Genomic DNA, 57356 nt, shown 5'->3' on the forward strand with positions numbered 1-57356 from the left:
TACTTGAAATTTATGGGCCTCCTATTGGTTGTATTTGGATATTATCAAACATGCTCTTTCTTTCCAGGCTATAAAATGCTAGCTAACCTTCTAGGCTAGAAAATGTAAAAAACACAATATTGGCAAAGAGGACAATTCATTAATATAAAACAGGATCTTAGGATAGAAATAATTCAGGAGCAAGAACATTCTAGCTAGAGGTGCGTACAACAACTATGAGGACAACGAGGATATTTTGAGCAAAGGTACATTTTAGTATGGAACAAAGTAGCCATCATGAAAATATCACACAATGTGCATGCATTGGCACAAATGCGTATTTTTGATATATTATTACATACCGTGTTTCTCATATAATAAGGCCGGGTTTTATTTTATTTTTTGAGCCCCGAAAAAATAGTTAGGCCGTCTTTTTGCGGGTGACTTAATTTCCCCCCCCCCTTGCATCTTCGGGTGGGCGGGCCGCAATGGCTTGGATGTTGATCTCAGCGTTGGTGGGCACTTTGTATCAGGGTCAATGCAGGCAGCACCATATCCGGGTGTGCAACAAAAGTACTTCCTAACAGCAAGCCCCACCACCATTCCCCGCATTTCGCATGTTTTAATATAGGCCTTAATTTGGGGGGAGGGGCTTAATTTCATTTCATGCCTATAAAACATGCTGGGACTTCCTATTGGGGGAGGCCATATTGTTGGACAAACAGGGTATTATTACTTGGAAAATATATTCTTCCTATAAAAGAAAGTGTGCGTGTGTGTCTTCAAGGATACCACTGCATCCAGAATTGTCTCCCCAAAACTAAGGCATATAGGCCACTTTACATTGGATTGCCAAACAAAAAGAGACCATAGGTCAGAAGCAGTTCAGAAGGCTCTGCATGCTATTAGTAGATACTGTCATATATTGGAAATGTGACAAGGATAGATTAGAGGCTGGGGATTGGAAAAGTTGTCTTAGAGGACTGAATTCCATATGTTAGTTTGAACTTGTCGTCCCTATCTCATGTACTGTGGATCCCTAAAATACAGACTATTGCTTGATTAAACTTTGGTAAGAATCCATGTCTGTCTGCAGCAGTACAACAGGGCAACTATTATGAAGTACTATATAGATCATAAAGCAGATGGGGCCTCTTTATCTGAATGGAGACCAAAGAATGCAGCTTTGTGTCTCCAAGCTTACAAGGCTGTGAACCTCTCCAGGAAACAAGTGGATGGAGTCAGGGAATGATGGGAGAAGAAGGGGGTTGGTGATAGAAACTTAGCTGCTTATTTAGATGCTATGGGAAGTTAAAAAGTAGAGATCTGAAGCAGCCAACCATGTTTTTCAGGGCTGGGGGCGGGAGATTGTACTTTGGGGAACAAGGGTGGGTGTTGGAAAAAAAAGGCATTATTGTGTTAGTGAGGAAAGAAGGCACAAGGGAGGCTGGAATTCAGAACAGGCTAGAAAGCTACAATTATTCACTGATGTTTGTTAGAAAGGCACAATGAAGGTAAAGCGATCTTAGCAGCAGCAGCACTTGATTTGCCTGCCAAAGAAATTGCACTACGGTATATTGTTAGCTCCTGCCTCACCACTGCCACTTTCCTAGGACACAATTGGGGTGATGAGTTGTAACATCCACTAAGAATGTGTTAAATTTACATTTATTGACAAAGAAATAAAGGGAGACTAGTATAGATCTATACTGGCTAAAGATGACATCAACTTTTGTTCACACACCCAAGAAGACTGGCAATCCAGAATTAACTATAGCAAAAGCTCTCCGGACTTTTCAAACTCAAAGTAGGAATCCAACTGTATTGACTGCTTTCATGTTATGTTGGGTTGCAGAAGTGAAAATTGTACCCAGGATACTAATACAATGGCTGGGTAGAAATAAAACTAATGGCAAAGCTCAACAACACGGCTGATCAGGGAAGAGGATTGGCTCTCAGTTACAGAAAATAAATCTAATGACTCTTGTTCCTAAGAGTGTTAGGGATGGAATCCCGCTGAGGAATATTCCCGTTTTAAAACAGAGGCAAGCATTAAATTTGATCTCCAAATAACATTAACAGCATGGCTTGATAAAAACCAACTATGGCTCGATTGATTAAATACAGATGTAAGAAAAGCAACAGCAAAGCAAATACCCTGCTCTGGTTGTAAATTTCCCAAAGGCAAGTTGCAAGGCGGATGCACAATTTAGATGGGCTACTGAATGCAGCATGGTTTACATTTCAGTGTGTTGGGCAGATCATGTCACAGAATACACCGAATTAATACAACTGCTGAATTCCTATTTCCCTGGATGCATATTTATGATGATAGATCCGGGAACAAAGAATTTCTTTGAATGTTCTTCCCACCAGGCTGCGTTTTGCAAGCCTGGAGTGACTTTAGCTACCTCATGATCTCTCTGGTTGCCTAAAATCCCCCAAAAGCAGGATTGAGAGAAGATTTGAACCCTTCTCTTTCTGCTGAGTAATAGGAGAAAACAATAAACTGCTAAGTAGTGGTTTCTTCCTCAACTCACACTTTCAAGATAATTTCCTGCTTCTGCCTGTATATTCCTAGATTACCTTGGCTATTCTAATAAAAGACTCAGGAACTAGAAGCTGGAAAACTCTATAGGCAAGTTTCTTCACTGGCACTGAGCTATATACTGTTTTCACTTAGAAAAAAATAATTACTCCATGTCTTAGCCCAAGAAATAATAAGAGTTGCAAAGGCAAAAGAGACGTTCCCTTGATTGGATTTGTCTGCATCATACACTGCCTGTTAATAGTGTTTTAAATGAAGCACTCACAAATATATATATTTCCCTGTTGGGATAGCCTGGTGTACTTCACGTATAACTGATGATGATCCCCAGAATTCATAAGAAATGTCTGGGAGCAACAACATTGTTATTTTCCTGTCTTGCAGCCTGCATAATACAATGTTATCTGGACGATCTCGTCCCTCTATCCACAGACTGATGACAGCTATTTGTGCTTTCCATATTTTTGTTTATAATGCACATTAAGGTTAGAAATTGGTGGATTTCCCCATGTTTGTTTCCTTCCCTTTCAACCCAGGAAAAAAAAATCCCACATCCATTTTCTTTAAAGTGAGCTGGAAGGAGTGAGCCAGGGGTAAGTTTTGACAGATGGCCAGGCCAATGTGCTATTAAAATTTAGTCCTTGTAGCAACATTTTACATAGTGAGTTCAAAGAGAATCTATTTGCTGACAGGAGAGTCTTTTTTTCTACATGCGTTTAGTGGTATTCCAGTAGATTGAGAATTAGCTCAGAGAGCAATAAAAAGAGAGCTTTTCATTCCAGTGAAATGTCTCTTGAAGTTAGTGCTCAGGGACAGGAGGGAATGGACTATGTTTAAACTAGCCTAATCGTAGAGGTCATCGAACTGTGACATTAACCAAATGGTTTTGATGAAGCACCTTATACCCAAGGCAATTGGGGTTTTTCTCTCCCTCCCTAGGGGAAAGCTATAATTTAACACCCAAACAACTAACAGTGTCTTTGTAGAAGAAAAAGAGACAGTGAGAACAATCAACCAATGGAACAGCTTGCCCTCGGAAGTTGTGGGAGCACCATCACTTGAGACTTTCAAGAAGAGATTGGACTGCCATTTGTCAGAAATGGTGTAGGGTCTCCCGCTTTGGTGGGGGGTTGGACTAGATGACCTACAAGGTCCCTTCCAACTCTGATTATCTGTTATTTGTCTGTTAGAGCCTGGGCACAGAGTCAAGAGAGGAATTAGCCTGGAACCCTTATGTTCCCACAAGCCATCCAAACTCCCTTGAATTCCGCTAACTAATATCTAGTACCAATTTAGTGCTGACCATTAAGACTAGATTCTTGTGCATAGCCATTAGCAATAAATCAGCTTAACTTGGAACTAAAGTGTATCTTAGGGACAGACTGATGAAGAGGTAAGGCAACATCATGAAAACATGGCACAAAAAGAGAGGTTGCTGGGACATTTTCATTCCCTGGCTAGTTGCAAAGGCTCAATGATCCATAGGCTCATTTCATTAATTCAAATATGCATGGCAGAAGATAATAAAAATAATTCATTCTCATTAATTCAACCAACCATAGTTTAACACAATGTTCAAACCCAGCCAGAGAGAGGATTAGCTATGATCACTTAGTGTTTTCATTTTGTAAATGCAACGACAATCAGAGAACAAAATAACACTATAGTTTGGAATTGGACAGGACTATTTCCTCAAGGAGAAAGACTAAGAAGTGTTTTAAAATCATTCCCTACTGATTCTTTCCTACTGATGGAGAGGTTCTCTGTGCTGTTGAATGACTAGCAGCTGGTTTGACAGGTCAAACACAGAGTAAATAGAGATCAACTATGATAGCTTTAATCTGTCTTTCTTTGAGTTTTTAACCTGTCAGTCTTTTTAAAGGTTAAAATTCAGTTCAGAGACAAATGGAGGAGCTTTACTCTTATTCCTGCTACCTGGATAATTTGGTTTGCTTGAAGACAATGCAAACTTTTTCAGATAAAAAAAAATTAAAGGAAAGTTTTCTTGTCCTCTAGAGTTTCTTTCATCAGTTACATACCACTTAGATTTTCAAAACATAGAGATCCAATATAAAAAGAGAATCCTTTATTTGATTCAGTTCAATTGATTAATCAGCCAAAATACTTACCAAGAATTATAAAAAATATACAAATTAGGAAGGAGTTTGGTTGTGAACATGCATAAAAAAGAGGGGAAGTAGCAATTGATTTATGACTCTACAGGCACTTTGGGCTGCAAAGTGGGCTAAAAACAAAGCTAATAAATTGTTCGGACTTTTTTGTGCTGAATCAATCTTGACTCCTGCAGTTTTCTTGGCAAGATTTCAGGTTTGCCATTGACTACTTTCTAGAGCTGACAGAGAGAGACTGGCCTAACATCACCCAGCTTTCTTCTTGTCTAAAGTGGGATTAGACCTCGTAATCTGATTTCTAGTCTTAATCACTACATCAAACTGGGTCTCACATTTAACAAAGCTCCTTTCAATGAAATACTTTTAGGATAGTTTGAATCAAGCTCTATTTGTGATGAGTCTAAACTTGACAATAAGGAATATTGACTAATTCACTGTTAAAAAAATATGCGGGGCGCCTTACTGAATCGATTTGTACTACAAGATGTCACAGGCAGAGAAAAGGTGTGTTGCAGAGAAAATGGCTGTAGAAAAAAATAGATGTGATTGATTTAAAAAGCAATGTATTAGCCTCCCATATGATGTGGGAAGAAAGAAATAATAAATGCAGTATTCCCAGAGACAGAAAATAATAGTATTTAGATCATATAAAAAACAACCACAGTCAGAAATGTATATGAATCAACATACACATACACACACAGTATATTGAACCCTATTTTGAAATACAGATTTTCGGTCAAATGATCAACCAAATAACCTATGTTTTATATTTTTAATCTGTAAATAAAGCACTCAGAATATTGTACAATGGATAGTGGCAAAATTTAGAATGGGACAAATGTAGCAATAAATGGGGAAAAAAATCTGGGTTTTTGTGTGTGTGTGTGTGTGTGTGTGTGTGTGTGTGCACCCAACAAAACCCTAGTTAGGAAAGAAAGTGTTTCCTCTCCTTCTCTTCTATTTCTGCTAGAAGCCGACAACAAAAATATAGATTACTAGATTGTCATTGGTGTGTAAAATATAGTCTTTTTGTTCCATTAGTGATACAACTGAAGCAAAAGCAAGGATCACAAAAATTAAATATTTCTCCACATGCAACTTGCTTCCTTAATCTCCTCTCCAATATTCCAGGTTGTTTTCAACTTTCTCATTAGGGCTAACTTTCAGGCCTAAAAGCTAACTCTAATCTTAGAATCTAAATATTTTTCTCAGCCTCCCACCTCTGGCCTCTCAAAACCAAAAGGTAGATTTATTACTTATCCCGTTGAAATGAATTATCAATATTCCACAACTATTGTACCCTTTAAAGAATGCAAGCAATGGTGGGATTCAACTTTTTTTACTACTGGTTCTGTGGGCATGGCTTGTCAGCATGGCAGGGGAAGGATACTGTAAAATCTCCAGTCAGAGGTGGTAATTGCCGGTTTTCCAAACTACCCAAAATTTCTGCTACTGATTCTCCAGAACTGGTCAGAACCTGCTGAATACCACCTCTGTATGCAAGGGATTGTTTTACCATAATAGAATATTGACAACCAACACCTACTGTATTTTAAAATTCAGATTGGGGAAATGTTAGAGGTGGACATTCTGATCCACCCAGCTGATCTTCCCTGGTAATAAAGAAATTCATATGGAAATATTTTGTTTTCTTTAAAAACATGGACATTAATTTATGTGCATATTATACTAACAGTGTAATATGGTGATGGCAAGTCAACCGAAACCTCTGCAGTATTAAAACTTGGACACAAGATGGCATAATAATACAACAGTAATCTATTCCGTTTAGCCTTAGGTTTCTTAACTGTTGTAGAAAGCATCACTTCACTGATATTTTATACAGACCTTCTGTAATGTGAAGAAAAATTGTTCTATGTTTAAAGAGTGACCGAATATCTCCCACATTTTCTCCAGCTTATTTACACTCAGGATTTTTAAAAATTGAAGTCCAAAGTTAATGGAATTAGTTAAAGCTATTCAATCAGAAGAAAATCAATCTGCATAGACTGTCACATAACTGAATAATGTGCTCGGTTTATATAAAAACATTGTAGAAATTCTGTTTGTGTTTCTTTGGCTCCTCATACCAGGTTTGCCAAGTGGAGGAATCCTTTGTCCCCACCTCACTAGCTCAACTAGTTTTTCCAAATGATAGGATTTAATTTGATCTTTAATTTTTTTTAAAAAAGATGACAGATATAAAGCAGGCGTACAGTGTTACTTGGTTTCTTTGTTAGCACGACCAATTCTAGTTGGGCCAGTTTATTTGTTTGTTTTTGTTAAATTTCTATGCAGCCCATCTTGCCAACTCAAGGTGGTTTACGATCATTCAGTAAAATTCCATATGAAACATGAAAAAATAAAGACCATAAATTTAAAATTCAATTAAAATTTAATTGACCAAGATGGAGAGAAAGGGGGCAAAAGGTCTGTCTAATCCATTAATTACTTTCAAGGGGCTCCAGACCAGTTAGCAGAGCCAGGTGTTCAAGCCATTCAGGTGAGCGCCAAAAGAGTAGATGCAGATGTCACCTCAAGAAGCACAATGTTCTATAGGATGTACACCAGTGGTAGGATTCAATTTTTTTTTACTACGGGTTCTGTGGGTGTTAAGTTTGAGCAATGAGAGGCTGAACCAGAGCATGAGTGCAACAGTACTTTATTTACAAATAAAGGGCTGACCGTGCTTGCCAAGCCTGGAACTGGCTCGCAGCAATCAGCAGCCAGTTGGACCCCGCAGCCTGCTTTTATAGCTGGCTGCTGGGGAGAACTGACCAATGGGAATGGGGGAATAACGCCCACACAAGTGAGTGGACCTGAGTGAGAACTCCTTGAGTCCTCAGGACATAACACCCCTTCCCCCAGATGCGAACACGCATAGTCCTTGAGGTAGATGGGGGTTTGTGTTGGCGCCCGGAGCGGCGCAACCGGGAACATTGTCTGACTGTTCGGTATCAGTCTGTGACGGTTGAGCTGGCATAGTGTCGCCAACACTCTCTCTGGACTGGGCATCCTCGAAACCACCGGTTGGTTTCTGGAGTCAAACTCTCGTGGGTTGGATCCGGTTGATCAACTCTCTGGGCGCTGTTGTCCGGTTTGGGCTGACCGAACGACCGCTGGCGCAGACTGGTCACTGGGTGCGATGTGGTTGGGTGGCGGATGGGACGGTTCCCTTCGACTGGAGACTCTGGATTCTTGTTTGCGAGGTTGCTGAGGCGCCTTCTGAGTTGGTCTATGTGTCTCCTCCAGACGCGACCATCCTCCAGCCTGACTCTATATGATCTCGGCCCGGTGACGGCGATGACTTCACCCGGAATCCAAAGTGGGTCCCCAGCGAAATTCCTTGCGAATATCGGCTCCTGTAACATAAAATGTCTAACCCCGAAGTGGAAGCGAGGGGAGAGTCAGGGCAGTATTGTGGGTGCAGTCTATCTAATACAGTCCTCAGGCGCCGGCCCATCAGAAGTTCCGCTGGGGACTTATTGGTGACTGCACAGGGGTTGAGTGCTGGCTCATCAGGAACCGTGAGAGTTTGTGGTGCCAGTCATCTCTGCCAAACCTAGCGAGGGCCTCTTTGGTGGTCCTGACGGCCCTTTCAGCCAACCCATTACTCGCAGGGTGGAATGGGGCTGTTAAAATGTGGCGAATGCCTAGGTTGGCTGCAAAACGGCTGAATTCTACTGATGCGAACTGTGGGCCATTATCGGAGACCAAGGAGTCGGGTAGTCCATGGGTAACGAACAGGCTGTAACACGTTGGTGATTGCTAGTGTGGTGGTCGTGGATAGCTGCGCCACGCTCTATCCACTTGGAATAAGCGCCCACGACCACTAGGAACATCTTTCCATGCACGGGCCGGCCAGATCGATATGGATTCTAGACCAGGGCGCTGGCGCTCTCCCATCTGGTAGGGGTGGCGATGGGGGAGCAGGACGGGATTCCTGGCAAATGCTGCAGGAACTTACCCAATTAACAATGTCCTCGCTCAGACCCGCCACCACACGTAGCTGCGTGCCAACGCCTTCATTCTCACAATGCCGGGTGTCCTCGTGCAACGCCCAGGACTCGGGTACGCAGCGAGGTCGGAATGATCACCGAGTGCCCCACAGTAGACAACCCTGCAAACTGGACAGCTCCTGCATGCGAGTCTTAAAGGGTGCGAATTTGTTATCAACATTGCCTCCCGGCCACCCCCTCCTCACCCAGTCGAGCACCTGGGCGAGCGCTTGGTCTGCCTTGGTTTTGGCGGCGATGTCAAGGGCGGTGATGGGCAGGTCCAACTGGGTGATTTCAAAAATGGCATTGACAGGAGCTGGGTCTTCAGCCGGAGCGGGTAAGGGGCAGCGACTGAGTGCGCCAGCGTGATAGAGTTTTGCCCGGCGGTGGATAAGTTTGTATGAGTAGGCCGCTAGGAAAAGCGCCCACCTTGTCATCCGAGGGGAGAGGACTTGAGGTGTCTGTTTGTCGCCGGCCAGTAGGCCCAGGAGGGGCTTATGGTCGGTGACCAGTTCAAGAAGTGGCCAAAAGGAATTCGTGAAACTTTTTCACGGCTGCAACAGCTGCTAGGGCTTCCTTGTCTATTTGGCTGTATTTCGCTCCGTGGCCGAGAGCGTCCTGGAGAAAAAGGCGATGGGGGCCTCGGGCGCCATTGGCGAGTCGGTGACTAAGGACCGCCCAATTCCAAAAGGGGATGCGTCTGCTGCCAGTACTAAAGGAAGGTTGGGGTCGAATTGGATGAGCACTGCCTCTGACGTAAGTAGTGATTTGACGGCGTTAAACGCCTGGTCTTCTTTGTGCCCCCAGTGCCACGGTGACTTTTGTCTAGTAATCTGTGTAGGGGTTCGGCTACTGAGGCTTTATGGGGCAAAAAGGATGCATAAAAGTTTAGGAGTCCCAAGAAAGCTTGTAGCTCCGTTTTGGAGGTCGGTGTGGGAGCTTCGTGGATCGCCTGACCTTGGACTCCAGGGGGTGAATGCCAGAGGCGTCAATTTTATAACCCAGAAAGTCCACCTGTCTAGTGGCAATGGCGCATTTTTCTTTTTTTTAACTTGAGGCCATGCTGTCTGAACCTCTCTAACACTGCTCGCACTCTCTGGAAGAGTTGGGGTCTGTCCCTGGCCGAGACCAAGATGTCGTCGAAGTAGGGTACTACACCAGGGAGGCCCTGTAAAATCCGGCTCCATGAGGGATTGAAAATACCCGGGCAACACTTACGCCAAATTGGAGACGCTTGCATCGGAAGGCACCCTGTGAGTGACGATGGTCTGAAGTTCCGCTGTTTGGTTATCAACAGGGAACTGTTGATATGCTTGAGACATGTCCAATTTAGCAAAAATACTGCCCGGTTCGAATGTGTGCAATAAGTGCTGAATGACGGCACGGGATAGGCGCTAACTTGTAAATATTTATTGATTGTTGTCTTGTAGTCCGAGCAAATTCTCAGGCTACCATCTTTTTGAGGGGTGTGACAATGGGCGTGCCTCCCACTTGGCGAAATCTGTTGGCTCAATGACCCCTTGTTTTAGTAGTTTATCCAATTCAGCCTAGTTTTGGTCTAATAGCAAATGGAACTCTACGTGGTTTTAATCTGATTGGGACTGCCTGGGGGTCAACGGTGAACGAGATGGGGTTCCATTATAACACCCCAGCTCCTCGCTGAACACATCTGCGTAGTCAGCGAATAAGGAGTCAGTGTCTGAGGTTGAGACAGCATGGACTCCTGTTAACCCTAGGCCGAGGTGGGGAAACCAATCGAGCCCCAATAAGGTGGGTAGATTGCCGTTAACTACCACTAGAGGTAGGTGGCCTTTAAAAGCTCTAAAACTGACAAAGAACTTGCCTCTGCCGATCACGGAATGGCCTTCCCCTGGTAGTCCTTCAGACCGAACTGGCATCTCTGAAGCCGGGTAGTAGATAGGCTGGGGTGGAGTCTCTTGAGGGTGTTCCACGAGATTATTGAGAGCGCTGACCCTGTGTCAACCTCCATGTGGCACGGTTTACCTTCTAGGGAAACGGAGAGAGAAATTTTACTAACAGAGTGGCAAGTACGCCTGGCAAGGCGGTGCGTGCGACAGTTTAATACTTGCCTCTGTGGTCCCGAGTGCGAGGACGGGGTCTTTGTGCAGCGCTTTGGGGGCTTGGCAGACTCTCGCAATGTGCCCTCTTATGGCAGTTGTTGCAAACGGCTCCTTTAAACTTGCAGGTGGCCCTTTGATGTGATCCCCACAGGCTAGGCACAGGGTGATGTGCTTGGGTGGACCGTGTATTCTTGTTTGGCCCCTACCTGCACCGTCTGTCATTGGTGAGGCGATGGACATCGCTCATCGTTGTAGGCCTTCCTCCGCTTCCACCTCTTCGGAATGGACTGGGAACGCTGCCAGCTTGGCGCTTGGGCCCTGAATTTCGGTGGCTGAGTTCGTAGCTAGCTCGGCTGCTAGGGCCTCCTGTCGCATGCGCGAGGTTGAGGTCTTTTTAGCTAGCAGTCGCCCTGTAGGTTGAGATCCTTGACCCCACAAACCAATTGATCGAGGAGCATGTCCTCCAGGTATGTTCCAAACCCGCAGTGCAGGGCTGCTGTTCTGAGGGCGGCCATATATTGGTTGATGGTCTCCTTACTTGATTGCTTCCTCATTCGAACGTGAACCTCCTGGCGATTTGTGAAGGCCTGGGAGCGTAGTGGTTTGTGAGGATCTCAAGCAACTCGACCACGGAACGCTTTTTAATTCTCTCGGCGCCACGAGTGCTGCAGCGGTATCGTAAACGGTGGCTCCGCAGTAGATTAGGAAATAGGATTTTTTCCGATGCTCTCCCGCATCCGACAGGCCGACCGCATCGATGTAATGATTGAAACGGTTCTTATACGATTCCCACTTCTCTTCGTCTGGTTTAAACGCCGGAATACTGGATTGGAACTCATGGTGCTGGAACGGCTGGGCTACCTGGAGAAATCTCTCTGGGACTACGAACGCCGTGAGTTACTAGTGATATCAGCTCTGGAGAGGTTTTTGCTACCCTCTCTCTCTCTCTCTGGGTTACCACGTTGGCTGCTAGCCGTTGGAGGTGTCTTGATTCACGCCAAAAAGTGGGCGTTAGTGACTCTCTACAGCGCTGTGCTGTGATTCCTACTGGCTCGAAATTCAAATGACACCCGCTTGAATTTCGCGCCAAATGCAGAGCGGCTGCGGCTCGCAGCGCTTCACTTTCCCCGTAGCGAGGCTAACAAGCGGCTACAGACGCTCTAACTATTTGACTCAGACCGCTTTCTGGCTGCGGATCTGCGTTTGCTCTTTTGATCGCTGTTTCGCTAGCTGACCGCTCTCTGGCTGCGGATCAGCGTTTCTTGTTGCCAGCCGATCGCTCTCTGGGCTGTAGATCGGTGGCTAGTGACTCAGCGGTTGCAAGGTGCTTCTGGTAGCCATCCCACCCTCGTCGCCAGTGTTAAGTTTGAGCAATGAGAGGCTGAACCAGAGCATGAGTGCAACAGTACTTTATTTACAAATAAAGGGCTGACCGTGCTTGCCAAGCCTGGAACTGGCTCGCAGCAATCAGCAGCCAGTTGGACCCCGCAGCCTGCTTTTATAGCTGGCTGCTGGGGAGAACTGACCAATGGGAATGGGGGAATAACGCCCACACAAGTGAGTGGACCTGAGTGAGAACTCCTTGAGTCCTCAGGACATAACACCGGGCATGGCTTGGTGGGCATGGCTTGGTGGGCATGGCAGGGGAAGGATACCGTAAAATCTCCATTCCCACCCTACTGCTGGGGGAAGGTTTCTGCAAAATCCCATTCCTTCCCTACCCCACTAACCTGCTTTCCAGCTCTGTTCTCCTGTGCAGGGCAACAAAAGAAGACCCAGCCGATCAGCTGGGACTCGGGAGGGAGAGAACAGACAGGGGCACGGCCAGTCAGAAGTGGTATTTGCCAGTTCTCCGAACTACTCAAAATTTCTGCTACTGGTTCTCCAGAACTGGTCAGAACCTGCTGAATACCACCTCTGATGTACACCATGGGAGAAAAGGCTCTTTTCCTGTATCTGCCAGCTGGAATTCCTTGACTGACAAGGTCCCACAGCAAACCCCTTTTGTCAGTGTGGGTGGGGCAAACTAATCCCATTGGGATGAAATGTTTCCTCATATAATCTGGACCCATGCCATGGAAGGCTTTAAATATGACAGTCAGCACCTTGAATTCATCCAGTAACAAACTGGCAACCAGGGCAGCTCACAGAACAGTGGTGTAACATGGACGCCCCCGGGTCCCCCAAGAACTGCCTTCATTCAATACGTATGAAAGTTGCCAGAAAGTAATTCCTCATGTAGAGTGTGTTACAATAGTCCAACCATGAGACTACCAGGGCTTGAGTGAGTGTATGCAGGGACTCCCAATCCAGGAAAGGCCACAACTGGCACACAACACGAAGTTGCTCAGAGATTCTCCCAGCCACCATCTGCCTCCTGCTCATCAAACAAGAGTCACAAGGCCAGGAAAACTCCCAGGTTGCACACTGGCTCTGTCTGATGTAGTGCAACCTGATCCAGAACGAAAGATGATAGCACCATGCACTCAAAGCCACTTGGGTCTTACCAGGGTTCAGTATGTTGTCTCCCATTCAGTCCCCACAAGGGGGCAATTAAAGCATCACTTGGTTCACCCAGAACCAAAATGTAAATTTACGTATGATCAGGGTATTGATGGTCCCTCATCCCTTGGTGGCTTCATGTAGATGTTAAAAAGGAGCGCAGAAATTACTGAGCACTGCAACATGCCACAAAAGAGCAGCTGTGGACTGGATCTCTCACTTCCTACTGACACTGATTGCAACAGATCTTGGAGAAAAGAGGCAAACCAACTCAAAAAGTGTGCTACCCAGTTGCAAGGTGAAGAAATTTAACAGAAAACAAATAAGGGGAGGATTATAGATAGGTTGTTTAAATCATACAATGCTATCTTGGCAGGAAAACTAAGCTTGTGATCAGAACACTAGAAGAATAAATAATTCAGCAAGATTCACTTTTTGAAGCTGCTTCCTTTATTCTTAGTCCTTGGATTTCAAAAAAAAGTTATCTTCCTTCAAATAATGTTCTTTTTGGATGGGCATCTCTATTGAAAAAAAAAGAGCAATAAATAGACTGCAGTTTTCTATAATCTGCGATAGAAAACACTTGCCAAAATTGTATATATGCATCTCAGCATTAGGTTTTATGTTGTATATAGTGTGTACAAGTTTTACTTTGCTCTACAGCAATATAATTGCATATTATTTTCCAGAAAAACCTGGAAAATTATTGAAGAGCCAAATATCAGAGGGAAAACAGAGAAAAAGTTATCCACAATAGATTTATCTCCCTTCAGTAGATAAAAGGACCTTGCGCCTGTTTACATTTCCAGCAATTAGGGTTTAAGTTAGGATACATTTTTGCAAGTCTTGTTGGGGATAAATGCCAATGGTAAAACATCTTGTATTGGTTTTCTTTATACGCGACAGATTTTGTTAAAGTATAGTTTTTGTTCCACATTTTTTCCCAGTCTTCTAACTCAATATTGTATCCAAAATTTTTGGTTTTACTACTGCCTTCTCCATTGCTTGTCAGATGTCTGCTGTGAAGTGCACAAATGGTAATCATGACATGGGGAATTATAACCATCATAAATACCTGCCAGTTGCAAAGTGGTAAATGTTGATCACATGACTATAGAGATGGTGAACCATCGTAAACATGAGGATTGGTCAAAGTTACATTCTCAGTACCATTATAACTTTGAACCGTTGCTAACCTGGGCAGGCATTAAGCAAGATTTATCTGTACATTCCAAAGGTATATGCCTCTGGAAACACTGGGATGCATGAATGTTCTCAGTGCCTGGAATCTAAAAGAATTTCTTAGTTGTCAAAGCAAGCTTGTAGAAATGTTTCCAGGTGTCCAAAAACCTTCCTTTCAAAGTGGAAAGGCAGACATATTTGAGGAAATATGGCATACAACCATTACCTGGTTACATCACTACCATCAGGACATGAAGAGATGAAAGCACATGATAGTTGGGTAGGTTTGTATTCTATGTGCTTTACCGGAAATTTGACAGATACCTACACCAATTACAGTATGTCAGAAATGCCTTCAAAATAGGAAGTAGGAAACCTGAGGCTATGTTAGATGCAGATCTCACCGGTGTGGAGGCACAGATAATGATAGGGAATGCTGGGAACTGTAGTCCAGCAATGTCTATTGCACCCAATATATCAGGCTGTCAGGTATTGAGTTGCCAGAAAACTATTCTGCAAAAACAAGACAGAACACATACGGGATAATTTAAGTATTTTATTTCAAAATCCACTCCCCCACCAACCCTGTGAAACAGACACCCATAGGCCAAAAGGAACAAAAAAAAAATCAACCCACAATAGAATGAGATACAAACAAGGGCAAAATTCCATCCCATGGTTGACAAAATTTACCCCAAAAGGAGGGGGGAAATTGAGGCAAAATAGTTCAATACATCCATTTTCCAGACAGGACTCTGCAGCAGTTACAATGCTTCCAAATAAGGAACAAAATGTGCCTATTGATACAATATATACAGACAAGATCTATCAGAACCCAGTCCTTCCCCTTTCTTAAACATGTTTTAGAACACACCAAAGTGCATTTATTTTTATAAAGCATCTTTTTTCTTTTCCCCAAACCTAAGTTTTCTAAATTGTCTTGCAAGTCTGGATTCCATTTGTTATGCAATTCTGAAAATAAATTACAGCAATATTTTAATAAATTAAACACATGCATACAAAAAAGGCAAATTGGATCAAAACAGAATCAGGAAACATCGTACAATGCAGTGAAATTGTACTTTGTGAAATGAACTTTGTTGGGTGTCATAAGCAAGATTTTGAGTCACACTGAACTTGAGTGCATATATGGTCAGCTTTTTGTGTGTTGTGGCTGAGGCATACATATTAAATTTTGTGTTTTAAATCAGTTCACAGATTTGTGTTGGCAGTTTTATGAGCACTTTTATTTTAGGTCATAGAAAACTGTAACGATTGGTCCCTGTAATTGACATTATTACATGACCTGTTTTTGAATGAATGTCATACAACCTTATTAACTATAATGCACTCTAATATCCATAGATCCCAGAGACTATTTGTAAAATGTTTATTGTCTCCAAATAAAATGAATGACATAGAACTTATATCAGTGAATCTGCAACATCTATACTCCATTTATTTATTAGATCAGCCCCCTCTAAGTTGGGGCCTCCTAGGAGATTACTATCATCCCCAAATGGAATAATTTGGAATGGAATGAACTCAAGCTGATCTAATCAGGAAAGGCTGATTTAGGTCCTAAATCACTTCCAAATGGAATTAGTTAATCAATAGTTACCAGCCAAGAGCACTGATAAACCTGGGTCTTTGTGTATTCCAACTATTATATAAGTATTTAATAAACTATAAGAATGGAGTAAATTCATTGCAGATGTGAAGCTAAATAAAGCAGTTTCAGTTTGAAATCTGCAAAAAAAATAAAATCATGTATCTTGTAATTTAACTCCCAGAAGTAGGTCCTTACTTCATTTTAGTAAGGAGAGAAAATTATTTCATTGGCCAGAAACATAATATGAAGGGCAGTTGGTATCTGGGGTTTATAAATAGGGATCACCCCTAGTACTAAGCCATAATGTGGATTCTTTCCATTTCAGCTTAGCATCTTAGGGAGAAAAGAGCCAAGAATATATTTGTCAACCCTGGTTTATGGCTTGATATAATGCACAAATGGAGCCAGCTTGCTCATTGAAATATATACAGTATGTTTCGGACTATAAGACACTCCAAATTATAAGATGCACCAAGCTTTAGGAGAGGAAAACGAGAAAAAAAAATCTCCCCTGCCTCCCAGCAATTTGCCTCCTTGCAGCAAACAGCCTGGTCAGCTTCAACACAGCCTGATTGAGCACAAGCAGCTGATTGCCAGTTGGATCGGCCTCCCGATGATCAGTTGTTTCAGGCTGCAGGGATCGCCATCGCCTATTGCCGCCTCCGTGTACCCCATTTTTGGCCTCCTCATCCCATTTTCAGCCTCTGCATCCCTCATTTTCAGCCTCTGCACGCTCAAGCCAAAAATGGGGCACACGGAGGCATAAAATGGGATGCGAAGGTAGAAAATGCCACACGTGGAGGCAGCAATAGATGATCTCTGCAGCCTGAAACAACTGATCATCTGGAGGCTGATTCAACTGACAATCAGCTGTTTGTGGTCAATCAAACTGTGCTGAAGCTGACCTTGCTGTTTGCTGCAAGAAGGCAGAGGCTAAAGAGTGGGCGGGGCTTCGGCAACATTCGTTGTATAAGATGCACAGACATTTCCATCCAGTTTTTTTGGGGGGAAGTGCGTCTTCTACACCGAAAAATATGTTAGTTAAACGGAAACATGGCTTAGTGCAATGTATGAACCAGTGTACTGTTCAGCAGGTCATTCACCATTCCCATCCAGGAAACAAAACAGAAAAAGATCTAACAAGGTTATTTTAAAGGGACAAAAATCAATAAGCACTTTTGAAGAACAAAAATATTTCAAGCTCGGTATTTAACTATTGCATTGTGCATTCTTATTCATACAAAAGACTATCTCTCACCCAGGGCAAACAGTGTTACAATTTATTTTCACTCTGCATGATGTAGAGATCCATGAACCCCTTTTTAAAAATTCCTTTGGTAATATAAAATTTAAAGAATGAAGGCAACTTGAATTAATTTATTTTTATCATTTTTCAGGGAAGGAATATTATTTGTGCCACAATTTGAAAAAGAAGGAGAAAAAAAGGAAAGGGAAGGAAAGGAAATAATCCGTTGAGATCCCACTTCAAAATAATATATTTAAGAAAAAAGTATCCATAAAACTAGGTACAATTTCAAATGTCGCCAATTCATTCTTGGTTGGTAGTCCCTCCATCATCTTTTGTATGACCATTGTACTGATGTAGTATCACGTGTTACATCAGAAAATGCCCAAGCAAAGGTTCAAAGGCAGATAACCCAAAAGACTAACAGTGCAGGATTTAATTCTCTTGGTGTTAACATTCACCCAGTCATTCACACCTTTCAAACAGAATGAGATTTAAATAGGTTCCATAGGGGAGGTATTTAAAAAAAGAGACAAAGAATTTTTTTTTCCACAGAAAAACATTACACCAGACCTAACATGGATGTAACAATGGCCAAAGGTGGCCAAAATGGCCCTCCAGAAGTTATTTACATGTGATTGGCCTTTGCTACTCAGTAGTCAGTAACACAATCTCAGAGAAGTTCAGTTCAACAAAATGGCAGATAGTCAGCAATAGAAAGTGAGCGCCCATCACTGGCACGTGGTTTGTGCGTGTCTGAATCAGATTTTAAGAAACATTTCCCCACCATCAAGGCAAGTGCAGACTTTAGGACTTTGGGACTTTTGATCTCAGCTCTTACCTGAACCATACATGAGGAAAACTCTAAGAAATCTCCAAGTGCACCCACCACACATCAGTAACTATGTCATTTTAAGCAAGAGATTTACTTTTAATTTTAAACAATTGAGCTGTAACTATGAGAATAGCTCATCTGTTATCCAAAGAGCCGGAAAGTTTTAGGTGGGCAGCAGCAACATCTTGACCCTCTTTTGCTTATTTTCCCACAACTAAAATCCAGCGCATTTAAACACTCCCTTGCAGTCATATATTCTAAGGCATGAGAATTCACAGAAATCTTCAATATATTGTTATATTTGCAGTGTTATCATTTCATTTGAAAATGTTCATCCAGGAAGAAGCTTTTGGGAGAATGAAAGGCTGTCTTCCTGGTTTAAGACTCCATACTACCTGGAATTTTTTTAACTTCAAGTAACAAGTCTTTTCAAGTATGCTTTTCTTTGATGCTAATTTGATCCAGTCCCAAAATCAGTACAGGTAGTCCTTGACCTATGACAATTGAGCTCCAAATTTCTTTTGATAAGTAAGACATTTGTTAAATGAATTTTGCCTTATTTTATGACCTTTCTTGCCACAGTTGCTAAGTGAATCATCCCAGTTGATAAGTTAGTAACATGGATGTTAATTTAATCTGGCGTCTCCATTGGTTTTGCTTGGCAAAAGGCTGCAAAAAGTAAATCACATGATCTTGGGACTTGGTAACTGTCGCAAATATGAGGATAGAAAGGTCATAAGTATGAAAAAAGTCTCTTTTTTCAGTGTCATTGTATGTCATTGAATGGTTACTAACTGAACTGTTATATGTCAAGGACTACCTGTATAGTGTGGTGTTCTAAAATGGAGGCGGAAGGAAGAAGAGGAATACATTTTCTTCTAGTGTACCAGAAGGAGCTTCAAGAATGCAGCTTGTTCTATTATTAGAAGACAGGGATGTCAAACTCGATTTCATTGAGGATCGCATCGGCGTTGTGTTTCACCTCGGGCGAACAGGGTGGATGTGGCCAGGGTGGGTGTGGCCAGTTCGACGTCACTTATGTCAGAGGCGCCTGTGGTGGCCCGAGCACTCTGCCAGTGAAAATGGCTCCCAAGCTCCATTTTCAGCTGCAATGGCCTCCTGCAACCTTCTGCCAGCAAAAACGGAGCTTGGGAGGGGCATATGCAGCCATCCTGAGGCCCGTTTTCACTGGCAGAGGCAGCACAGGTCAGTCTTTCACTGTTTCCAGGGTGGGCCCGTGGGCTAGGTACCCTGCAGGCCAGATCCAGCTAAGCACCCTGCAGGCCAGATCCGGCCCTCTTAAGTTTGACACCCCTGCTAAAAGATATATCCAAAAACTTCATAGGTGTACCTCTAGCACAAATATCCCGGCTCTGGGGAAGCCTATTGTGAGGCAATGAATATTCAGGAAAGCACTCCAATGGATCAGGGCCTCTTCAATTGACTTATTTCATAAACTTAAAAAATGGGCGATAAGAAACAAAGCTTCTTTGGGCATAGGATGCAGCTCAGTGGATGTCAGTCAGTAAACCTAGCAACAACTAAGAAAGGGTTCAGAAAAAAAATCAGGAAAAGAACAACTGAGGGGATAAAGGGAAGAAGTGGTGCACAAATTCTGGGGTCTGTCTTGAAGCACAAATATTCCAAGGGGAGGAAGAGAGATGTAGCTTCCTCTAAAATCTGTTTAACATATACAATCATGCTTTTTTCCAAGACTTAGTTTTAAATAACAACTTATTAGCTGTCTACTTTAAACCTCCTGTGTATAAAGAGTGTAAAGATTTTATGGTTACAAAACTCTATCATCTGCCATAAGCAGGATGCAAAACTTCAAATTTCAGGGAATAGAGGCTAAATCCAAGACGTTCAAGAATATGAAACAAGCTTTTCAACCTAACAACAATAAATAAATTATAATAAATTATTAAATTACCACAGCTTTCAAAAATGTCAGCAAGAAATTTACACCAAGTACCTTAAACTACATATGCAGGAGACTTATTACATATAAAGAGGACAATGTATTGTGTAGATGTTGCGCATACTTCTCAGTAATGGAGAGATGGTTTGAATTTTGCTCAGGCAAAATCTTGCTCTTCAAAATGAAGTTGGAAACTGCACACAATTCTTTCTTACAAAAAGTGATTTTCTGGGCTTAGAGAAAAAGTGAGGATCGTGAATTTCTGCTCTTGACTTTTCATCCCAACCTCAAAGTAAGATAGGACTAAGGTGCTTCAAAATTTACCGCCTCACATTAAGAAGATCCCAGAGGCCTTACTTTTTATTTAATAAGCCGTAACTTGTTTGCTGGCTTATCTAAGCCTAAGTGCTCTTGCTCTTGCTATCTTGGCTTTCCATTCTTGAGAAGGGCAATAGGATGAAACCCCATGTAAGACCAGGACTGACTTCAGCTGGTCATTTCTGCCTAAAGGGGATATACCAATGCTTTTACAACAGCATTGGTGAATTACAGTGTTAATAATAGCAGAAAGAAATGAAAAATAAAGTAAGTGGGAGAAATCTATCCGTTTTCAATGGCTGATGGCCCCTGCAGTGGAAACCATCCACATTGCTACCCGTGTCCCATTTGCATTCAAACAGAAGGCAAAAGCAATTTTTCCCCAATCTGGCTAATTTTCCATTGCTTAATTAAACTTATATTCTGGTACCTCCCATCCCCCTGCACGCCCCTCCCGCAAATGTTATCCAGCTTTTTTAAGTGAGGGAGAAGTTGTATTTCACCTCTTCTTTGCCTCCCTGACTCAACTACCCAAATTCTGGTCTCCCAGAATTCCAAAGGTGGAATGGAACTGGGTGAATACGCGAAATCCAACTGACTGCAGGATCCACAATGCGATCCCATGAGAGACAGGCGTCTAGCTTCAGCTGACATAGATACCTCCAGTAAGGAAAAGCTCAACCCTTCCAAAGCAACTGTTTTATACAGCTTGAACTCAAATGCATCTTGAGTTCAAACCCCTCTTACAAAAGCAGCATTCTTAAAGACACTGGAACCGGGGAGCAGGCTTTGCTCATAAAATCTTGGAGACAGTGGCAATTATCTGACCCTCCACATCCCCAAATGCCAAAAGGTAAACAAAACATTAAACTGGCTCGCAATTCCCCATGTTGGAAAACACGGAAAGAAAATAAAGCACCCCAAAAATAGAAATTTTGACAAGAAAAATAACATTCTTCATCCTTTCAGGAGCCTACAGTCCAGCTTCAGTGGATTCCAACTTCTTTTTGGAACCAGGTGAGGTCATGGTGCCCGTTTCTGTGCACAGTTGTGCTTCTGTTCAAGCCTGGGACTCTTTTCCGGAGGCCCGAGACAGCCAGAAAGGAAACACCAGGCGTCTTTTCCAGTGCAACTTCCCCAGCTACAGGATACTGGTGACCCATTTCCTAATTTGGAGATGGGAAATAGAAAGATGGGCGGAGGGTAAAACCTCCCCCCCCATAAATTTAGACATAGTTAAGGACAAAAATGTAGCATTTCTTTCTTTTTGCATATCCAAGGTTGAATTATAATGCTAGATGTGCTCTGTATTTATAATAGGTCCCGGTGGATTGGTTTTGAGTTCTAAAATTCAGTTTACTTTAAAATTCAAAATTCACATTCTAGCTCTTATAATTGTAAGCCCGTCAACATATCCAAAGTTACCAAGGGAAGCTTGCATTATACTGGTTCAAGAAAAACTTTTGATAAGAGAGGATTGGCTTCTGCTATGGAAAATGAGCAAATATAGGTTGTTCTCAAATAAGAACCATTCATTTAGTGTCTGTCCGAAGTTACAGTAGCACTTTAAAAAGTAGCTTACTACCAGTCCTCACATTTATAAGAGTTGCTGCATCCCCGCAGTCACATGATCAAAATTTAAGTCCTTGGTAATTAGCATGTCTTCACAAGGATTGAAGCATCTGGGGGTCATATGGTTGCTATTTGCGAACTTCCCAGTTGGCTTCCAACAAAGTTAACGGGAAGGTGGATTCACTTAACAACTGCAGTGATTTACTTAAGAAAGGTTGTAAAATCAGGCATGTCTCACTTAACATCTGCCTTGTTTTGCAAGGGGAATTCGGGGCTCAATTATTAAGTCAGTTGTTAAGTCGAGGACTACCTAGATATACAACTGTGTTTAACTATAGAGCTGAAACTATTTTTTTTTAAATGTAGAGTATATGCAAAGCTTCCAATACAGGATATGAAAGGACAATCAAACTAAAACCCTTTAAGAGAGATAGAGAGAGAAAAAAACAGGAATCTTCTAATTTACAACACCATATTACCATCAATGACAGCAGCATAACAGACAAGGACTCTCTTTACGTAGAGGAACCTGCTTCGTGTTTCTGTTTGGAAAACAGCTGGGCCTCCTTTAGTGAGAGATACACTTCCTCTTGAGGGTCATAGTAGTAGAACTTGCGAATGTATGCGATCAGAGGCCTGGTCAGGGAAGCGAAAGGAGGTTCCAGTAAATTGTGGAGGTCCAGGAAAGCAGAATGGACATTCCAAATAAATAGACAGATGGATCTTTTTCTCTCTCTTTCAATTGGGGGGGGAGGGGGGGGTTGTCCAGAAAAATTGAGTTTGCAGCACTCTTGATGTCTACAGATTCTTGTCTAACAAAACTTTGTGCAGAAATGTTTGAGTGTATGAAAATGGCTAAGATCAACTGCATTCTACATTTGAACACGAGAGTTTGAGAAATGACTAATGAAATTTTAAAGGAAATAAATATTTTAAAAACTGAACTTTTTGGTGCTTGCAACATATATAGATGCCTGTCCTCTTTAGTTTCTGGTTCCCTTTCCTCAGGAAACTTATCGTCTCTCTCCTGCTTAGCTGGTTGTCATAACCCTTCTGAACATGTTTCAGCCCTGGTGTGGAATTTCTAACAATGTTTCACGATGAAACAATGTCCGGACAACAATGTCAAAAGGATCTCTTCCAAACCTGAACAGGATTTTTGAAGACTTCTGTTCTATGTATCCGCTACCCTAGAACTTCTCCACTAATACAGAGAAACAATTCTAAAACATTTTTTTATGTTGTGCCAAACTAATTGGCACTATTAATTTTACCATGAGGTGGACAAAGCAACAAATCTGATTCTTTACCTGACAGGACCTGAAAGGAGTACAAAGCAAAAGGGGGACCTACTTAGGAAGTGGAAGCTCTGCAATGTGATCGATGCGGACTAGTTGCCTTATCCGGAACCGGCAGAGATGCTGTAGCGACTTGACATTGCTGAACCTAGAGACTGGATAAAGAAGTTGGACAGGAGTTGGAGGGAGACCTGTAGATTAAAAATAAAAAATAGGCAGGGCATCAGGTTAGAAGAAAACATAACAGCAATAATTCAGAAATAGTTTTCTCAGAATAAGGGAAAACAGCAAATGTTGGAATCCTGCAGCTCTGCTCTCTAAATTGATCACTCTTCTGCCCTCTGGTGGAGACCTGACTCCATACAGCTTTATATTGAGCTGTACCATATTTACTGAGGGCTAGAATAAACAAGGCCGGAAGCAAAAGGCTGGAGACCAGACAATTCCATTGCTATAACAAGGCAAAGGTGCTTCTCCCACTGAGAAAAAGTTCATTATGGTATTTGGATGTAAGAGAGAAGAAAGATTTAAATAGGAGTTACTATAATTAGGGCTTGGTCAGCAGGTTCTGACCAGTTCTGGAGAACCGGTAGCAGACATTTTGAGTAGTTCAGAGAACCGGTAAAAACCACCTCTGATTGGCCCCGCCCCCATCTATTCTCTGCCTCCCGAGTCCAAGCTGTTTGGTTGGGTCTTCTTTTGTTGTCCTGCATAGAATGGAGCTGGAAAGCAGTGGGATGGGGAGGGGAGGGGATTTTGCAGTATCCTTCCCCTGCCACGCCCACCAAGCCACGCCTACAGAACCGGTAGTAAAAAAATTTGAATCCCACCACTGCTTGAGTTTATTCAATTTGTATGCCCCATCTCAACAAGTGACTCTTAGCATTGAGAGCTTCCTGTAAGCTTCCTGTTGTTGTTATAAACTTGTATTCATTAAACATGAAACTCAGTCAACTGAACATTTAAAAATGTGTAACAAATATCATGGACTGGTTGATACAGGTTTCTGTCTATTATTATTATTATTATTATTATTATTAGTAGTAGTAGTAGTAGTAGTAGTAATATAGATTTAATCTTCAATTCGATTTGCAATCTGGGACTGGTAAAAGCTTAACAGTTCAAATCCTAACCAAGGACTTGAGAGCTGTTAAGGTGACGTCTGAGTATATAGGCAGTTCCAAGTAAGGTGGGGTTTTTGATTTTTTTGGCAAAAGCAGAATATTGAGGTCTAATAAGTTTAAATGTCCATGTCTCTAGGCAATCCTTTGGGTATTGCTCCAAGGGCTCCTATTATTACTATTAGTATTATTTCTTCCTCCACAATCGCTCAATTTCAATTTACAGATCATCGTATTTCGTTATTTTTTTCTAGTTGTATCTCTTCAATGTGTGTACCACCTGGTATTGCAATATCAATGAAACAGGCTTTTTTCTTTTCCAGTAATGTCAGGTGTGTTGTGGGACAAATGTCTATGTGAAAGTCCCACAAGATCTTGATCTGTTCATTTTCAAGAACTTTTGTCAATTTGGTGTTTCCAGTAATTTTTGCTATATTCAAACCCAAACTTCTGGCAAAACTTCCAATGTATAATTTTGGCAACTTAATCATGGCATTGTGGATAATAGTTTGGGAGATTTTACAGCAGCCATTGATAAGGTAATCCATTGTTTCATCTTTCTTATTGCATAAGAGGCATTTGCTGTTGTTACTTACATGTTGTTGTTGTTATATTTTGATTTTTAAGTACAAGTAGTCCTTGACTTATAATCAGTTGAGTCCAGAATTTATATTGCTAAATGAGAAATTTGTTAGTGAGTTTTGCCAATTTTACAATCTTTCTTGCCATATTAGTTAAGTGAATACTGCAGTTGTTAAATTAATAATAAGGTTTTTAAGTGAATTTGACTTTCCCATTAATTTTGCTTGCCAGAAGGTTGGAAAAGATGATCCCATGACCTCGGGACACTGCAGCCATCATAAATATGAACCAGTTGTCAAGCATCTGAATGTAAATCATGTGATCATGGGATGCTGCAACGTCATAAGTGTGAAAAAGTCACTTTTTTTCCAGTGCTGTTGGAACTTCGAACGGTTTTGAACTGTTTTAAATCGACAACTTAAGTGTACAAAAAAATATTGGGATTCAGAGCATTTGAATTTTGCTAATTTCCCCTTGTACAATTCAAGTTCTTTTCAATTGTAAAACTTGCTTATTTGGTGCACCTTTCTCTAACTGAATAATCTGAACTATGCACAATGTCAATTTTTATAGATGAATTGGAAGAGCAACTTTTGGATCAATAAATCACATATAATTTCTGTGTAAAAAGTTGTAGATTAATTCACTGCTATTTGGGGGAATTTCCACTCAAATGCAATGTAGCCAATTACCAAGGAGAATGAAAGTCATAATCCAATGATTGAAGGTCCAAAAGTGCTTCATCCTTGGCTTATATTTCAGCCTTTGAAGCAAGTGAAGAAGAAACATTGTACTATTCCACATTCCCAACTTATTTTAACCAGCAGACCAGATGAAAATGCCCAATAGAAATGCCTGTATGGCAATTGTAGAATGGCTTTAGGAACAGGATAAACCAGATCTCCAAGTATACCTGAAGCACTTTTGCTTTGCAATTCAATTCCATCTACTTAACTGTTGCCTGGAATAATTTCTTCTGGAAATCAGAGCATTCTGACCAATTCCTATTGGATATTTCAGAATAACTTTACGTTTGGGAGATAATATGTTTTTGCCAATAAAAGCTGAAAATAATTGCTGATCATTCTATATCTTGATTAATAAATGCCGCAACAAAATATATCTAAGAGCTGCCTGAGTCAACTGCAACACACACACACACACTTACCTGGCACTCTTGATCGCAGGAAATAAAGGAATTTTCCATTTTTGGAATGCATGATAGCACGTTTAATGAACTCCACCACAGATTGGCAACGGTCCTCAAATTTTGGATGGCACCAAAGACTAAAGGTTCCTGAGCCAAGAAGAAAGGTGCATTATGGAACAAGGCAGTATATGGGTGGAAGTGCACGGTTTGTAGAGACTGGCTTTGCACAAGCTTACTTAAATAAAAGATAACCACCAGATACAATACTGGCATCGAGAGAGCCAGGTTTGGAAAATCACATTCCGCAATAATTCATTAAATGAACCTAGGCAAATCCTTCCCTTTCAAAATAAGTAGGAAGCCACCCTAATATGGTGCCCAGTGCTCCACTCACCTCGGTAATGCTCCATTCTGGTGTGATGGGTAATACCCTGTGATCGAAAGCTGAGGCTCAGAATGTAACGAGGATCAGAGCTATCACGAACCAGAAACGATCCATCCGGTTTCCCTTTTAACTTCATCTCAGCATCTTCCCAGTTCATAGGGCCCCAGTACCATCCACACTGATTTTAGAAAATATACATTCAGTAATTTTTCCCAAGAATCTGATTCCAACATTTAAATAAACAAACAAACACTGGAGCTCAGGATGCTAAAATACAGCCTAATTATCCAAGCAGATACCTGTTGTGGACCTGCCAGAACTTCAAGCCAGCATGGTAACTGGCAATCCCTCACTTTGAGCCAGAAGATTAACATCTGTCCATTCCTTGCAGATGACAAAAAACTAGCAATCATCTTTGACATTTTGAAACACAGCCTTCTATTTTTCAGAACAGATTTTTCTAATAAAGCAAAATTCATTTATTCAACATTGCCTGGTTCTCCCGTTAATTTATATTGAATATGCAAACTGATAGTGTACTAAACAGTAAAATAAACAGCAAAACAACAGAGCCATGTGTAGTTTATCCATTCAAATCAGTTTTCATCTTGCATATCAGGAGGACATATCCTGCAAATCCATTCAGTTGCCAATCCTCTTGGCTTTACCTCTTTGTGTTCAATGAGATCAAGTGTCATCATCAAGGGAGAAAAAAGCAGCTTAAGCATTTTAAATAAACAAACAAACAAACAAATAAATAAATAACAGCCTTACTTTTTCCAACTCTCGTAAGCTAGCTGCAAAACTGCTTGAATCAGGCCGATAAAGGGGGCACTGAAGGTGCTGTGTAGATTGACTGTGTACCGCTTCAGATGCTCTGATTGGGAGTATCCGGGGAAATGCCTCTGGAAAAGGAAAGAAAATGTATTCATTTTGACATTTCATGGAATTATTTTATGTATTCTGTTCTGTGGATGCTGTCTTGAGTTCCCAAATTAAAGCCCAGCAACTGGCAACATTTTCCATGGAAATTCAGGAAAAATTGAAAAGCAAAGCTAAACTGACCAGAGGCATGTGGTGGAGGCGGTGGAGGCAGAGGAAAAGACTGGAGGGACGAAGATCCCATTGGATTCACTAAGACAGATGCAGGCAGTGTCCCACTGATATCATCTAAAACAAAAAAAAAACCCCAAAAGTTAAAGAAATATGAAAAGCAATGGAGCAAGAGACAGGCTTATGCTAGGCTCTCTCTTTCTCTGAGCATCTGAACATCCATCTTTGCTGGCTGTTTGCTTCAACATCAATAAAACTCTATGCATAGACAGACTTATGGAGGTTATTCAAACCTAGTTCCTGACTATTACGTTAAATGCCACCATTCAAAAAGAAATATTGTCAGTGCTGCTGCTTCTTACATCTATCAACATATGCAACATATGATAAAAAATTATCCTGGATATTACATTACATTAGGTATTGGTATTGGTATTGTATTTGTATATATGATATGATATGATATATGATATGATATGATATTACATGATATGATATGATAATATAATATAATATAATATAATATAATATAATATAATATAATATAATATAATATAATATAATATAATATAATATAATATAATATAATATAATATAATATAAAATTAATATAGTGGTGGGATTCAGCTAGTTTGCACCGGTTCAACCGAACCAGTTAACTTTTTACACAATTCCGCAAACCGGCTGATCCCACCACTGGCTGGCCCCTACCCTCCCAGTCACTCCTCACCTGGCCTGAGAAGGTAAGGGCGATTGTGGGGGAGGGAGACTTGTTCCAGGTGGGGCTGGAAATCTCCGCCACAGAGGGTGGTAGAAGTGGTACAAGGAGTAGCGCAGCCCTCGCTAACCGGAGAGGGGTAATAGCGCTATTAAGTCAAGATGGGGAAGCACAGGTGGGCCGAAATGACAGTGGCAATGGCCGGAGCCTTACTGCGGGAGTGAAGTGACCCTATATTTGCCTTTGTGCAGCAACAGCATTCCATGTTTACCGCCATCACCTCATGGCCTGCCCACTGACTTCACTCACGTTGCTACCAATGCTATTGCAAGGGGCAAGGGGGCAGGGTCACATTATGGCTTCACGTTGTAATGGGCCCCAGGAGGAGGGGACCCCATTTTCCCCACTGTGAAGTATGCTAAATTTCATTGTGCTGCGCAAGGAGCTGTGGGAGCAGTGGGAAGGCCACTTTGGCCATGAGGGCGCAACAGCAGCAGTGGCAACATAGGTCAGGTTAGCAGGCAGGCCATGAGATGGCAGGCCAGTGTCTCGGGATGGAGAGCAGGTCATGCGTCCCTGCAACCAACTGAGGCATGCATGCCCAGCTGCACCAACAAAAGCCGGAAGTAGCCGCCCGCTGTTTCTTACAGCAAAAATCTTTTTTTTAAAAAAAAACTGACTGTTGGGCAGTGACAGAGATAAGGCACCAAAGAATCAGACCCAGCCATTTCTCTCTGCCGTAGTGCTTCCCAGACATGGCTTACAGCTCCGAGCCCAAAGTGGTGGGAGGCAGGGTTTGCTTTGAGCACAAATGTCCCAGACAAAGGTGGAATGCTGTTGCTGCGCAAAGGCAAGTATAGGGACACTTCTCTTCTGCACTAAGCTCCAACCATCGCCATCACTGTTTCAGCCGGCCTACGCCGTCCCAGTTTGCTGAGACGTCAAGTTGGCCATGGCCACTCAGTCACATGACACCCCCCCCCCAGCCATGCCTACCCAGCTGGTCATTAGGGAGACCCAGTTATTACATTACTTGAATTGTATCACTGAATATAGCATATTATATTATACATATTATAATATAATACAATATAAAGCCTACTACTACTATTTTTTTAAAAATCAGTAATTCCAATCCTACTGCTTCTGTAACTGTGATGCATCTCTCAACAAACCAAATTTTATTGATGCCTCTAATTATAAAACATTGTCTATTCCAATATAAGTAAATAAAGTTCCCTGGGTGGCTTCAAATGCTCAGAAATGAAGGTTGTTAAAGGCAGAAGCACAAGATTACAAATAATTCACTTTACATAACTTTATCATGGCATTAACCACCATAAGACATAAACGAGTAGATCTTCTTACTGTCCAAATTGGATCAAAAAAAAAAAGACAAAGAAAAGGTTAGACAGAATCTGAGAAACCAACAGGAGTACTGAGCCAAACACTCCGAAAGGGAAGCAAAGGAGTTGTTGGTGTTCATGATATATTTCCCATGGCTAGCAGAAACAGAATTATGGAATATATGCAAATTCACATGATTTGTGGAGTTGAAGAATTTAGCTCTGAATGTGGATTTGAGAGTAGGAAAAAAGAAACCAGAATAGTTACAGAACTGAGAATATATAAATTATTGCTTTTAAATAATTCTTTTTTTAAAAAGGAGATTAGATACCGGGTTTCTCATATAATAAGGCCGGGTCTTTTTTTTTTTTTTTGAGCCCCGAAAAAATGGCTAAGCCGTCTTTTGGGGGGTGACTTAATTCCCCCCCCTTGCATCTTTGGGCAGGCGGGCAGTGATGGCTTGGATATTGACCTCGGCATTGGTGAGGCACCTCATATTGGGGTCAATGCAGGCAGCACCATATCCGGGTGTGCAACAAAAGTACTTCCTAACGGCAAGCCCCCCCAGCATTCCCCCCCATTTTGCATGTTTTAATATAGGCCTTAATTTGGGGGGAGGGGCTTAATTTCATTTCATGCCTATAAAACATGCTGGGACTTCCTATTGGGGAAGGCCATATTGTTGGAGAAACAGAGTAGTATGGTATAAAGAATTCCAAGGGAATCCTCTTAACGGTAGTCCCCAAGGGGTGGGCTGCTGGGGATTCACAGGGGTTCAGGAGAGGCCTTCGCTAAGATACTGTGCAGTTCAGAGAATCCCCAAATCCCACTCTTGGCTGGTCCCACCCATCCGTCCCTCCCAGGCCCCTTACCTGCTTTGGATGCAGGTAAGTGCAGGGCGCGTGCAGAGGCTTGGGAAGAGTGAAAAACAGCCCGCCCGGAAGTTCGGGAAGGTTGGAAATGGGCCCTTTTCTGGCTTCCAGAGAGCCTCCAGAGCCTGGGGAGGCTATTTTCACCCTCCCGGAAAAGGCTCCGGAGCCCAGGGAGGGCAACCCCCCCCCACAGTGGTGCAGGAGACCGATTAAGCCACACCCACCATGACCACACCCACCAGCAACCAGGCAGAGAACCCATTGCTAAAATTTTTGAAGCCCACCCCTGGTAGTCCCTGTTTAGTTACCTCCTCATATAACCACCCTATGAAGTTATGACAGCAATGAAAAAGTAACTTAACAACCTCTTAAGTGTGTCAAGCCAAAGAAAGCTGAAGTCAGATCGTAAGCACAGTTGCAGTTTACTTAGTGACTGTGACTGAGATGACATTCCCAACTGTGGTCTCTAAACAAAGACAGACTGTATTCAAAAGCATTATTTCGAGGCTAAGGAAGATGGCCACCGTCTTCTACTACTGAAAGATGCTAGTGAAAATACAGTTTGGGGAAAAAAAGCAGATAAAGAAGCAAGTAGTTACCCAGAAGGCTGAGGCTTCGCCGTGGAGGAGGTGGAGGTGTTGGAGGATGTGGGGATGTCAGGCCACGCTGAGAGATATCAACATCTACCAGCGATACTGTCTCCCCTGGAGAGAGAAAGGAAGGGAAAAATGCTTTGAAGCCTAATGTAAATGTAACTTCATCTGGCACATTTGAGCATTATTGTTCATGTCAGAAGTGTAGGTCTAATATCAGAGCAATCTCTGACCCCAAGCATATGTCATGGTTGATTCCTAATTAAATTTGCTACAATGCAGACACACAGGCTACTCTTGAAAAGTGTTCCAAAACTATCACTAGTTAATTGAGTGGAAAACAGATTGCTTTCTGGACTATGTCTTTCAAATGATAGTGGCTTAAGAAGTTGATCATCTTTCAGAGACCTTTCTATATGAACCAAAATAATTGTTTAGTAGGAATATAAAACAGAGCCTTTTTGTGGTAGCACAATGGCTATGAAATTCCCTTCCAAAGGAAAATAAGCTACGGTACTTTGACCCACCATGATTTTAGACAGTCACATGTATCAACTTATTTTTAAGGAATTTAACTACAAACAGAAGATTTTAACTCAGATGAACTCTTAAAAATTGTTATCTTTTAATATTCTTTGTCTCAAGAGCTATCTTGTGGGCCATTTTTAAAGCCAAAAGCCATTATATAAGTAGGGTCACTTCCCTTGCTTATGAATAATTAAACTCAAGGATTTATTTATTTATTTTATATTGCCACTATTCACCCATGGCGACTCAAGGAGGCTTACACAATGTAAAACCATATTTAAAACAAAAAATAAAAATAAAAAAACAATAAAAACTAACAAAAAATCAAATAAATTAGTAAAATATAGTAGAACACAGGGGGTGGGATTTAGCTGACTTTCAAACTTGAAGCATTATGAAATAGTATTCAATCTGTATCTGAGGGTGCAGAATAGTGTTGTATTTCACACATGTCTGTGAATATCCATAGCTTGTCTCCAAAACCTTTAAGAAGCAAAGAACACAAACTTACTAACAATGTTTGTTCACAAATAGCAAAGGCAATCCTCTCTATAATCAAAGAAAATGCTCTTATGAATTGGGCTGGGAAAATACAGGTAATGAAACAATAGTTCATTCAGTCATCTTTTGAAGTTACAATGGCACTAAAAAAAGTGAGTTATAACCATTTTTCACACTTACAACCAATGAAACATCCTCACGGTCATGTGATAAAAATTCAGACACTTGGCAACTGACTCATATTTATGATGGCTGCAGTGTCCTGGGGTCCTGTGATCAACTTGTGCAACCTTCTGACAAGCAAAAGTCAGATTCACTTAACAAATGAGGAAAAATTCACTTTAACAACTACCTCATTCAGCTACAGAATTTTGGGGCTCAATTGTGACTGTAAATCGAGGACTACCTGTATAGTATTCTACCTCACACCGAATAAAAGATGCTCCTGTCATATGGTATAGCAATGTGTCCAACATTGAAAACAGCTTCTGGATTTATGTCTGCAATCCAAATACTTAGTAGGTACAAAACTTCAAGCACCCTGACCATAATTCCCCATCCCCGAGTCCTCAGACATATGCAGAAGCCGAAGGAAATATTCAAGAACCATAGCTAAATGGCTGACAGGAACAGACAGAAGGCAGATAGCTTCAGAATATCAAAGCCAGGTCTCAATATTGCCCAAGTATGTCAACATCTTGTGAACTTTCACCTAAACACATCAAATTCTTGTGATATTTCAGAATGAAAGCAACAAAATCCAGTGAGATTTTTTTTTTTTAAAGTATTGTTTCCTTGGGAAGGTTAACGTTTGCTCTTTATGCAAAACTGTGTGACCAAATCATGTCCTTGGATCTGAATTATAGTACGCTCTCTGGATTCCAACCATGTCATCTGTCCAGAAGGAAAAGATGCTTTTAAAATCTTCACCTTAAAATTGTTGGAATTTTCTGCAAATTCACTAAGACATGCCCTGCTTGCTGTTATATTACTTAGAAATTAGAAAGAACATTTTTTCCCTTCATGTTTCCTTGGCTATAATTCTATGGCAGATTTGGGATTCTATGGGAAAAGCTAATGTCTTCAAAGACACTGGTATATGTATTTTAATCTGAACTGATTCCGTGTTATCTCAGCTGATTTCAGAATTAGATTTGTGTCTTCAGCTAAAAATAATTAGAAATCAGATGTTAACAAAGAGATTGCTACCTGAATTTGGGCAACAGGACTCTTCTGGATTCTAGGGGAGAAACCTAATCGAATACTTAGTGATCACTACTAATATTATTTTATTTTATGATGGACAGCTAGACAATTTCTCATTCAATTTACTCTGTGAGCGTTCTGGACACTGGGATAGGTTCTTTAAGAGAAAGCCTCTCTATAAGAGTCTTCCCTCATGATATCTGAGGATTATCAAACATGAAGTCCAACACATGAATATTATCTGGATGGCAAAGCTAGTCTATAAAAGACTTTTTTGACTGGGGATGAGAAAATATATAATATATTCATGGTATTTAATATTTTTTGTTCAAAAATCAAAATCACTCCAAAACTAGCTATTTTTTTTAATCAATAGCATTACTCATAGTCTAATATAGGGGTCCCCAACCAGCCCATGGTCTAATTGCCACCAGGCCGCCAGTCCCACTCTGCATCTGTGCACAGCCCCATTCATGCAAGCGTTGCCTAGGATACTTGCGGCCTTATTCATGTCAGTCCCGTTGTGGGTGCTCACGGCCCCACTTGAGTGTACCTCATTGCAGGCATTTGGAGCCCAACTCGCATGAGTGTCACTGTGAACATCACGGGTGTGCGTGTACATGCATCTGCCCCTCCCACAAAAATCATCCTTTCCCCCGGCTCCGGGCCATAACCCAGAAAGGTGGGGGAACTCTGGTCTAATAGCAATATATTATGTATGCAAAATTGAGTAAAACTATAGGGCTTCCTTTAATAAGAGTGAAAGAGAAAGAGAAGCATCAGAGTCAACACTTACCTGTGAAGAGGGGACCAAAAGCAACTGGAGAAAAGGCACTTTGTGTTCGCATCAGTCTTTGTTTTCTACAAAAATATAGACAAAAGAGTCTATAAATAGATATCATTGCATTTACCTCTCCTTTTATCTATATCCACAATAAGAACTGGTTCAACTATACCATAAACTCTTCACTTTATTTCCTCTTGCCTATAAAAAGAATAAAGGAGGTTAGCTAAAGGAATCAATTCTTTGGACATCAGGCTGTCCATTTATTGTTTCAATTTATATTCCATTTTTCTATTAACACCAAAGGGGGTGTTAAAAAGTGAAAAACCTATAGAGCAACTTTTTAAAAACCCTCTATAATGCAGAGAAAGAGAAAGGGAGGGTTGAGCATATGTACTGAAAAGTGGGTTTTTTTTTCTTTCTATGTATAGTCTACACTATTTTTAAGTTGCCTGAAATGTCACAAAAGCCAAGGTTTCTTGACAAGGTGTGTTATTCATCATAAATGAATAACATCAAACTGCTGAATTTCAACTCACATCAGTGAAAGAGGATCGGAGTATGCTTCAACAACATATTAATAATAAACTTTTTAAGACAATTAAACCTAAGGCCAAACAATATTGCCCACTCTTCACATGTCATCTGAGATACAGCACCTCAACAAACTAGAAAGAAAAAATAAATGCATTTTCCTAATATATGCACCCAGTTCATTCCCCTAGAAAACAAAGTTTTTGACAAGTTGGGGACATCTTTTGCCTTAGTAATTTTGATTATTACGGAACGCTCCATGATGGAACCTTCTTCACCAAATACAGTATCTACCAATACAGTATCTCACACAATACATTTTAAGAATTCATTTTTTAGGCTTGCCAGACCAAAATATACTAAGCTAAGGACTAACCCACACAAAACAATCACAGTAAAAAACAACAAGATAAACGTAGCATGTTGTACAAACACTACATATTTTTGCTAAACTTTTATATAAGTGAACACACAGCCAAAAACTGTCACTGGTGAACAGAAGAAGTCAATCCATGACTTTTCAGTTTAGCTAATCTGGAAGTCCAATTTCAAAGAGAACATGGCTTTATTAATAGATGATTTCATAATAAATTAATTCTTGCTTAAACTTCTATTAACACTAAGTCTTCTGACTCAAAACTGCTATCCCAAGATATTTTGCTATCTAAGAAAAAAGAGGAAATGGCAACCATGTCAAAAAGGCACAACAACACCCAACGTCTTATAGAAAGAGAGGGAGGGAGGGAGGGAGAAAGGGATCAGAAAAAGGAAATAGAAGAAAAAGAGATGAGGCTGTGGCAAATTCATTTAATAACTGCTTTACTTTCTTGCTTCTATGTCCAGAAAGCAGAAGGGAGGCCTAATTACAGATCCAGATAACACCCCAAAATGAAATGAGTAAACGATCTTAATTAGTTTGATTCACAACTCAGGCAAAGTGCTAGATCTGGTAATGAGATAGTTTAGTCTTTGGCTCCCTCCAAAAACACAGAATTGTAAGTGCCAAAACAGAAGTGAATGAAGAGAATGGCAGTCCAACATACCTAGAAGCATAAAAAACAAAATGGAAAACTGTTGGAAAAAACAACTAAGCCAAGTGAATACCATCACTCTATGTATGTATTTTAATCCAGAGCCAGCAAATTTAATCAGCACCTTATAAAATTCAGTGTCTTTTCTTCTCAAATTTGTATAAATACTAAACTACAATCTATCCCATCACCTTTCACCCAAACAGGCTGAGCAACTCAATTTGTGGCTAGTTTATAGTTTAAAATGGTATCTGAACCTATAAAGTGATTAAAGTTAAACTAACTAGTACTATGTCGCCAGGCAATGTCAATCTATGAAAAAATCCATATGAAATCCAGTAGAAATAGTAATAGGTTTTAATCTATTGACATTTCAGAGCTGTGGAAGGCAGTAGACATAGACTTAATGAGCAAAACACTTCTTCTGAATGAATGTTTTAAAACAAGCTCAGAATCAAAAATCCTTCCAACAATCACTAGAAATTGTCATAATAAGGCCCTTCTATTAAGGAAGCCAACTTCAGTCACTTCAGAGACATTTGCAGAAGGTAACAAATGACCAAAAAAATGCACGTTATAAACCACATGTATACATCCCCAATGTAAGGGCTGATTTGCACTGTAACATTATGACATGTTTCAACATCTTTTTTTTATCACCCTGATTTGTATCACACACAAGAAAAAGTCCTCTAGTCAGTCAGTCCCCAGTACTACAGTTTTACCGCACTCATAATCCCACAGGCAGAGGGGGTAAAACAACCTTGGTTCCTATTTCTTTTTAAATTAGGTCCCTTAAGGCCAACATTTGTAAACAGTTGGAAAAAATTGGCTCTCTGACCATTTTCTATGAATTAAGGAACATGTTACCAACAAACCAGTTTGGTGTAAAGGTTAAGGCTAGAAACAGAGTAAGTTCTAGTCCTGCCTTAGGTACAGCTCCACCTGGATGACCTTGGGCCAACCATTTACTCTCAGCTCTAATAAGGGGGCAATGGCAAATCACTTGCCAAGAAAACTATAAAGACTTGTCCAGGCAAGTCTCCAAGAATTGAACAGGAATGAACAGAAAAATTCACCAATAATGAAATTGGCATTCAGATGCAGTTGTAACTATCCATTTTTCCATTTATTTTAATGTAAGGTAATCAGCTTTATAAGGTTTTACTACTTTTCTTTACAACTGGACAACAAAATTGTAAAAGCTATTTATGCTGATTAATATAGCAACACTCCAAGATCCCAAGTAAAACCTCTATTGCACTATGTGCCATCTGAATCTTTTTAACTTGAGATACCAAAGACTGAATATGGGACAAGGCAAAGCATGTCTACCAATGAGAAGTGATGGTAGAATATGGTCAGTGAATTCCTTCCAACAGGCTTGGGAATACATTACAAATACAACTGGATCCTTTCCATTTCAATCACTGGACAAAAACAGCCAATGGTGTAGAAAATATGGAAGCCTTGAGATATTTTCCCTTCAATATCTGCACTACTGAGGACTTGCCATGCTAACTGGGACTATAGACCAAAAGATCTGGAGGTGTTACCTCAGAGTTCAAAGACTGAATTTAATAATAATCATTAAAAAAGGTATCAAACACTTCTCCAAGTACTTGACAATTCCACAACTGAGGCTGAAGGAAAGAGTGCTGGAGATGCTTGCAAGGCAGCAGTTTCCATATCCACTTCGCCCACCCTAATGCTCCCTTTCAGTCTGTCCCCTACCAGATTGATGCAGCGGAACACCAGCGTGCTCAACTCTCCATCCTTCCTTTAGCGGTCCAGCGTCTCCTCACCTGCTCGAGTCCTGTTCCCGGTAGCCAGGTTGAGACACGTCGGGGAGGCTTCCTGCCGTGCCCGAGGGGGCTGGGGCAGCAGCGGCTTGAAGAAGTTCCCTCTCTCCGGTCCGGCGTGCTCCAGCTGCCGCCCCGGCGTTGCAGGATGGCCCACTGCAGCTCTTGGTGCGGAAAAGGCGGCTGAGGCGAACCTTTAAGGAACCTTTCCTGGAGGGGGCCGAAGAGCTGGGACGCGGGGTAGCAACGGCGGGTACCGGGCCTGCCGAAGGAGGAGGAGGAGGAGGAACAGCAGCAGCAGCAGCGGCGGCGGCAGCAGCGAGCACCTGGACGGCTGCAGCGGGCAACTGGACGCGGCTGCTCCCCATACTGGTGTTACTGGAGGGTTCGGCCTGCCCTGCAGCCGTCTCTTCCTCATCCTCCTCGTCAGGTCCCAGAGCTTCTAGCACCAGCAGGGCGTCGCTGGTGTCCTCCCCCGGGGGTAACAAGGACAGAGTGGGCGGCGGGGCCATCGCCGGCTGAGGCAAGAGGCTCATGCAGGAGCAATCGCCGGAAGGCTTGCCCAGCCCTCCTAGCACCGTCGGAGGTGCTTGATGAAGCCCCAGAGCCGCCAGCTGTAACTCCAGGTCGGCTCCTGGAGGGAAAATGAAACCACCTGGCGTTCCGCTCCAGCATCGTCCCCCTCCTGGCTCGCCCTTAGGAGCATCTAGGAGAGCACAACGATGCCTAGCGCACAGGAGCTCCGACGGGGGTGGCTGAGGCAGTGGCGGTGGCGGCGGAGGCAGACAGCCAACTGGGGACCCAGCCGAGGACTCCCCGGTTTCTCCAGGGCGGAAGACCAGAAGCTGCGAGCCCCGCAACCCGCCCGCCCTTCCGCGTTCCCGAGTTGCAATAGCGGCAGTCTCTCCGACAGCTCTGCTCAACCCCAAGCCGGCGGCTGCTGACTCTGCTCCGCCGTACCCCAGTAAGCGACTCAATACCCGATAAGAGGCCGCTGCTGCTGCAACCGCCTCGCCGCCGTTGTCACCTCCTCCTCCGGGCTCTGCTGCTGCTGCGGCCGCTCCTCCTCCGGCCCGTTGCATCGTGCTAAGGAAGGCGGTGCATTGCATGGAGCAAAAGACTAGGCGTCTTCAGCCAGCAACCTGGACTGGGAGGCCGATTGGTCCAGATCGGCTATCCAGAGCTCAAAGCTTTCCCTTCTACCCTTGCTTGCTTAGGGGCCCGCCCGAGCAGGGGGTGTGCACGCCCTCCGACTTCCCTTTCCGCTGATGCGCCGATGATGCCAGCTCCACGGCGGCCAACCCTCTCTGCACTGCGCGCACTCCTCCCACAGCCTTTCCCCCTAGCCCGTCTCTTTCGCAGCTGTTCTTTTTCAGCGAAAGGGGCTCAGCCACGTCCCCTATCGTTTTTAGACAGCATCTGGCTAGAATCTACCTGCTCAGCTGGCACCTGGGAAGAACCTGCCTGTTTTCTTTTTTTAACAAGTCCATCCCAAACTTGGGATGCTTACACATGGTTTCGCCTTTCAGAAGGCAAGGTGTTATTACGGTTTCAATTTTTTCCCTGCTTAAAAGTTGCTTTAAGAAACGTGAGAGGTAAGAAAGAAAAGCAAGCTTTAACTATTGCATTTATGAAGCAGAATGAGCAGGGAATATAACGTTTGGCTAGAATACCCTTTTTGCAAAGGGTATTCCAGCCAAACGTTATTAAGAGGCTGTATACTGAAGCAAGAGCTTAATAGCTCTCCCATGGCTGAGGAGCTGTGCTGTGGTTGGCTGGTTTGTGATTTAATGTGTGATGTGTCATGCAATCTATGATTTTAATAACATAGTGATAGCTTCACATACTATCCATTCCTGCCAAGAAATTAGGCATCTAAATTCATAGCACATAAAAAGCAGTTTCTGAATTCAGACCTATACCTCAGAAAGTCACCATGTATAGGAAATACCTGAGAACTTCAGAGAAAAGAAGTCTCTAACAAATTCATTTAGCCCCTAGCTAGCTATATATTTTAAAACCCAACAACTTATGGTGCAGTAAAATTCTCTAACTTCAAACATTTTCTTATGGATTATAAACAGATTGTTTCTAATTTGAATTTAAACTTAATTCAGCTAAACACATTATTAACAGTAACAAAATAACAGGTGTATATTTTCAATCAGAATAATGACTATGGTAGATAGAGAGAAAAGTTTAATGATTTCCTTCTGTCCTGCTGTTCCCAAGGAAAACCCATTGTCCACTAGGAACTGGAAGGAATATGTCCACCAGCAGATACAAATTTTCTCATCCAACACAAGTTTCAACTGCATGGCAATACATAATCCTTTCATGTATACATCTAAACAACCTTTCATGTATACTTTTCTAAACATCAGTAGAAAAGCAGAAATAGAAACCTCTAGCTAGCCTGTACTGCATTCTCTTGAAGAACAGGCTATACATAGCTTAAAGATATTTTGCATTGCTAGCTTTCTCCTAGTTTTTTTAGGAGGCAATTACATCTAGGAGGGCATTCTCTCAGCTTCATCTAGTACAGGGGAGTCAAACTTGTGGAGTCACATCATCACGTGACATGGGGGGGGGGAGATGGGCATGGCCAGCATGTGACACCTCCAGCCCGCAGGCTGCGAGTTTGACACCCCTGATTTAGTATCTACTGCCTATATCCTATCTGTGTTAATTAGATCAGGCATTAACCCTATATAATTGATTAGATTTGCAATATGCTATGCATGCCCCTGCAATTTAAAAGCACAATGCCATAGCGGTTTCTGGAGTTTGCTTTTAGAAGTATATTACTCTGAACCTGATTTATGTATACTGCCTTACTACCATTACTCCAAGTTCAAATGAATTCTGGGTTTTACAAATAAAGACCATGATTTGGTTCATGAATTGTACTAAACCATAATAAACAACAGTTAATTTGATTCACTACAACAAGCTAAGCCAAAACTAAATGAATTGTTTTATGGCTTAGCATAATGCATGAGCCCAACCTAAAAGTAATGAGATCAAAATACATGGAGGATCACATCTACTCATAATTTCCAACTGCAATATAGTGAGAAGTTCCAAGGAATGTAAAAAATAGCTTGGAGGAAAGAAAATAATCCATGTCAACATAAACTGAATGATGTTTTACTGCATTAAGCCTAATTTTGTGGGTTCACATGTTATACTGCACCATAGGATCTGTATTCAGATAGTACAGTAGACAAATATATATTTTATATATGTTTTCTTAAGTTTTCGCGGGTATTTATATGTATGATATTCAGCTTTGTTCAGGTATTTTCATCGCCACCAGGTTGTGCTTTTAGTAGTAACGGTTTCAGCAGAATCTCATCTGCCATCATCAGGTTTTCTGTATTGTGTCGCTGAACACAATACAGAAGTTCTGATGATGGCAGAATGACATTCTGCCGAAACATTGCTACAACTTTAAAAGCACAACTATAATGACGTGGAAAAGCATCTAACAAAGCTGAATAATACATACATACATACATACATACATACATACATACATACATACATATATATATTTATATTTATATTTATATATATATATATACACACACACACACACACACACACATATACATATACATATACACACACCAACCTCTACCTCAATGGCCAATCCCACCACCACCCAGCACAGATAAATTCTGTGGCCAAAACACTAATTGCCAGAACCAAACGCCTGACAGACAAGACGCACATAAAGACTGAACTATGCACCCTGACTAAAGTACTGATAGCCAACAGCTTCCACAAAAGCAAAATCACTGGCTTGATCTACAAAAACACACTGAGACATAATGGAGACCTAGAAGATGAACAGACCTGTGGAACAGCTGTACATAAGAGGTACTACAGACAAAATCAGTAAGATACTACACAGGCATCACATCAAGACTGCCTTCAAAACAGACCGAAAAATAGCAGCCATCCTAAGAAACCCCAAAGATAAAATTGACTTGGAAAACCAAGGCATATATGAAGTCCCCTGTGCATCATGCCCTGCCACATATGTTGGACAAACCAATAGAAGAATTAGTACCCGCCTAGATGAACACAAAAATGCAGTAAAAAAGCTGGAACACACTTCTTCACTAGTCCAACACATGAAAGTCACATCAACTTCAATGGCACCAAAACCCTAGCCACTATAGAAAACCCCAGCCACAGAATTATCAGAGAAGCCATAGAGATTGAAAAAAGACCTGAAAGCATGAATAGTAGAGAAGATTCCACCAGACTGTCAATTATCTGGAAGCCTGCACTCACAAACAAAAAAATCTCCACACCACAAGCCAGGCAAACACCTGGGCACAAACAGACTCCCCCTGATACCGCCAGCTCAAACACACCCCAACCAGGCACCCAGATGAAACCTAGCTTCCTAATAAATGATAGCCGTCCGTTTACTCAGAGCCAAGCCACATCAAAAGCCTCCCATACAGGAAACACAATGTTGCCAGCCAATCAAGACAGAAAAAGCTACAAAAGAGACAGAAGATATTAAAAACACCAATCAAGCAGAACACAGCAAACTGCAAGACCAATAAACACAGACCAAGACTCCCAACCAATCAGGATGAAGAAAAAACCATTCTGGCACAGCATAGGCAAGCACCAAATTTAAAACAGAAATGGCTGTGAAAGTCTGACTCACAGACAAACACTATACAGAAGCCTGATGATGGCAGATAAGATTCTGCCGAAACGTTGCTACAACTTTAAAAGCACAACTATAATGACGTGGGAAAATACCCGAACAAAGCTGAATACCATACATATAAATATCCGCAAAAGCTTAAGAAAACACACACACACAGACAGACAGACAGACAGACAGATAGATAGATAGTTGGCCAGCTTGTGATTAAATGCTTAAAATACGATTAAATACAACTATATGATAAAATACAACTATACAATTAAAATATGATGCAACACTTGAAAATATTTTATTTTGGGTTAATCCAGAAGATAGCATCTGAACCAATGGCATAAAATGAAAATAAAAAGAATTTCAACTAAATATTAAGCAGGAAGTCCCAGAAGATATTTTCATAATGGAACAGATTGCTGGGAAGGTTGTGGACTCCTTCAAGGTTTTTAAATGGGTTGAATGGCCATCTGCTGAAGATTCTGTCATTATTTCACTATCCTTTCCATATTTTGCTAAAATAATTGAAGATGTACTGTTGCTCCTTTACCAGTGGTCGTTGACCTCAAAACCTACATTTTGACATGTATTTTAGGAAGTCACGAAATGATTGCTAAAGTCAAATGGGCAGTGGCCATTGTGGAAAACAGTTTGACAGAACTATTGGCAAACTGGCAAAAATAATCCCTTTCCGCTATTATTATAAATCTAGTCTTTTATAAGGTTAAAATAGAAATTGACAAGAATAATGACTCTCATACAAGTGTTTTGCAGGGACTAATTGGGATGAATGTTTCCCAACTAGACAATTCATTTGTAGGGATGGGACAGAAAATAAAATCCAGCTGACAGCTCTTAGGATGATGTAACTATTACTTTTTTGTATGGTGTAACAGTGCCTCTGAAAGCCTCTGGTAAATTAATCCCATGATGAGATACCTAAATAAATAGAATTAATTTTCTGTTTTTCCAAAAAGTCTCTTACATACACAGGTGCTTCTCATTTAAGGATTACTCATTCAATTATCTTTTGAACAATGCTGAACCAGTGGTATCTATGATTGACCCTTGGGGTTCCAGCCTCCACAGCATCTTGCAGTCACATGATTATCCTAAGCAAAATCAACAAGGAAGCTATCAGGAATTCAGAAGCCATGGTCTTGGAAGACATGAAGTCTTGGCTTAACATTTCTTACAATCCTCACTTAATGACAACAGCCAAGACTGTGGAAACTGTGGTCACAAATGGTCATGGGAGATTGCACTTTACCACTCTGTTGTGCTTAGCAACAGCAATTTCAGTCCCAATTGCTGTTGTTAAACAAGGATTAGCTGTAATTCTTTTTATATAACAGTGTAACAACATTACATAAATAACTATAGGAGCAGCACCTTTCAAATAAATCTCTTTAGGAAGAAATTCAATATTATGATATTATAAGACTTGCTAACTAGACATATGATGTCATAGCTGGAACATTTTGTCTGATTAGATCAAGTAACCGACATAGTTTTCTGAGAGAATCTGGCTTTCACTTATTCACATTCTATAAAACCGGGAGATTTGTGTATGTGTGTAGGTTTTTTTGTTTCTGTTTGCATGTATGTGTGTGTTATAGATGTGAAGTGGCAATTATCCAGGAAAAAGAGCACATTCCAAGGATGAGGGCAAGACAAGAGACTAGCAGCTTGGACCTGGAACAGAGGCAGAAGAAGAGAGTTAGGATAGTCATTCCTAGAATCTTCCAGGGAAAATCCATTAGGATGAGAGTAGTATAGGTTAATCTAGCAAGATTCTGTCTGTCTAGTGTGAGCAAATACAGACAGTCCTCAACTTAAAACCACAATTGAGACCAAAAATTTCTTTTGTGACCTTCTGATAAGCAAAGTCAATGGAAAAGCCACTTAATAATCGTGTTATTAACTTAACAATTGCATGATTCACTTAACAACTGTGGGAAGAAAAATCATAAAAGGGGGCAAAACTCACTTAACAATTGTCTTGCTGATCAACAGAAATTTTGGGCTCAGATTGAGGACTATCTGTATGTATTAGTTTATACAGAAGAGATGGGATGTGGGAAGAGATCATTTGTTGTATTTAAGAGATGATAAGTTACTAAAATTATACTTGTTTATGAAATTGGGAATTTTTATTTGCATTGTTCATAATTGTCCAGTTGCAATTATAATATTTAATAAAATTACTATAAAGTTTTGCCAGAATTGAACTTTACATATATCAATATATATTTTATAGAAAGACAGCTTACCGTAAAGCCAATGTATCCCATGGAAATATGTCAGAATCATTTGCAACCTATCAGTTAAAATACCTAGTAAGAACTGACTCTGACTGGCTTCAATCCCATCTTTAAAAATATGCAACCTGGATAATCACCCCAAACAAACATAATCCTCAGAAGAAAGACAGTTTCCTACTCTATCTGCCAAGTTGTTATAAGGATTACTGCAATAATGTGTGATAGATAGTGTGAATCTACTATGTAAGAGATAAACTATTATTATACATTTTTATTTTTAACACATTCATTCAAATAAAAACTTAAGCATTTTAATACTTCTATCATAACACTTCCCTTTTGACTGGAGTTTGACACTTGGTTGAGGTGTAATATGTTTTTAACAAGAAACAATGGAATTTGATAATGTAATTCCCATCCAAAGCACATACCAAGTAATAAGTGGTAGGTTGTGACAGTTCTCATGCAGTCTGGAAACAGGAATAATGGGAATAATGTGTGTGTACAAGTTTTTGTTTTTCAAATGGAATGCAGAAGCCAGTAGCTTTTGGGTAAACAGTGAAATACCTAGCATAATTATCATTAATCTTTATATAATAGAAATGAAACTGCAGATGAGAAGGCAGTAATCCTAGCCCACTAGTTCTGCAGCTGTCTCAGGTTAATGGGATGGATTTCACTAAATGCAGTTCATTTTCTGAGATCAGAATGTTTAGATAAATCTGGAGATAAGCTTTAAAAGAGATATTGACAGTTATACAGAAAAAGCGAAAATTTCAGTTGCCTTAGAGATGTTGCCTCCTGCCCCCATCTCTTTTTTCTATTATCCATTTTTACTACAGGTTAGAGTTATAGCTGAATTTGCCATGAGCTAATGAGCTGTATGTTCAGTTTTTTGTTAATTAGTTATCTAAAGTATATGGCTGCTCATCTAACAGAAAGTGACTATGAGCAACATACAACAATCCAATAAATAAAAATAGAAATATAAAAAATTCATTATCGAAAGCCATTATATAATAATTATTAAACTAAAGCCATTATATAATAATTAAACTAAAGCCATTATATAAATAATTATTAAATTATTATAATAATTAGTTTTAAAAACAAAGTAAAAAAATAAAAAGAAACTGATAGACAGATAAATATTAACAGTAAGGGAGACCCCTTACTAATTAATCTATTCCCTAGAGTTCCCAGGCCTACTGGCATAACCAAATCTTGAAGGACTTTTGAAAGCTCAGGAGTGATGAAGCACACTTCATATCTGAAGTGAGAAGATTCCATAGTGCAAGCAACATGACAGAAAAGACCTGTTAACTAGGGTACACCAAATGAAATTCCCTAGAGGGTGGAAACCATAACATGCCCATTCTATTGGATCTGGAAGGAAGGGTAGATGATATTGGGAAGAGGCAGTTCCTAAATAACCCAATCCCATGCCATGCAGGACTTTAAAATCAACACCAGTACTTTGCATTATACCCAGAAACAAACTATGCAGCTTGCATAGCAAAAAAATGTATTATGTATTTAATCTGAAACACACATAACTGAAGTTTTCACATACTCCTCATGGATAACCCCATGTAAAGTTCATTGTGATAGTCTAACCAGCAAGTGACCAGGGCATGAGTGACCATGAGTAGGGCTCTTGGTCCAAGAAAAGGTGCACCTGTTGCACAGTACAAAATTGTGCAAAGATTCTGCTAACCATGATTATTACCTGCTCCTTGAGAGCAGAAAGCATGATTCTAAAGGGCCCCCAAACCCAAAGCCACTAAGTCTTGCCAGGGTCCTGTTGAAGCTAGCTGTCCCTCATTCAGTCTCTCACAGCCTCCAGGGAGAGGACTCCCACAGCATTCACCAGGGGGCAGAGTTGTACAATTGAATATTATTCCATAGAATTTATCAACATACCAATGATATTTAATCCCATCTGACCAATGAGCTCAATTTCATTAGATGTTAAATAAGATAGAGAAGAGCACCAAACTCTGAGGCATCCATAAAAGAGGGATTGAAGGTGGAATCTTTCCTCCCCAATCACTACTGACTGGAATTGATCTCAGGAAAAGGAAGTGAACCAGAGTAACACTGTGCTACGCACTGTGCTTGTGTGAGCAAAGCACGAAGCCGAAAGCACCAACCTGAAGATGGCGAGTGGGACCTCGCCGAAACGTCACCAAGATACTCTTAATCTTACACAGGAAAAGACCTGAACACACCAAGACCTGCATACCTGTACCCATGAAAATCTACATACATACATACATACATACATACATACATACATACATGTGTGTGTGTGTGTGTTTTCTTAAGTTTTCACAGGTACTTACATGTATGGTATTCAGCTTTGTTTGGGTATTTTCCCATGTCATTGTAGTTGTGCTTTTAAAGTTGTAGCAACGTTTCAGCAGAATCTCATCTGCCATCATCAGGCTTCTGGCAGATGAGATTGAGATTCTGGCAGATGGCAGATGAGATTCTGCCGAAACGTTGCTACAACTTTAAAAGCACAACTACAATGACGTGGGAAAATACCCGAACAAAGCTGAATACCATACATGTAAGCACCCGCAAAAACTTAAGAAAATATATATATATATCCATCTTGGAGGTCTGGAAACATTTGTCTCTAAGGTCTGTTATAGAGTACAATGTCTAATTTGTAGTTCTCCAAAATGTTATTCATTTTAGGTGTACACAACACAGTAACAACGAATCTTATTTAAAGAACTATGCATGAAGTAACCTGGTGACATTTATAGTCATTACAATTTACCATATTATGTAATCACAGCCTATAAAATAAATAAACCTAGCAGCAATGTGGGGAATTCAAAATAGCATTCTGGATCAAGATACATGTCCTTGTCATGCTCAATGAGATTTAAAATTTATTCTCTTTGCTACAGCCTTTCATTCATTCATCCATTCATTGATTATGTGCCATCAAGTTGGTGTGAACTTTAGTGATCATACAGATAGATTTTTTTCCATGACAATCTGTCCCCGATCTGGCCCTCTAGATCTTCCAGTGGTGCACTCATTGCTGATATAACTGAGCTGATCCACCCTGCTGGTGGCCATTCTCTACTAGTCTTTCTTTCCATCTTTTCCAGCATTAGACTCTTCTTCAGAGAGCTAGGTCTTTGCATAATCTGTCCAAAGTAGGCTAATTTGAGACTGCTCATTTGTGTTTCAGATTAAAAATATGGGCTGGTTTGTTCAATGATCCATTTGTTGGCTTTCTTGGCTGTCCATGGTATTCTTGGGTGTCCAAATATATCAAATATATCATTCCTATCCTGCTTTTTCAAAGTCCAACTTCCACTTCCACAGAGTATTACAGGGAATTCCATTGCTTGCACTATTCTTTGTATGTTTAGACACATCACAGCATCTGAATTATCTTTTCCAAGGCCTTCACAGCTGCTTTACTAATTGCTAGTCTCTGGTGTATTTCTTGACTGTTCCATGTCTGAGCCATTTGCTTTGTATGTTTCTCTGTTGCCACTCAGTGCTGCCAAATTCTTTGCCCTTAATCCTATTCTTATGACATAGGCAGTATTTGCTCATTTGTTTATTTGATTTACAACCTATCTTTCCATTCAAGCAAGGCCTCAAGGCAATCATTACTAATTAAAACATGGAGTAGAAAAAATACCAAATTTGTAAAAATAAGTAATAAGTGGATTAACTGTTAAATGCCTAGTGAAAGGAATGTAGTCTTTATATTCTTCAAAATGCTGAGAGAATAAGATCAAACAGTGCCTTGGGAAGTACATTGGACTGAATGAAGAATGAGAAGGTCCTCCGATATGCTCCAGAAGTGACTCTCTGCTGCACAGCAACATCTTCAAAAGGATTTCTGCAGATCTCAGTTGCTGCATAATTCATAATGGAAGAAGTAGTCCCTCAGATAGACTGGAACTAAGCCATTTAGGACTGCTTAGATTTTAAAATTCAAAGCTGGAGCCTGCTATTGCTCTGGTAAAAGTTGTCTTCCCTTATTGCCAACTACTCATATATGACAACAGCAACCAAAATAGAGTCAGCAACGTTTCTTGTGTTTTGGTTTATCAAAGCAAGATGTTTGAATTATAATCCAACAGCTATTTTGTGAATTATTACTATTTCATTTTTTCAGTTATTAAATAAATTATTGAAAATATAAAATAAATAACTTTCATCAATTATAGCAATTGTAACATGTCAATAAATATCACACTAAAGTACATTGGCTCCAAATTTTAAAAATCATATGAAAAACAATACAACAAGATAGTGCTCCAATAATGTAATTAAGGTTCCATGTGACAAGATTGAAGGAAAGTACAGTATGATTATACACTATGGAAATTAACCATGTACAAGGGTGGTCATTTTTATCTATCTATCTATCTATCTATCTATCTATCTATCTATCTATCTATCTATCATCTATCTATCTATCTATCTATCTATCTACCTTGTCTGTCTGTCTATTGTTTTTGATGAATCCAAAAGTGAGTTGGTCCAAAACTAAGCACTGGAAAGTCTCTTTAGGACTAAATTCTGATATAGACTAGACTTCATTTGTCTGTATCACACTCATTGGAATTGCTCTTTTCACTCTTCATTTTCTGACTACATTCTTGAATGATTTCAGCATGTAGTTAACAATAGAATACAACATCCATTTGAAACATCTTGGTCCTTGTTCCCCTTCTCTTCCTCCTGTTCTCTTCCACATTCCTTGTCCCTAAATGGTTAATTAAATTTAGCAGCATTATAGGAACATCAGTAGGCAGTATGTGACCTTATAAATGAATATCGCTATCATGGTGTTAGTCAAGCTGATGAATGGAAAGGAAAAAATAAAGGAGGGGAAAGGAGAGGAAGGGAAGAGAACGGTGAGGTGGGAAGACAAATTTCCTGTTGCCATGGTACTCCATGCAGGGTTTGGTTGCTTGTATTACTGTCAGACCCAGATTCCCTAATTGAAGTAAAGTGAGATAGAGATAGACTGAGAGACAGATTCTATTCTCTTCCCATCTTTCTCTCTCCCCCTCCCTTTCTCTCTTTCTGGCCTGAAACAGGATGTTTCCATTTCAAGCATTAGCAAATAAGGCTGTTGACTGAGCTCTTAGTATGTTTGTGTATGTGGATGTGTGTGAGGATCTGCAGAGATTTAAAATCCTATGCATATAATAGTAGTCAGGGAGGGAAAGGAGAGGGGGGGAAGTGCCAGCAGCTGCTCATATTGTGGTGACGTCTGCTCCATCACCAGTCAGGGAGGGAAGATATAAGGGACAGCAAAAAATAGAGAGTGGGAGACAATGAAAAACTCATGTAAATTATCAAAGGAGGCAGGATACTGTTCAGCAAGTGTGACACTGTTCTGTGGGGACATTCATTTTACAGATTGACTGGCTCCTTCTTTGCTTCTCGTGGCTTTATTCCTCTACTTTCTGAGCATCTCAACATTTCCATCAGGCTCATCAGGAGTTCTCAAGAGGGCTTTCCCATGGTTGAAATGATTTCAACTGGATGACACAGGTATTTTCTACACCTTTTGCTAAACCATGGAGACTTCTCTTCTGGGATTTCTTATTTGGTGCTTCCATCTCAAACTCCTACAAGCAGCTGAAATCTTCCAACAACAACAACAATCAGCTCCATCTAAAACCAGGACACCCAAAACAAAGGAGTGGATGCCTTCATCTTCATCTTTTTTGGTTTCAGCTTTCACTTGGATGCCTACTCTTAATTTGGATAAGGCTGAACCTGAGGGATCGGAGGCAGCAATGGCCTTCCTGTACTCTGGAGATGCCCTGAGTCTCTCACAAGCCAACTGTACCCAGAGATTTGAAATGAGGGCTTTAGTGAAGGACTCCCGCCCTCCACCAACCTTATATTCCTATCTACGCAGTGTTACGGACACCTTGACCCATGCCACCAATTTTCTCAATATGGTCTTTCAGACTAATGACATTCGGGAATCCAGTGTGAAAGAAGATGTAGAATGGTACCATGCCTTGGTGAGAAGTGTTATAGAAGGGGATTCTCAAGTTTACCGAGCCATATTGACTTTTGATGCTCATCCTTTGTTTTCCAAGCCCCAGTTGATACTTCAAGCCACAAAGGGGAATAATGAGATCTTACTTCAAGATCTTTCTGCCTTTTCAGAAAATCTAAGGAATCTGACTTGGGAAAATGAGTGGTACAATTACTTTAGGTTCCAACAGACTCCACCGCTTTATAAGAGAATTCTCAGCAATGACCTTAAGACACTAGACACCCCCAAATGGAGCCAAGGAGATAGTTATGTGATGGATCAGAGCTATATTAAATGGTCACCACCTTTCCTGGAATGTGAAGATGGAAAATTCTTGCCCTCCTGGATGGTTACACTCTCCTCTTCATTCTACGGCCTCAAGCCTGACCTCAATCCAGAATTCAAGTGAGTGGAAGAGGATAGTGATAAGGGGTGAGATTTTGATCCAAACCCACCTAGGATACAGGAGATCCACCACTGGTTCTTCTCACGTTAGTAATATAAACAGTTGTTAGGGAACTGGGGAGGGAAGAAGCTAGATGGAGAATGTGGAGAGAAAAAAATATCCAATACCTTTCTCAGTGGGGCTGAATTCTACTATTACCATCATGCATAGAAACTAAATACATTCATCACTATTTATTGCTAAAATGCATATTCTATTGAGAAGCTCATCGGGATTTGCAAACAGCTGCTTAGAAAAATATTGCAAAGTTTAAAAAAAATTAAACTCTATCTCAGAACCTGCTATCAAAAGTAACAATAATAGTAACAATAATATATATTTATCTAAGCATGTGTAAAGTACTTCGTTTTTATGCCCTTCTGCTGGAATAGTTTAGGATAATTTCTAAAATAGAAAGGATATATTCAACTTTTCTAGGGGGAAAGCTGATATCTTAGCACCCAGTTGCAGTAATGAGTTATACTTAAACATAATGAAAAAGCATTCAGTGTATATTCAAAGGCAGATTTTAATTTATCCATCTTCCAGGATGAATTCCTAATAAATACTATCTTAATGTCTGGAATCTCAATCTATTCATTACACACAGGTTATGAGGCTGGCCTAGAAGGGAGAAAAATATATTCTATGCAGTTTTAGCATTTATTCCTTATTTTAAAGAATATTAAAAATCATACTGATAAGAAATTTTTATATTAAGTAAATATACTGTTAGGTACTTTACAAGCTGGGGTCTTAACTAAGCTTCTAAAGCTTAGCTGGAAGAAAAAAAATGAAAGTCCTATCTAGAAGAAGAATCTGAATGCAAGAGAAATGGAATGGGCTGTAGTATTCCTCAGAAAGGATTTCAGAGGCTACTTATGTCATTTCCTCCACACACAAGGTACTATTCTACAGAGGTTTTTATTTATTTATATTCCACTGATAATTTGAAATTAACAAAGGGGAAAACATCTTGCAGTATTTATATCACTTTCTTTACTGCTTACCTGGAAGAGATATTAGGAGTAATAAGTAAAATTCTTTTTCACAAGTCTACTTCATTATTATTGTTATTACTTCATTATTCTCTACAAACCTGATCTTCTTTAATCTATTAAGTCTTCTTTAATCTATTAAGTCTTTGCACAGGGTTAATTTAACCCCATAGTTTACCAATAGCTACTTGACTGGATAGGATAGAATTAGGATTAGAACTAAGGTAAATTCACACAATAGATTTAAGTGGCGTCTATCATTGGTTGTTTCATCAAAAGCATAATCAATTCTTTATAATTAGATATGGGGAAGGTCAGGGAGAAAACTGATAATGTCCCAAGTCCACAATCTCAATAGTAGATATCTTAGAAACCACCAATTTAGTCTTGAATGCTAGATTCTGAATTGTTATATACCAAAATATAACCAAAAATATAAATTATAATGGCTGTCGAGGGATGATGAAGATAATATGCTGAGGAAACACACTCTATTGTCTATAGCATGTGCTACCTTTTAAGAAGGGTATTTGTACATATTAAGAAATCTGTACATTTCCCCTTGGTTCAGAATTAAAGAGGATATTCCAAAGCTACTTTAGGTTAAAGAAAGATGAGTTACATCTTTCACATAAATAAGAACTAAATTTCTTCTGATTCTGCCAATCTACTGGAAACAGTCCAGAAAAGCTATTTAGAAGTTTAAGCAGATCTTACGTTGAAGGGTTGATTTTCATTACAGAATGCTACCAGAATGGCCAGAATGGACTATATGATGTAATCTCACAGCCTGTAGAACAGCATGAATGTCCCTACTTTGCAACTGATCTGCTCAAGTCTACAATCACAATTTGCAGGGTTAGCTATAGTTTAATTCTGGCCTCAATCTTGCACTAACAACTAACATATTCAAACAGCTGCCAATGGTTCAACAAAGATAACTGCTAGTGTCTTCTGTAAATATCTATTAAAAGATAGTTTTCAGCTGGACACTTTAAATAACTGAATTGCTTGAATTACATTTATTTATTAGTTTCTCATAATATCCCAAAATAGCCTTTCAGGATACTGTGGGAAAAACAGGCATTGATTCCACCCAGGGGTGGGATTCTACCAGTTCGCACCTATTCGCTAGAACCGGTTGTTAACATTCTAAGCAGTTTGGAAAACCAGTTGTTAGAAGAAATTACTTGCCTAATCCTGTAAGGAAGGCAGGAAGGAAACATTCTGGTGTTGCTTACAGAAACCCCCTCTCTATTAGCCCTTATTACATTCTTGGCAGGACTAGACTTCCTATCTCAGGAACTTCTCTGGAGTTTTTTTCCCCTCCTCTGCTAGCACTTTGCTTGTGTGGAGTAACCACTCAAAGTTACAATGGCACTGAAAAAAGTGACTTATGACCATTTTTCACACTTACGACTGTTGCAGCATCCCCACAGTCATGAGAGGCCAGGTGAGGAGATGTGTGCCTCGATGTGAGTGATATTGAGTTGGCCACACCCAGCCAATAGCATGACCACCAAGCCTTGTCCACCCAGTCACATGACCACCAAGCCACATCTACCACCTAAGCCACACCCACAAAACCAGTTGTTAAAAATTTGAATCCCATCCCTGATTCCACCCAAATGGCCTAAGGCTGTTCTGAGGGAGAAAATATATTTATATGAAAAAACATTCTAAATTCAGATCACATTGTCATGGTGAGCTGAACTGCAGTTTATCCAATTAACTTTATTTTGTAGATTTAAAAAACATTCTGAATTATTCACTAATCATAGTGGCTGGATAAGGACAATGTAATAGAATCTGTTTAGCTAATTGGAGATTCAATATGTCATTATAAATTTAACTAATATTGAGGTAGATATTCTAATGTTATGAGTAGGGCTACAAGATTTGGGCTGTAAAATCCAGACATACAACACCTACTGAGTAATACTTTGCTGTTTCCAAGGTATTTGTGTGAATGTTTGCAATCCCCAAGATACTACAAAGCTGCATATGCTCCTTCTTATCTAATAATTCAAAACAGATAAGCTTATTAAAAGTACAATAGAAAAAGTACCATGTGTATAATTCTATCATCTGTCTATCTGTCTGTCTGTCTATCTATCTATCTATCTATCTATCTATCTATCTATCTATCTATCTCTCAAGGAAGCACTGACTACTTCAATGTGACATATTAATTCATGTTGTAGGTTGGCTTGCCATGTTTTTCCAATCCATGAGTCTCATAATCATGATCTGTAGCTGTCACTGCTTTAAACTAATTAATTTAATCATACTATATAGCATGCCATACTCAAGGATAATAGATGGTGAAGCAGACATTATTCTTCCAGGAAAACAGGGAAACTGAGCTATTATTTTCAATGAAATGTATGTAATCAGGCCTTGTTTTGAGAAACAGGGTCAGGAGAAAGTGTATTAACTTTCTGCCCTCCTGCTCACCCTGAGCCTTTACAGACTGCGTTATTCGTTCAACAAATAAATTACGAAGAGCACAACTGTGCAATGACAGGCAATAAGATGCCAGTGGGATGATTAATTTGATCATGTTTGGGATGATCAGCAGGTTAATCCTAGATTTAAAATAAATATGAGTTAATATATTAGACCTGCTGCATTCTTGTGGTCATGCATATAATTTACAAATTAGGCAGGGTTGAAAAGATCTCTACAAATGATACTAGCCCTAACCATCCCATGCCAAAAATAGGCAAATGCTAAAAACAATTTCTTTTCCCACTTACCCTATGGAGATAAGAGCCCAGTGAAGCAGATGGTGGGGAGACTGTTATTTGTGAAATGATATTTTTTAAGATCCTTTATTCAGGACTGATTTTATAGTAACAAATGAGGAGAGAGATAAAGAAGGCAAACACCTCAGAAAAAGATATTCTGAATTTTAATTCTATCAGCTTTCCTATGAAAAGAATCCCTGCTTTTTAAAAAATTGTCACTTTATTTCAAACTGTATTTTTAGTTTAAGATTATTGATGCAATCCTAAACAGTTTTGATAGGATTTGTATGTGGAAAGAGAGGATGTAGCAAAGCAACAGTAATGCTACTAATAATGCAGTTATTATGAATTGTCTTCAGAAAAACAAGTTGGCTATGTTTTTATACTTTTACCTATTAGTAACAACTACCATTTATACAGTTACTCTAATGCAATTGCATAAGTTTACATAACACAAAGACACATGTCATGGACTGATCGATACAACATGCTGTAGGCTAACATTTGTTTGCTCATTTTATGATTCAAAGGGAGAATTTGTATTTCATATTGAATTCTAAATTAAATGCAGGTAGGTCTTTGTTTACTACAATAATTCAACCTGAAATTGTTGTCACTAAGTGAGAGGAGGAGAATTGTGTCTCATAGTTGTGTGACAGATATGGCTTTTTCATGAGTCCCACCCGAGATAGGATTTAGAGCATGTCTCTTCTGCCAAATCTAATCGGAAAGATAAATCCAACTGGGGAGTGAGATTTCCAGAAATAACCTTGTTTCAGATCATGAAGGGCCTTCAAGTAATCACCAGCACCCTGTGTTATACCTGAAAGCTTTCTAGTAACCAGTGCAGTTCATGGAACAGAGGTGTCCCTTGTGCTGAAAGTAGTAGACACTTATGGTTGCCCACACCATCACATTTTACCCAAGCTAAAACTTGCAAATACTCTTCAAGGGACTTCACTAGCAGATGACTTCACCCAACAACTATATGTACATGTTAAAAAGGAGAAGAGAGAGCCTGGTCCCTGCAACACCACCAATAATAGGGATAGTGGAGTAGGTATCTCCTCTGCTATCCATTAGGATACGTCGACCTTAATGTAGGGCTAAGTATATTGTATTACAGCAATCATTGTAGTTTTTAAGTGATAATTCATGGCTTAATGTAATCTATGAGCCCTGGTGGCACAGTATTGAAAGCAAACTACCCACAGCCTGAAGTTTGATCCTGATAGGACTCAAGGTTCTCTTAGCCTTCCATCCTTCTGAAGTCAGTAAAATGAGGGCCCAGATTGTTGGGAGTACCCTGCTGACAATGTAAACTGCCCACAGAGTGAAGAAAGTACTGTGCGTGGTATGTAAATATACGTGCTATTACTATTGCTATATGAACCCAGCCAATTATGGTTTATGAGCAATCCATAGTTAAATCATTGTTTGGTATGAAATGTGATCCCAATCATAGACTTGTTGTCATAGATCATTTAATATACAAATTGTTCTTTGATAAATTATTGATTTTTGAGATCACACAAGTTCATACACATAACAGAACCAATTTGATTGAATATAAAACAATTGTCAAGGTTCACAAAAGCTTATTAAATCATCACCCAGGATGTACAAATTACAGAGTTAATCTGTTAGAAAAACACATTATAACTCCACAACATACGAACTCTTTAAACGTCTTTGCATAATGCAATAGGCCAGTATGAAAGAATGTACCTCTATACTGTACTGCTATTCTATGTCCTATGGCTAGTCACTGTTTAACTATGAGTATCTTGTACTTTTGTGCTTTTACTCTCTGCTTTGTGGAAGGCTTTGTCCCTGTGCATCAGTGAAGCTGCTGTGTCTTGATATGATGCAAAGAAAGAATCTGAAGGCAGGGAGAGGGCAAGGAAGGAAGCCAAATTACTAATACAAAGTTATCAACTTTTTCTGTGTCATAGTGGAGTTTTTTTTCCTCTAAAGAGTTGGAACATACTTACTTGGTGATCATGGGAATAATTGATGCAAATCCTAAATTACAAAATCCAAGGACTAGTGAAATTCCATCCCAAATTAACTTCACTTTTATAATTTAAAGCAGCAGCCTATTAAAGATGTACTGTATATATTTAGGGCCAACTCCATGCTTCCCATTCAGTAAATGTTTCAGCCCCTTCTCCTTGTCTTCTCATATTTCTGCTACCTCCTCAGATAGGATATTATTTTGCTCATATATATGGATTGTTCATCAGACGGTTCTTAATACATTCCAGCCAATGGCAATGTCATCTGCAGTGATTATATGGTTCCATATAATCAAGTATTAGAATTGTTGAATTCCTTCTCTCCCGATACATGCTAAAACCATCATCTTATCTGTTCCAGAGGGGTCATGAGGCTGGATGTTAAAATCCAAAATGTTGATATAAACCAGTGTGCCACTAACGGAGGATGGTTTGCAAACACACATCAGTGTGATCTCAACAGCACCCAGGTAAGGAGAGCTTTGGAGCTCTGCTCCCAGCTATACTATCATGTCAGACCGTGAACTGGAGGGTCTTCCCTATTGACATCCATATATACATATGTACACACAACACTATCTCGGTAATGGAAAAAGTGTATCTGCCAGATGTTACTGACCTACACATTCCAGTTGCCCGAGGCAATGGCCATTAACGTTGAGGGATGGTCAGTTTCACTTTAGCAGCATCTGGAGGACAGGTATTGCT

The 57356-nt window shown here is 40.4% G+C and overlaps 2 protein-coding genes across 2 annotated transcripts in view; one reads left to right on the forward strand and one right to left on the reverse strand.

Moving 5' to 3' along the window:
• Positions 1-17432: 17432 nt before the first annotated feature.
• SOCS7 (suppressor of cytokine signaling 7) lies at positions 17433-38688 on the reverse strand. Its single transcript, XM_087917747.1, has 10 exons — positions 37438-38688; positions 34080-34144; positions 31055-31159; positions 27531-27635; positions 27240-27370; positions 26475-26643; positions 26099-26227; positions 23283-23418; positions 22409-22565; positions 17433-21523 (listed from the first exon to the last, which is right to left on the reverse strand). The coding sequence occupies exons 1-9, from the start codon at positions 38541-38543 to the stop codon at positions 22445-22447; spliced, it is 2067 nt and encodes a 688-aa protein (XP_087773873.1). The 5' UTR covers positions 38544-38688; the 3' UTR covers positions 17433-21523; positions 22409-22444.
• Positions 38689-49639: 10951 nt separating this feature from the next.
• Positions 49640-57356, forward strand: part of GPR179 (G protein-coupled receptor 179) — a 52466-nt gene continuing 44749 nt past the window's right edge. The window contains exons 1-2 of the mRNA XM_087917207.1: positions 49640-50842; positions 57010-57118. Of these exons, the coding sequence (XP_087773333.1) occupies positions 49965-50842; positions 57010-57118 (987 nt within the window). The 5' untranslated portion in view covers positions 49640-49964. The remainder of the gene's footprint in view (positions 50843-57009; positions 57119-57356) is intronic.

This window comes from Pseudonaja textilis, chromosome Z (genome assembly GCF_049901715.1).
Source record: "Pseudonaja textilis isolate UNSWEBS1 chromosome Z, rPseTex1.2, whole genome shotgun sequence".
Taxonomy (NCBI): domain Eukaryota; kingdom Metazoa; phylum Chordata; class Lepidosauria; order Squamata; family Elapidae; genus Pseudonaja; species Pseudonaja textilis.

Coding starts and splice junctions, on each gene's coding strand:
- SOCS7 (XM_087917747.1), bottom strand. CDS start 38,543: ATGCAATGCACCGCCTTCCTTAGCACGATGCAACGGGCCGGAGGAGGA. Junction 27,371..27,530: donor GCCTCCACCACATGCCTCTG/GTCAGTTTAGCT, acceptor TTCCTTTTCCAG/AGGCATTTCCCCGGATACTC. Junction 26,644..27,239: donor GCTTACGAGAGTTGGAAAAA/GTAAGGCTGTTA, acceptor TTCTAAAATCAG/TGTGGATGGTACTGGGGCCC.